This window comes from Pseudophryne corroboree, chromosome 5, assembly GCF_028390025.1.
Source record: "Pseudophryne corroboree isolate aPseCor3 chromosome 5, aPseCor3.hap2, whole genome shotgun sequence".
In the NCBI taxonomy this organism is placed as follows: Eukaryota; Metazoa; Chordata; class Amphibia; order Anura; family Myobatrachidae; genus Pseudophryne; species Pseudophryne corroboree.
In genome coordinates, this window is record NC_086448.1 from 834,636,815 (window position 1) to 834,708,903 (window position 72,089).

The following is a 72,089-nucleotide window of genomic DNA, read 5'->3' on the forward strand; positions in this document are numbered from 1 at the left end:
GTGAATGGGGTCTGCACAGAGAGGCTTTGCAGGTCCCCATAGCCAGGTGTAAGGTAACAATATTGCAGGATGGCTTCACCTAGCAGCAGAAAGCAAAGCTCAATGGATAAATGTACAGACACTGTAGCCCCATAGCAAGCTAAATGGGAGACTGTTACCAACAAAACGTGTGTAACTGCAGTCAGTTGTTGATTTTTCAACCTTATTTTCTGTAATGCAATTAATCCCGTTCCCGTGAGGCGTAGCATTGTATTTGTCAGGTTCTGTTTGGTTTGTATTCCCCGAGGGGGCGCTAGTGGGTCAGTGGAAGTAGGATGGAGGAAGTGAGGAGGCCGGATTGGATTCCTGCGCATGTGCGCCAACGTTGTTTATTAAACAGAAAGTTTAAACAATATGGCGGCAGGAATACTTGATAATAACAGTAACAAATGTAATTGTAAATGTGCAGCGTGAAAGCTGAGAGTCTATGGCAAAGTCTGTATGGTAAGTTCAATCGATCAGGGGATCGATGTGTCGGTATGGGAACCGAGGGTTGTTAAGTGGAGCCAGCAGAGATGATGATAGGAATGGCAAGCCTGGTAGTAATTGCAGGAGACAAGTGTTAAAGTTCTCAGTGCAATTTGAAATAACACTGGCAGCTTGCAGGCTGATGAACAGGTGTAGATGATGAGATGCACCTGGAGGAGAGTCTCTACTGCAAAGGGCTGGAGCACACTGTAGTTGGTAAAGGTGTGAAGCTTGATCACTAGTGCAAGGATTGCTGGTGCTTGTGGTTCCACGGTAGTACAGGATCAAACTGGAAGGCAAAGCAGGTAAACGGAGGAACTGGAGAACGGAGCCAGAGACACAGGTCATAGGAGTGACACGAAGTCCAGGACAAGGACTGACTCACCCTGCTGCTCCTGATATACCCCCCGGTCTGTAGGTATTGGTGGAAAGTGAATGAGGAGGTGCAGCCAAGCTCCGGATTGGCTGATGCGGCAGTCTGATGGAACTGTCATGGCGGCGCCCATGCCGCGGCCCGGCGGGAACGTGGCGTGCATGCACGCCCGCTGGCAACAGGAACATCCCCAGACCCAAGATGACGTCCGGCGACAAGGTGACCAGTGGCAGCGAGACGTAGGGACCCCGGACGGAGACCGCACCGACGGACAGATGCAGCTGTGGTAAGTCGATTCCTGACAGTATTTGTTGAATGGAAAAGAATCTCATACCGGGAGGGTCGAAATTAGGATCAGAAAATCAAAGCCAGAAATACATAGAGATTAGTAACTGCTGGATCCGCCTTGTGACAAGTAATAAACTGAATGCAACAGTTATTACTGTGTTTACTGATCCCAAACCTGCAGAAACTCAGGTCACACCATAGTGCACAAACACACCTATTTGCACATAGACTTGCGCACAGTCACATTACACATCTGGAAAGTACACAACCATCTGTGGGACAGGGGCCCGAGATGGGAATACGCATTGTATAAAGGACGCTCTAATGGGATAATTCAGACCTGATCACTAGGCTGCGTTTTCGCACACAGTGGGTGATCAGGTCAGAACTGCGCATGAGTATGCACCGCAATGCACAGGCGCGTTGCACGGGTACAAAGCGGATCGCCGCTCAGCGATGGGTTTGTGCGAAGAATCCATTCGCACGGGCGATCGGAAGCATATTGACAGGAAGAAGGCGTTTGTGGGTGGCAACCGACTGTGTTCAGGGAGTGGTTGGAAAAATGCAGGCGTGTCCAAGCGTTTGCAGGGCGGGTTCCTGGCGTCACTTCCGGTCCCGGACAGGCTGAAGTGATCGCAGCGGCTGAGTAAGTCCTGGGCTGCTCAGAGACAGTGTAAGAGGGTGGCGACGCGGTGTAGTGCCTGCTGCCGTGCAGGTGTAGTTTTGCTACTCACCATACGCCGCACTCTCTCACCTTCAGGTGCCGGAACCTTTCGACGGAACTGGGAATCTTCAGTCGGACCCGGACACGGCGATCCCCTCTCGGAGCCGACGTTGGACGAACTGGTGGAAAAAGTAAACTAACTTAAGGGGGGTATCAACCCTTCTTCCACCGGAAAAGGGGATACCCCAGGGGGTGGCGGCAACCTTCACTGGTTGGGTGTAAGGTCATCACCGGCACAAAGCCTCAGCCACCCAGATTTCACACACTCGCACTCTCACGCGTAGTGTGATGAAGGGGTTCTCACGTCCGTGAGCAAACCCCTATTCCGGCGATCGGGGACAAACAAGGGGACGGATGTTACTCACCGTCAGTTCTGCACTGCGAACTTCTTCTCTTCTTACAGGTCCCTGTAAGGAGGCAAACAAATAACAGCCGTGCAGGGCCTAACTCCAACCTAGTGTCACACCCCTATACTAACTACAACGGCAGAGCCCTCACACTAGCTCTGTGGGTGTGGTGCAACAGAACTAGACACAAACTTTACAAACTAACACTTTGCCCTGCACGGTAACAACATACATCACAATACACGGTGCGAATAACAACCACGGTGCTGTCCCTTTAATTACCTGAATCAGAACACCAGGGAGTGGGTGCCGTACAGCTCACCCACCTCCCGTACACTGTCTTTCTAGGGGCTCAGGCCGAGCGGGCCTGCCTACCTAAACACCTCGGGGTGGACTGGGCCTAGTGCCCAGTACCACCTTTATTCACCTTTGGAGAGGGCCACTTATTGACTGGGCCTAGTGCCTCCTATTTGCGCACAGGCCAGAGGCATGACATCACCCACGGGCCTAGCGCCCGCCTAACTTGTCACCCGTCGGGTGACCTGGGCCTAGTGCCCAGGGTCATCTTATATCCCTAGTGGCCGCCAACTGTACTAGGGCCTAATGCCCTCTAATGCCCCTCAGGCCTATTGCCTGATTTTGTCCCTCAGGCCTAATGCCCGTCTATCTTGGGCCACGGGCCGGGGGAACCCGACTATGCGTTGCCACGGGCCGGGAGGGCCCGACTAAACGTGCCCACGGGCCTAATGCCCATCCTTGATGGTCTAGGGAGGAAAAGGGGGGGGGGGGGGGGTGAGATTAGCCTCACTGAGGCCTCACCTGCTCCGGGGGGTCTCCGGCGCCCTCTTCTGCCACTGACCCGTCCTGGACAGCGGCGGCGCCTCCGCTCTTTCCGCGTCCAGCCGCCACTGGACATCTTCTTCCAAGAGCCCGGCATCTTCTGTCCTCTTCAGCGGCAACCGGAGCTCTTCTCCCCGCATCCGACGTCTTCTCTCTTCGCCACTTTTCCACGCGGCCTCCTCCTTCGGTTCTCACCCGGCTCCTTCTGCGCTCCTGCGCACGGACTTGACCTTCGGCCCCCGCCCGGCGTCTGACGCCTGGGGTGGGGCCTAGTACGCGGCGAGCGCCGATTGGCTCGCTGTACCCTCATTTGATTGGCTGGTGGCCCGCGAGCCATGATAGGCTCGTGGACGGCACCGGATTTGAAAGGCCGCAGGCGGCGCTTCCCACTGGCGGCCAAATTGGCGCCAAGTTTGAAGCGCCACCGCGCCGCTTCCCGATGCCGCTCCTCGTCCGGTGCAGGGAACCGATACACTGTCCCTGCACCGGACACCCACCGCTGCTGCACACTGACAGGCGCTGGGGACAGATAAGCTGCCCCAGCGCTGTCCACAGCTGCACTCTGCAGGGGATGCAGATCCCCTGTACCCTGCCGTTGGGATGTGCCCTGGGACACAGGGCACATCTCTACAACAGCACAAGATCTGTTTGTACAGCTCTGCTACACATGCGTTCGCACATTTGCAAAGCTAAAATACACTCCCCTGTAGGCGGCGACTATCTGATCGCAGCAGTGGAAAAATCGCTTGCTAGAGATCAGGTCGGAATTAGGCCCTTAGATCACCCCTTCCCTAACGATAAGGGGTCCATTTCCGGTACTAAATTACTGCTTGTTCCAACATGAATACTGTGGGCTACACAATGAACTGTTTAGTGAACTGCATTTCCCAGCGTATCTCCCCACCAGTAATAAATCCTGCATACAGGAAAATATATAAATAAAAAGCATATAGCGCCCATTCTGCCAATAACATACCTCCCAACTGTCCCGATTTCAGCGGGACAGTCCCGCTATTCGGACACTGTCCCGCTGTCCCTCCCGTGGGTTGCAGTGTCCCGCGGGCGGGTGCAGTTGGGAGAACCAGTGACACAGCTGCTCTGCTTTGCAAAGCAGCCAGTGATCACTGAATAGATGCCGTCATCTAATCAGTGCGGGGAGGAGAGGAAGCGGCTGCCCAGCTGCTCGAGGAGCGCTGGGCATGCTCCCCCCAAAAAAAAAAATGGGGGTCATGGTGCGATGCCCCGCCCCTTATCCAGAGGTTCTGCACATTTTTGCTAGACTCCGCCCTTTCCGTTAGCGACCATGCCTTCGGCATGCCGCGATACACATTACCAAAGTTGGGAGGTATCCAATAATATTTCCAGGTCAGTCTATGGATAGGTCAGTATGTATGTGTACAGTAACTAGGATAAACACCCCATGGCTGCTATTAAGTGTTTTACTGTCAAAGTCGAAAAATATTGCAGTACACACATCACGTACAAACCACACACACATGCCCGCTGAGCGAGCACTTGTTCCGCCATGAGTGCACATATCCGCAATTTGCGTATGGTCGCATCCGCGGTCCTGCGCATTAGAGCGTGGTATGAGTAATTACAGTGGAATATGTACTCTCATGGAAAAGCCACAAAGACGTATCATAGATCTAATATATATATTGTAAAAATCCCACACTGTCTGCTTTTTCTTCTAAATAGCATGAAGATCAGTCACACATAAATTAAAACTCCCAGAGACTAAAATACAATGGCCTTATTTACACTAAGCTTTGAAATTCTATGAAGAAGGCAAACACCTTTGTTTACTAGCATAGCCGAGTTTCTATTTTAAACAATGAGTACTGGATTGTCATTGTCTCACCTGAAGGCAAAAACAAACGAAGAGACAATACCCAGGAACCGACGCTGTTAGAAAATCAATTAACAATAGCTAACCAAAACACAAAACCAGACAGTTAGAAATCTAAGATATTAACATTCATAGTCAAAACTCATGGAGATGTATGTGTTTGTGTATATATCTATATATATATATATATATATAATTCCTAACAAATTGTAATAGCAGGAGTATGTGTGTATGTGTGTATGTCTATATATATATATATATATATATATATATATATGTGTGAGTATATGGATATATGTGGATATATGTATATCTTGAGGATTGAAATAGATAATCATATCATGTGTGGGATCATATTGTTCAGAGTCACGTAAACATTAATCTGGTGGGAATAAGAACATTATTATATATTACCTCATTAAGTTATTAATAATACCAGATTTATGTATGATTAATGTGATGGGTTTAACTGGTCATGGGGCGGGAACTCAGATGTAAACAACAGAAACCACATCTCAAGTCCTAGCCATCGCCCACTTCTCGAGCTGACCAATGGTCCTCGGTGCACAGGATATGTCCCACCCCCGAACCAATGGAAGAAGAGCACACAGTGTCTATTGTATTATGCTTTGATCTACTGAATAAAGAGCGAGCTGCAGGCCAGGTCACTATCACAAGACTCTCAACGCTTTCAACCTGAATAGCGGAGGACCGGACCGGGAAGCGCAAGTGAATATTCTCACGTATGTACATTGACTGTAGCCATTTACTCTGTTATATTGTAGTGAACAAATTGTATTGTTATCTCCTTCCAGATATATACGCTGAAGTGTCGGATCCCAGTGTTTAACTACAAATCAGTGTTGTGTCCTCTTTTCCCTGCTAGGGTTTAAAGCGTATTACATTACCTAACTGTATAAGGTTTAAAAGTGTATTGATAAGGTGTGTACGCACTGCGGGTACTTTGTACCGTCAGCGCTGCATAAGGTTTAAGGTGTAACATCATTGCAGTACTTTGCTGCATAAGGTTTAGCGTGTAATAGTATCATTGCATTGCAATATTAACAAGGTTTAAAGTATATCAAGAGTGTGTGCACGCTGTGTGTACTTTGTACCCCCAGCACGGCGTTTGTACGCTAAGTCTGTACAAGGTACGGGACTCTGTGCGCAAATAGCGTACAAATTACGTAGCGTGTGTATTAAGTCTAGCGGCCGCAGCGGCTCCATGGTAAAAGTGTGTTTAAAGGTATAGCTTTATGGTTTAAGATAATATCGACTTTATCAATTGGGGACATCGTCCGGTTTTTACTCATACCCGCAGCCTAGCAGGTTAAAGCAGACTTTATCTATCAGCAAAGGGCGGACAGGTATCCCACGTAAGCCTTCTCCTGGTTGGTGGATACACTGGTAAACCCTATCTCATTGCTGATAAGATGGTGTCTGCTCTGCATGGTTTGTAGGGATGCTGGTGGGATCCGTAAGGTAAATACGCAAAGCTATTTTAAAAGTCTGTGAATTTCTGTTTGGCGCCAAATGCGCACACAACACAAGCATACACCTGTACTTTGTATTTGTATACCTGCTCATATTGTTGCCATAAATACTGATTACTAGACTCATTTAGACCTGTACGGAGAAATTTGTTGCTATTTAGTTAAAATATAGCATAAATATTAAGGAAGTAAACTTAAAACACAAATACAGTCTGGCCTAGTTAAACAGGTTTATACAGAAAGAAAATGTGTTGTGTTAAGTAAACGATTATAGGTAATATCGCTTACATTTATAGAAGTGTGGGATTTGTACTATTGCGGACGTACGGTTTTTGTACACATGTCTCGGACAAAGTACGGGACTGCGTACGCAACGTAAAGACATATGCATGGTCGCGTGTTTACGCAACGTGCATAAGGGTACGACCGCTAAGTACAGATTACACAATAGCAGTGTTTAGTTTAGGGGCGGAACAGTAGCCACGCTACAATAGCACAAATTGCTCGGTTTCCAAAATTTAGTTTAAATAAAACCTTTTCTACTGTATTACCTCTGGGGAAAGCTATCAGTTAACAGGAAAGGATATTTTTCTGATCAGAAAACTATAGAGTGTTAGTGTGGGCTGAAAAAGTTGTGAATGTATTGAACCCCGCTTGGTGAACTCGGTGAACTCGGTGAACTCAGTGAAACTCGGTGAAATTGGTGAGCACGGTCTAGGTGAATACGTGCAACGGAGTGTGATAAAGCTTTTTAAAGGTGTTGTTTTCTTGGTATTACACTCCGGCTGTTTTGGAGCACAGTGTGAAGACTCCAGTGATCCTACAACTTATAGATAGCAAGTGTCTATAAGCGGTATGATTGGACCGCATGGTTGTGTGAGCAATACGTAGTGCAACGTGATACGAAGTTTTGCATATTTGTGCGCAAATCTCGTCATCATACGCGTTGTGTAGAGCACATGCAAGCGTGATTTGTGTAAAAATTGTCTTTTAGGCAGATATTCACTGGGTACGGTAAGCTACTCCTAAAGGCCCAGGGGATATAGGCCGAAGTAGGGCCTGCATTGGCTACACGTGTCTGCTAAAAAGGGCGGATCCGTGGTACTCGGAGCAGAAGAAGTTAGTGGAAAAACTTTAAGGACTTCCACCGTTAGACTACTGTGTTTGGAGCATTTTAGGAAGTTTTACCATGTTAAAAGGGTCCACAATGGGAGCCAAGTGCACAACACAGGGACGTTCCTCAGTCAGGGTTCAGACAGCAGAATTGAGACCCAGGGGGTCAGCTCGGTTGGTAATGTGGGGGAAGTATGGTCCCCACACTGAGACCTTTTGTCATGAATGGACACGAATGACTGTGGGGGATAAAGCATCATTTCCTGGGATAGGTAGTTTTGATCCAGAGGTATTGCAGAATTTAAGGAGTAGGATATGTCTAATAAAATCCAGAAAACAAAGGATTAGACATGCAGATTGTTTAAATTTATGGCAGCAAGAGGGCGATATGCAGAGGGAACTAGCTCACGCAGCAGGTTCCAAACCTAGCAGGAAAATGATGGCAACCGCACCACCGTATATTGTAGGGGAGAAGTGGCTACAGACAATGGCATACTGGTATCTGATAAGAGTATAGTTGATAAATGTACTAATGCTAACCCGTGCAAGTTGTATCCCATTTTAAACTTTCCTCAGGACTGCGAGCAAGAAGATGAGCCCAGCACGATATCGACACTCTCTCTAGCAGCCACCATACAGAACACTCAGGTGGGCACGGCCCAACCAGTAAGATCAGTAGTAAAGGCCCCTAGTGGAGGGATAGGTGAGGTCGTGTCCACAGGTAAGTACGGTACCATACATTATGCAGAGACAATAGCACCTCAGATTGTGGAGTCAACTCAAAATGATGTAATTGAATTAAATCCTGTCAGGGTGATCGCAGTCCCCAATGGGAAGACTGACGCTCAGGGAATCACTCCCATCAGGAACATTGCTATGCATTGTCCCTGGTCCCGGACCGAATTGAGGACAATTATGTCTGAATTTCCCGATCCCAGAAAGGATCTAGTCGCATGCCAGAGGTTTATTAAAGAATTAGGTAACGCCACTGAACCCACAAACAAAGATTGGCGAACAGTGCTACGAGTATGTTTACCTTCAAATATTGACCCCGCGAAATTCATTACTGATTGTAAATTAGACACAGAAGTACCTCTCACTGAAGAGTAGACTCAGGAGAATGTACGACAAATCAATCTGCAATTAGGAGTATATTTCCCAACTGTTGTCAAATGGAATAAAATCTTTTCCATAAGACAAAAAGAAGGTGAAACGGCATCTGAATATTTCCATCGAGCACTGCAGGAAATGGCTAGATACACTGGGATCGAGGACATTAAGGAAAATGTACATCACAGGGAGGTTGCTGTGTCAGTATTAATGGACGGGTTGAAGGAGGCACTGAGAACAAGGGTACAGACCTCTCTACCAAACTGGAGAGGTATCTCGGTGGCTGCATTGAGAGAGTCCGCTGTCGAGCATGATAGGAACATCATTAAGCACAGGGAGGTACAGGAGGAAAGGCTGATGACAGTAAGTATACAGGCTCTTACAGCAAAGCCCCATCAGCCAAAACCCCAGACCCCTGACTCATGGAGAAAGCCAAGAGTTTGTTATCTGTGTAAAAGGGAAGGGCATTATGCCAGCAATTGTAACAGCACACAAAAATTCAGACCCCCTAGACAAGAAAACGAGCAAAGTTATGATATACGTAATTGGGATCAGGGATCACATAGGAAAAATTATGAGCCACACGCAGGGGAAACAAGGAGGTATCCACCTAGGAGGGACTGGCAGGCCTCCGAAAATTCTCAGTTACCCCCCTCACATATTGTAGCTGCCAGCGCGCTGTGGGAGGGTCACAATATACAATAGGGGTTGGGCCACACCTGTAGTCTGCAGCCAGTGAAGTTGATTGCTAGCCTTGGTAGTGAACCTGAGGTCACAGTTGATGTAGCTGGTAGATCATTCCTTGTAGATACAGGGGCGGCCAGGTAAACTCTGTGATTTATCTTCAAAGTTTCCTCTTCATTTCTTACGTTCACTGACAGGATTATAGTTCAAACGCCACATGCCTATTCGGTCTTTCAGAGCTCTGCCTAAATCCAGTATATCTCACCAGCATAGGGACACCAGTATCAGTGTGCCTGGTCATGCACAAAGGGTGGAGAATGGGAATACTGGTGAAGGTAGACTGTGCATAGATACCGATATACATGATGGTGTGACAGCCTGATGGTGAACGCAAATCTGACAAATTTTCTTTTTATTATTTCCCCTCTCTTCTCACTTCCCAAAGATCACACAACTGATAATACACAACAGTTAAACAGATTTATGTTTCCTACAGAAAGGTCGCTGACCCGGAGAGAACATCGTATCACTGGAGTGTCTGTTCCAGGAAGGTTGAGAGGCAGGACTGTTGTCACGGCACCTGAGCGCGGAGAACAACAAGGCCAGAGGCGGTTGTCGCACCAGTTTTCTTTTCTTTTTATTATTTTCTCCATCTCCCACTACCCTCCTTCTCTCCTTCCCTTTTCCTCCCCCTTCTTGTTTCCTTTCTCTTCCCTTAACAAGATGGACTTACCCCAAGAGACTGCGTTCCGGGTTTTCCTGTTAACCCTGTTGTTGACCAGAACAGTCTGTTTCGGTGAGAGTACCAGAGAGGTCGAGAAAGGATCTGGAATGGGTTCTGATGGCGAGGATGGATTTGTAGAATCTCAAGAGCAACACATCACTCGAGCAAAGGCGAGTATCAGAAAACGATCTGGTAGTCAGGGAGCTCGGAGGCACTGTGAAGGGTTATTGGCTGAGGAAAATTGTATTTGTAAGAATTGTGAGAACATAGTCGAGGATGGGTGCATCCAGAGATGTCAGTCCAGCCTTAATATCAACATGGACCGTCATCCGTTGAGTGATTACCACTCACTAGTGGGTAAGGTCTTAAACCAGACAGAATGCTGGGTGTGCTCACAAGTACCTCAAGGTCAGAGCAAGTCAGGATTAGTACCGTACCCTTTAGCAATAGATGAGGTACTCGAATTACGGGGTGGGAGACCGGTGGACAAGAAATTCAATATTTCTAGGCCCCCTAGTTTGAAGCTCCACCAGTATCATGTAGATAGATCCTTATTATGTTTCAATGTTTCCAATTACCGAAAGCCGGGAAATTGGGAGGTGACATGGAATAACCAGACCATGGCCTTTTCGCACAGAGGTGATAAGATACCCATAGACTCTGAACTTGTACGCCAGATAGCCAACAGTGGGAGGTATTTCCGGTATAGGTATACTCGAGGAAGCAAGACCATGTGGGTTGGAGAAGTATCACCAGGGTACTGTGCTCATATCATCCAGCCTGATACTTGTACTGAACAGATGAGAGAACTAGGGATGGGGTTTTTCATTTGGAAAATTTGTAATATGGTAATGTCATATTCTGTCCCCTTTGTTCTCCCCGATGATGCCTATTTCATATGTGGGAGGAAGGCGTATAAGTGGCTTGCCCCAAACTCAGAGGGATTGTGTTACGTTGGGAGAGTGTTGCCAGAGGTCATGACCATAACCCATGATAAGATGAAAGATGTTCACCGCAGTGCTCAGGTTCCTTATACTCATACTCACTATGAACACATCGTTAAGAGACACCTCATGCAAAGAACAGAGCACGTAGCCTCTGATTTGATTCACGAATCCACCGGGATTCAATTCCTTCTCGCATTAGACATCACCCGTACTGCCAGAGGAATTATAAATTATAAGTATATCCATGCGCTAGCGAACTTGATAGATAATATCACTGAGATGTATGACGACACCTTCAGGTATACAGGAAGGGAGTTACAAGCTTACAAGACGCAACTGATCCAGCACAGGATGGTCCTTAATTATATCACAGCCGTGACGGGTGGGTACTGTGTCACTTTGGCAACTCAATATAGTGTGAAGTGCTGGACGTATATTACAAACAGCACTGATGACCCAACCGAGATCATCGATCAAAAGATGGACGATATCTTGCAGTTGAAGTGGGAGTTCCGGAGGAGACACAACCTTACCCTGACTGCTGTGAGTAATGAACTGACCGGCTGGGTCTCATGGTTGAACCCACGCAATTGGTTCTCAGGTTTGGAAGAGTGGGCTCAAAATGTTATTATTAGTATAGGGAAGTTTCTCCTTTGTATCCTGGGAGTCATCATAATTATTGGCTTGATATTTAGGTGTGTTCGAATTCTAACGCGGCGCAAGCACGGAACAAAATTGATGAGTCTAAGGAGCGGGGGCGCTGTTACAGCAGCAGATTTAATTTATGACCCATCCATAGAAACAATGTTATGATAAGGATTGCAAATGAATTCCATGGCCTGTTTCTTTCACCCGTTTTTCCTTTGTCTCCCCCTCTGCCCAGATACACCGATCCGGAAAAGACATCGACCATACCCAAGAATGTTTATGAAAATGTTATGTGAATGTATTTTAGATATGTGTCTTATCTTCATCTCTACAACCTTCAGTTAATGACACACATAGTCGACAGGTGATATCCACATATATTAGCACTCACATATGTTCCCCCTCCATGTATCATCAACTAAATGTGCACCCCATTTGTTGGAACAAGAAGACGAAAAGAGCTCGGTAGTGTTTGTTGGCCCACTTACAGACCCTTAATACGGGATAAGAAGGATTTAATGCATACTTCGCAATACCTCGAAGCTTATTTAGAACATATACGGCACAATGATACATGCCCCTCAGACACGGATTCATACATACATGCTTTTTACTATCCCACTAGGTCATACATTTCCTACCTACCCCTCTCTCCCGACTATCCAAACTTTTGTAGATATTGTGTAGATATTTTTCTGTTTAGTGATTAGATAGTGGCAGTTATTGTTGACTGCCAAAGGGTGGACTGTCAAAGTCGGAAAAGATTGCAGTACACACATCACGTACAAACCACACACACATGCCTGCTGCGCGTGCACTTGTTCCGCCACGAGTGCACATAGCCGCAATTTGCGTATGGTCGCACCCGCGGTCCTGCGCATTAGAGCGTGTTATGAGTAATTACAGTGGAATTTGTACTCTCATGGAAAAGCCACAAAGACATATCATAGATCTAATATATATATTGTAAAAATCCCACACTGTCTGCTTTTTCTTCTAAATAGCATGAAGATCAGTCACACATAAATTAAAACTCCCAGAGACTAAAATACAATGGCCTTATTTACACTAAGCTTTGAAATTCTATGAAGAAGGCAAACACCTTTGTTTACTAGGATAGCTGAGTTTCTATTTTAAACAATGAGTACTGGATTGTCATTGTCTCACCTGAAGGCAAAAACAAACGAAGAGACAATACCCAGGAACCGACGCTGTTAGAAAATCCATTAACAATAGCTAACCAAAACACAAAACCAGACAGTTAGAAATCTAAGATATTAACATTCATAGTCAAAACTCATGGAGATGTATGTGTTTGTATATATATATATATATATATATATTTATAATTCCTAACAAATTGTAATAGCAGGAGTATGTGTGTATGTGTATATATATGTATATATATATATATATATATATATATATATGTGAGTATATGGATATATGTGGATATATGTATATCTTGAGGATTGAAAAGAAAATCATATCATGTGTGGGATCATATTGTTCAGAGTCACGTAAACATTAATCTGGTGGGAATAAGAACATTATTATATATTACCTCATTAAGTTATTAATAATACCAGATTTCTGTATGATTAATGTGATGGGTTTAACTGGTCATGGGGCGGGAACTCAGATGTAAACAACAGAAACCACATCTCAAGTCCTAGCCATCGCCCACTTCTTGAGCTGACCAATGGTCCCCGGTGCACAGGATATGTCCCACCCCCGAACCAATGGAAGAAGAGCACACAGTGTCTATTGTATTATGTTTTGATCTACTGAATAAAGAGCGAGCTGCAGGCCAGGTCACTATCACAAGACTCTCAACGCTTTCAACCTGAATAGCGGAGGACCGGACCGGGAAGCGCAAGTGAATATTCTCACGTATGTACATTGACTGTAGCCATTTACTCTGTTGTATTGTAGTGTATAAATTGTATTGTTTTCCCCTTCCAGATATATACGCTGAGGTGTCGGATCCCAGTGTTTAACTACAAATCGGTGCTGTGTCCTCTTTTCCCTGCTAGGGTTTAAAGCGTATTACATTACCTAACTGTATAAGGTTTAAAAGTGTATTGATAAGGTGTGTACGCACTGCGGGTACTTTGTACCATCAGCGCTGCATAAGGTTTAAGGTGTAACATCATTGCAGTACTTTGCTGCATAAGGTTTAGAGTGTAATAGTATCATTGCATTGCAATATTAACAAGGTTTAAAGTATATCAAGAGTGTGTGCACGCTGTGTGTACTTTGTACCCCCAGCGCGGCGTTTGTACGCTAAGTCCGTACAAGGTACGGGACTCTGTGCGCAAATAGCGTACAAATTACGTAGCATGTGTATTAAGTCTAGCGGCCGCAGCGGCTCCATGGTAAAAGTGTGTTATAAGGTATAGCTTTATGGTTTAAGATATCAACATTATCATTACATATAGGGGGAATTCAATTAGTGATGATTATCCATTTACAGGCGTTAATGTGGGTTAATGCAGCAGGTGGGAAGTTTGGGAAAATCGCTATTTTACGATGAAAATGTCAGGAATATGGGGGAGTTGGATGGATGGGACAGGTGTTTTGAGGCTTATAGGCCCTATATACTGGCCAATGTGTGCGGACAATATGAACAATCGGTTCAAATGTGTGCGGTCATTCATCGTTGGTGCCGGCTCGTTTATACATGCAAGCCAATATGGACAATATCGTCCATATTAGCATGCAAGGCTATGGGGCCGGGTGACGTCAGGGAGTGATAGAATTTCACTCCCCCCATCACCCCCCCTGCCACCGCCGGGACATCCGTATCGGCCGCCGGGCACCTCGGCGGGAAATGACCAGTGCGTAGGGCCCATTTCATGTGGAAATTACAGGTGTTTTTTTGTAACACATTTTTAAAAGTGTCAAAAATGACACAAAGTATCGATTTTGAGGCATTTTTATGCACCCCAAACTTAGAGCATTCATTTGCTTAAAAACACTCGCTTTCTATTATTTTTTCATTCTTGTTACAAAAATCAGCCATTGACACCTTTTAAGAACTCCACTTACTGTGCTTTTGACCACTAATAAACTTCAACACTTTTATCCAATAGAAGTTTGCACTGTTTTAGGGTACAGGTTGATTTTCCCATTTTGTCCCACAATTAATGCAGCTCACAAGTGAAATTAGCGCGCAACAAGAGCGTTCATTCGAGCCACAGTAAACACGGCTAACTGAATCTGGTCCATAGACAGTAGTGAGAATCTCAAAGTATGAGCAGAATCTTGGAAGTGCCTGTTACGTGACCGCTCCCGTAATGCCCAGAAGATTATTTTTACCTGTGACAGGTGAATAGAATTACAGTGTCTCTCATCCCTGCCGCTCTTGGGAAGGCTGCGGCTCAGCCCATATTACTCATAAACTCACCTGTCTGGGTAATTGTGCTGTCAGAGGAATTAATAGTGATTTACCAGAATGATGAGTACAGCAGATTGATATTTTAGCTGCGAGAGAAAGCAGTGATTAGTGATTACAGTAATATAAGTAGGGTAACGTGTGTCTACTCGCACCCTGACGGGAAACAAAGCAGCAATATAGCTTAAAGGGAATATTTGGAAAGACAAGTTAAACAGGAAATCATTTCTATATCATGGTGTCAGTGCTCTGAACTCTATGGTCATAGCTTTCCAGGAACGCACAAATACTTCTGACCTGAGAATTACTGGTGCCACAAAAAGTGATCCTCATTAAGACACCCACTAAGGGACAATTCTGAGTTGGTAGCAAAAAGAAACCAAGTAACTTGCACTTTGGTAAAACCGGCCGCAGCGACCTGGCTGGCTAAACTAACCGACAGAGCAGCGGAACAAACACACGGCAGTATAAAAGAATATAGCACATCTATGAAACATAGTGGCACAGGAGTGGCAGGCAGGATGGCAGTTTAATTAAACTATATTATCCTATTTCATTAATCAAGAACTAATAGCCTAAAAGTAAAAAAAAAAAAGCCTAGTAGAAAATACAATATATTACCAATACACTTCTCCAAACAGCAGGCCAGTACAAGTGATTGCGGCTGGGGTAAATTTTAGTGGAAAACTAGATCACCATCAAATTTACTCCAAACAGAAAATCACAGGCCTCAGGCCAGTACAGGTAAATGGAGAAGAACTAACAGGTAAGTGCTGCAGTCTTAACACCAATACAAGAAAAAAAAGGAAAAATTATCCCTCAACACACTGAAAAGGATCATCAATGAGATTTGAATACTAAATAATAATAGAAATACAGAGATCTCGTTGCATATATTTGCAAATAAATTATTAAGTAGCCAGGCAGTGTCAAGACATCTCTGATTCTGGTGGTCCCTAATGCTGCTTAATAATCGCACCCACTCTGGGTTATATAATTGCGCATTGTTATGCTACATGATAATAGCACATACACAAATATATCTAAATTGAGAGCCAGCTCATCTAGAGGCACCTCAAGATCTTCCAATTGGTACTACAAGGACCAGCATGCACCCCAAATGCTGGTCCCATCCATGCCTCTCAACCAGCAATATAAAATGGTGGCTGCTCAATCAATTTAATAATCCTTCTCAGGGTTATGAAAGGGAGGGGTTATTCTAGACAAGAAGAAAGGGAAAATATAATCCCACAGCTCACTGAAAAGTATCAGCAATGAGATTTGAATACTACATAATAATAGAAATACAGAGATCTTAGTTGCACATATTTGCAAAGATGTGATTAAGCCGCGAGGCCCCGTCAAGGCATTTCTATTTCTGGCGGTCCCCGATAATAATAGCACCCACTCAGAGTTATTCACATTTCCTGGAAGCATATAAAAATAAGTAACAATTAGTAATATAACTATAGGAACAACTTATTTACTGTATTTATCTATATTTTAGCTATGATTCTCCTTATTTAAAAACATGTTCACGCAGCACAGTGGTTCCTTCAGGCTGATCATTGCCTTCCATATGGCCAGCGCTAATCAGCAGATGTATGTGAGTGGCGTCCCCTTAATAAGTATGGTTTACCGATAAGCTTCTTGCTCCAGGATGACCATCCCTTGCCTCCGGTCTTCCTCCTCTTCCTGTGGTAAATTCCCAGCGGTCACTAGTCCAGTAACAACACGAGGGGGCAGGGCAGCCATCAGGGGGGGGCTGCAGGGACTGGAGTCCCAGGCCCTTACAGAGAGAGGGGCCCACTCCTGGCACCTAACGCCGATATCTGAAGAGCTGCACCAGGCTGTGCAACAACAGCGGGCTGATGTGCAGTGAGGACTTCTTAAACAAGCCTTCCCTGTGCATCAGCTCTCTGTAAATCGTTCCTGTAGGTCCACAATGATTTGTCTATATGTAACGTCATGGTGCGTGACATCACATGGGGTGGAGCAGTGTGGCTTTTTTTTTTTTTGGGGTGGGGGTCCTGTCTATTTTGTCAGCTCTGGGCCCACAATTTGTGATGGCAGCCCTGCGAGGATGTATATTTTTGCGGGAACTCAGGCTTCTATCTGCAGCTATGCAGTGTTGAGACAAGAGGATTCCTTGTGAGGAAGCTCTCACGGTGAAACGCGCTAGAAAGGAGGAGAAGAATTACAGCTCCAATCAGGAAGGATCCCACGCATGTCATAGAAATTTCCCTGTGCGGGTTTCAGACCCGATATATAGAATTTCTTATCGCTGCTTATTAAACAAGGTGAATTATGCTTTATGTAGCCCATAAGCTGCAATGGATAACTTTATCTTAGGACAGTGATAGCTAACAGAGGCAAATACCAGAATGCTTCTCAGGGATACTTACTTACATGTTAATAGAAACATAGAAACTTAGAATTTGACGGCAGATAATAACCACTTGGCCCATCTAGTCTGCCCCTTTTTTATTTTATCCTTTAGGCAATCTCAACCCTTTTTTAACCTTAATTCTTTGTAAGGATACTCATATGCCTGTCCCAAGCATGTTTAAATTGCCCTACAGTCTTAGCCTCTACCACCTCTGATGGGAGACTATTCCACTTGTCCACTACCCTTTCTGTGAAGTAATTTTTCCTTAAATTTCCCCTGAACATCCCCCCCTCCAGTCTCAATGTATGCCCTCGAGTTCTAATACTTCTTTTCCTTTGAAGAATGTTCCCCTCCTGAACTTTGTTAAGACCCTTGATATATTTGAAAGTTTCTATCATGTCCCCCCTTTCCCTTCTCTCCTCCAAACTATACATGTTAAGATCTTTTAGCCTTTCCGGGTAAGTTTTGTGATGTAGGCCATGCACCATTTTAGTTGCCCTTCTTTGTACACTCTATATCCTTCTGGAGATAGGGTCTCCAGAACTGGACACAGTATTCCAGATGGGGCCGTACCAATGACCTATACAGTGGCATTATCACTTCTTTTTTCCTGCTACTGATTCCTCTCCCTGTGCAACCAAGCATCTGACTTGCCTCTCTCATTGCTTTGTTGCATTGCTTTCCTGCCTTCAAGTCACTAGAAATAGTGACTCCTAAATCTCTTTCCTCCTCAGTAGTTTCCATTATAGTACCCTTGATACTATATTTAGCCTTTGGATTTTTGAGACCCAAGTGCATGATTTTGCATTTTTTAGCATTAAACTGTAGTTGCCACGTTCTTGACCATTTCTCAAGCCTACCTAGGTCATTTATCATTTGTTTTACCCCTCCCGGTGTGTCTACCCTGTTGCATATCTTTGTATCATCTGCAAAACGGCATATCTTCCCTTCAATACCATCTGCAATGTCACCAACAAAGATATTAAAGAGAACTGGACCAAGTACAGATCCCTGGGGTACTCCACTGGTAACATTTCCCTCCATAGATTGCACTCCATTAACTACGACTGTCTGTTTCCTATCCTGTAACCAGGTTCTTATCCATTTAACTGATTTATAATCCACCCCCAGGCTTTCAAGTTTATTTAGCAGTCTGCGATGTGGGACAGTGTCAAATGCCTTACTAAAGTCTAGATATGCTACATCTACAGCTCCCCCTTGATCTATTATTTACATCACAGAGTCAAAAACGTCAATAAGATTTGTTTGGCATGATCTCCCACCAGTAAATCCATGCTGTTTTGGATCCTGTAAGTTGTTTGATTTAAGATATTCCACTACTCTTTCTTTTAATAGTTTTTCCATTCCTATCCCTACTACTGATGTAAGGCTTACTGGTCTGTAGTTATTTGCTTCTTCCTTGCTTCCACTTTTGTGCAGTGGAACTACATTTGCTCTTTCCCAGTCCTCTGGAATAGCACCTGTATTTAGTGACTGGTTAAATAATTCTGTTAAAGGTGTAACCAGCATATCTTTTAGCTCTTTGAGTATCCTTGGGTGTATCCCATCTGGTCCCATTGATTTATCCACTTTTAGTTTTGAAAGTTCTGTTAGGACCCTCTCCTCTGTAAATGTATTTTCATCTACCTTATTTTTATGAATGTCCTTGCAACTTAACTGTGGCCCCATCCCTTCTTCTGTAGTAAATACTGAGCAAAAATAATTATTTAGGTGATCTGCTATTGCTATTGCCTTGTGTCCCTCCACCAAATGCTCACTCTCTGTCTTAAGTCTTATTATTCCTCCATTTGATTTTCTCCTTTCAATTATATACTTAAAAAAAGTTTTGCCCCCTTTATCTACTGACTGGGCCATTTTCTCCTCAGCTTCTGCCTTTGCACGTCTGATCACTTTCTTCGCATCCTTCCGTCTGTCCAGATACACCTCTTCTCTTTGTCGTTATTATTTTGAGTCTGTTTGTATTTCCTAAAAGCAGACTTGCCTACTCTCCCGGATTCTGCGGGAGACACCCGGTTTCTCGGGTAGCCCCCCGCAGCCCCCCGGAAGAGTGGGCACCCCTCCCGCATTCTGCCCACTTACTAGGAAAGTGGGCAGAATGGGGAGCTAAACTGTGCTGAATCGAGGACCCGGCGGAGGAGGCGGGGCTTAATAACGCGATTATATGCTAATTGCGTCATTGAAGCTCCACCCATATGCAAATACCGCCCAATTGCGGTATTTGCTTGTGTAGTGGGCGGGCCTGATGACGTCATTGACCCAGCCCCGCCTCCGTCACCACCCACCTGCTTCTCCTCTCCGAGTATCTCCCGGAGAGGAGAGAAGAAAAGTAGGTAAGTATGCCTAAAAGCCATCTTTTTTGCTTTCACACTAGTCGATACTTCTTTTGTGAACCACACTGGTTTCCTTTTCCTGGTGCTTTTCCTAACCATTTTGATACAAAAGGTCTGTTGCACTTAGTATTGCACTTTTCAGTTTTTTCCACCTCTCCTGCACTCCTTCCAAGTTCCTCCAGTCCGCCAATGAATCACTTAAACATCTCCCCATTTTTGCAAAGTCAGCATTTCTAAAATCCAACACCTTTATTTTTGTGTGACAGGAGTTGGATCCTGTCTTTATACTAAACCATACTGCTTGATGATCACTGGATCCCAGGTGCTCACCCACATATATATCAGATATCCTATCACCATTTGTAAGAATTAGATCTAATATTGAGTCTTTGCGAGTGGGCTCCCTCACCAATTGCTTGAGAGATGCTCCCTGTAAGGCAGGCATGTCCAAACTGCGGCCCTCCAGCTGTTGTGAAACTACATATCCCAGCATGCACTGACACAGTTTTGCTGTCAGAGAATGCTAAAGCTGTGTCAGGGCATGCTGGGATGTGTAGTTTCTCAACAGCTGGAGGGCCGCAGTTTGGACATGCCTGCTGTAAGGAATGTAGAAATTTGCCACTTGTAGCTGAACTTGCAAAAGACCCCTCCCAATTTACATCATGTTGTGAGTATCGTTCATTTCCCACAAAATTGTTTTAATAAATATACCCCAAAGACACTAAAATAGATGTATTATTATCTATCTGTTGTCTTTTATAAAATTAAAATAAAAAATTGTATCATTGAACAAATAAACTGTTGAGCTAGAGAAACAGCTGTCTCAGTTTTTGAAAAAAAGAATTTGGCCCATCACGGGTGTTTTTGGGTACACAGAAAGCCCCCCCTGCATGCACCACTGGAGCCATATCATATATTTGGTGAAATACATCCCCTGTCTAGGGTCCAGGGGCCCCACGTTGCCTTAATCTGTTCATGTGTATGTCTGAGGCTGGTAAATTCTGATCTGTTCTGAGAGAAACATTTCCTCCACACTGGATACATGGAAAATGCTGGACAGGTAAAAGCAGAAGTCTGGAAATCTTGTGGTGCAGGAATCCTCTGTTTCTTTATAACCGCTGCTGAACTACAAGTCCCAGAATGCTTGATTGAATGTAAGTGCTCATTGTTACTGCTCCATGCACTTGTCAGTATGTTATAAAGGTGGTCAGGTTCCTACAGTTCTATTCCGGTTATGGATGTAAGAGTACAGATATTGTGGGAACCGGTTTCTAGGTCAACAGGGTCTTTAGGTCACATGTTCTAGGTTGACATGAGTTTTTCACATTTTTTTTTTTTTTTTTTTTAACTTTTTCATACTTAACGATCCACGCGGACTATGATTGGGAATAGTAACCTGTACCGGGTGCAGCGAGGCACCTTGCCCGAAGCATGGCGAGCGAAGCAAACCATGTGAGGGGACACGGTGCACTAATTGGGGTTCCCGGTCACTGTACGGAGAAAACGACACAAAAACCCCCATGAAAAACTCATGTCGACCTTTTGACCTGTCGACCTAGATCATATTGACCTAAAGACCCTGTCGACCTAGCATCCCTCTCGACCTACTTACTGCCGACCAATAGTGGTCGACCTAAACATTGTCGGCCTACTTACCATGGACCTTACATACCACACCCGATATTGGGGGTCATTCTGACCCTATCGCACGCTGCAGTTTATCGCAGCGGTGCGACCGGGTCAGAATTGCGCATGCGCCGGCGCCGCAGTGCGCCGGCGCATGCCAGACGGCCAAAGGCCGTCGGTCCGCTACGATCGCCTCTGCCTGCTTGACAGGCAGAGGCAATCGCTGGGCGGGGGGGGGGCGGAACGGCGATGTTTGGTCGCCGTTTTGTGGGCGCGGCGCAGCCAACGCAGGCGTGGCCGGACCGAACGGGGGGCGGGCCGCAGTGACTGAGTGACATCACATGCAGCCGCTGCGGGACGGGGAGCGACGAGTAGCTCCCGGCCAGCATGCTAAAGCTGCGCTGGCCGGGAGATACTCTTGAAATGCAAAGGTATCGCCGCTGTGCGATGCCTTTGCACTTCTGCGAGGTGGGGGGGCCTGCAATGACATGCGGGGCGGGATAGCTCTGTGCTGGGCGTCCCCCCGCATGTCAGTGTGAATGATCGTAGCTGTGCTAAATTTAGCACAGCTACGATCATCTCGGAATGACCCCCATTGTGGGGCTGTATCTATAACAAGGAAATATTTTTTTTTTAAATGGAATATTTTTGCTTTTCCTATCACCCCATTACTTCCGTCCCATGGTCCGCACAGGAAGATTTCCTGCATTCCCTGATATTTGCGGCAATGGCACCAGGTAGCGATCGGTCGCCAGGAGGTGCCTGCATGTGACACGGAATTATTACTAATATTAGGAAACAGGAGGACGCGGAAATCTCTGGGTTTATTGATGACTCTGCATACAGAACAATGGGTGCTACTTTCTATGTCATTTAGTAATTAGGAAGAATTAACTACTTATGGTCTGACAGTTGTTGGATACAATATATATCATTGTTTTACACCCAGTTACTGGTTGGTGTCTCTGTGTAATTGTGGCTATTGTGCGCTTAGGATAGCGTCAGTCACAGATTGGGGGTGTGGACTGCGGGGACGGTATATATAGTATATAGGATGTGGGCTGAGAAGTGGCCGCAGCTTGGAACCATATATACCTTACAATGAAGCTGTGCGACATTACCGTGGTGCTGGGGGCGGCTGTGCTATTAGTTACCGTGAGGGCTGCATTGGATGTTACACAGGAAGGAGGCACGCAGTGCTGCAATGACGCAGGATGTGGAGGCTGCGAATGTCGCTATACTGGACGCAACGTAAGTCACATTTACATACATCGCACAAATGGTACAGAAGTAATAACAATGCATTAAAGACAGTCATCAAATCATGCTAATTATTTCAATGTACATAAGAAAAGTTCTCACATCCTCTGTCTGCAGTTCTACATCTTATTGTATATTTTCTATAGGAATATAATATAATAATAATAATAATAATAATAATAATATATTAGAAAAGGCTGACATCTAGGGCCTAATTCAGATCTGATCGCAGCAGCAAATTTGTTAGCTAATGGACAAAACCATGTGTGCTGCAGGTGTGGCAGATGTAACATGTGCAGAAAGAGTTAGATTTGGGTTAGTTCAAACTGAAATATAAATTGCAGTGTAAAAATAAAGCAGCCAGTATTTACCCTGCACAGAAACAATATAACCCACCCAGATCTAACTCTCTCTGCGCATCTTACATCTGCCTCACCTGCAGTTGGGCAAAACCATGTGCACTGCAGGGGGGGCAGATATAACATGTGCAGAAAGAGTTAGATTTGGGTGGGTTATTTTATTTCTGTGCAGGGTAAATACTGGCTGCCTTATTTTTACACTGCAAATTAGATTGCAGATTGAACACACCCCACCCAAATCTAACTCTCTCTGCACATGTTACATCTGCCTCCCCTGCAGTGCACATGGTTTTGCCCAACTGCTAAAAAAAAGTTCCTGCTGTGATCAACTCAGAATTACCCCCATGGTTTTGTCCATTAGCTAACAAATTTGCAGCTGCGATCAGATCTGAATTACCCCCCTGGCCCGATGTAACAGGAGCAGGTTACCACTGGGCATTACGCATGGAGTGTTAGGTACCAGCAGTATCTGACCCTCCCAGAGTTGCCTACCCTCCCTCATTCTGCAGGAGACTCCCTGAAATAGTACCAATCTCCCTGACTCCCTGAATGGACCAGAAATCTCCCTGATTGCACCTTGTCCCCATTAAGTAGCTGTTACATTCTTGGGGGGGGGATAAATCAGAGATATATACATTCAAATGAGATCATCAGTGTCATTTCCCTGCATTGGTTATAAGGCACAATGATCCCTATGGCTACATGCATTTTAAATAAGGTTTCTCGTGGCCACTTACAGTATATGGAACCTCTTGTAAAACACAATACACTAATACTAAAAAAATATCAGTGTCTTCTTCAACAAGTAGATCTTAGTAACTTTGGGGCTCATTTACATTTGGATGTAAGTCATACGCCTCCTAGATGTAGCGGTACACGCCCGCGCTGATAGGTGTTACTGTCACATCTCCCTGACAGGCTTTTTCAAAAGTAGGCGCGTGTGACTCACCGTGGATTGTTATATTAATGGTGGAGAATTGTCTCATGTAATAATCTGGGACTGGGAGCCGGGAAGCGTTATTATTATAGCATCAGACAAATCATTTACCAGAAGCAGAGCTGTAATTACACAGCAGTATCAAGCGATGGCCCTTGGGACAGGTGTGTGTGATAGATCAGGACGGGGAAGCTAGGAAGATGCCCAGGTCCATATAGCATGGGTCTTCAACCTGCAGCCATCCAGTTGCTGTGGAACTACAAATCCCAGCATGCCCTGCCTCAGTCTTAGCGCACTTTAATAGCAAAACTGTTGCAGGGCATGCTGGAATGTGTAGTTCCACAGCAGCTGGAGGTCCGCAGGTTGAAGACCCATGATATAGAGGGACTACGTCAGCCTGGGAATTACCCATACGGTATGAATGCTAAACATACTTACATTGCAGGGTGTGGGCCGCTGGTTACGGGCAGGGACATTGGGTAGGCAGAACAGACAGGTAGCTGGGGCACAGGCACAGCACTGAATGCAGTCTGCGTTTCTTCTGCATACGAATAAGTCAGCTGAGATGTGTGTGATTGGGGATTCTGTACCTGGTGACTATGAGGACGTCGGATTATTACATGTCTCTGTGTGCAATGATCTGCGGGGTTCCAGGCATAAGACACCCGGAGTGTAAGTGTGACTGTACAGGGAACAGCTCTGAGTGCTTGGTAATGCTGTCAGAATCCTATAAGGCTATTGCTGCTCCTCACCTCTATGGGGTAATTCCACTAGATGGCGCCAGACGGAGCAATTCAAGTGTTGCTCTGTTCGGGTGCGCACAGTAGCTGGCGCTGACATTACTGTAATCTTGTGCCATCATTTTGACGGGCTGGTAACTAGCGGTAACGGGTGGAATATAAAGATCTATGACCTGACCCTGATGTTATTTCATTGATCTGTTCTCCATTAGGAACCTGATGACGTGTCCAGCAGGAACCGTTCGCGCAACGCCTATCGCTGGACGCCCACAGATCCCGTATTCGCCAGCGTCAGCCTGAACCAGACACAGAAAGGCCTCATTGACTGTTTGATATGTAAAGTGTTTTTCTGCAGATACAGTAACTCAAATGCTGAATATAATAATGTGTAATAAACAACCCTGACACCATGACATGTATATGTTATTATTAGTCAGGAGCGCTATATCATCAGATTATATAGAGGAGAGACTATAGGCAGCAGTTACCATATTGCCTGTGAGTAGACGTCATTATTATATAAGGGCGACACTTGGCTGGTGATCGGGGTCAGGTTGAGAGGTGCCAGGCCCAGTTCTGAGTCGGACGCAGTAACATACTTGTAACACTGGGATAAAAGGGAGAAAGCTTGCCTCCCCTTATTGCCCTGATCTATTGTCCATATTGCCCCTATTATAATTCACCACTTACTGCAGCACAATCTGCCCCGTCCTCCTCCGGGGAGAAGAATAAGTTTGCTCTATTCATGTGGGACGGGATCGGAATGGACAGATTGACGCCTCCTGCGATGTGAGAGTTACGTAACTGAGCGTTATGGCAGCAGGAACCAAGCAACAGCTGCTGTCACACCTAGCCGACGACCTCTTACTACTGACCCCACTGGTGGCCACTCTACATTGCCCCTGCTGCAGAGGCGTGACTAGGTTTGGTGGCGCCTAGGGCAAATAATAAAATGGCGCCCCTGTTCAATAAATTCTGGCCGAATTCTTATATTGGTAGTCAAATAAACACCAATCAGGGGATCATACACGCCGGCACAGACACACACACACACACACACACACACACGGGCACAGACACAAACATTACCTATTTGTACTTTGGGGAGGCGCTGCCTTCCGCTCACAATTGTACAAAAAGGTTCTTTAAATTCCCACATCATGGGGGCTATTCAGAGTTTGTCACATATTTTGCTATTGCAGCAAAATCTGCCCCCATATACTCACATGCTAGAGTGAGCAGAGCGCAGCACGTACAGTAGCTAGACAACACAAGCTGCGCTGCAGTGACGGTGCATCGGCACCAGCGGGCAGAACTGATTAGGGATGCCCATCGACACTCGATGATTCAAAATCATCAATGGTTTATGGCCGATGTTGAACACTTTTGCCATCGATGGGGCAGAACCAGATGGTTTCCCCTACATCGATGGTACAGGCAATGTTGTTGTTTTTACAAGGTCACTAAGCGTTGCTCCGTCCCCTGACACCTGTGAAGCCCAACTCCCAGTTTTTTATTGGCCACAGGCCGGTCGGTGAAAGGACAGACCATCGGTTGGTGAAACCGTGGTCATCTGTTGCATAGTAGACAACCATTGATGGTCACATGCCATATCACCATCGACGGTAACCCCACCAATGGCCATCCCTAGGACTGATCAGCGCAGTGCTGCACTTATAACAAGCTGGGGGGGACGGTCACCTGATAGCGCTCCTGTCACCACACTGACTGTAGGGGGCGCAGTTCCTCTCTGTATCTGCTGCATCGATGGGGGTGACAGCCACAGTGTGCAGGCACAGACAATACGCCCGTAAGGATGAATATTGTACAAGACAAACCAGCCCAGGCGTCCTCCCTGTCCCGGCACCCGGGGCATTTGCCCCATGCTCATTACACCGCGGCCCTGCTGCACTGTCCTATGGTACAGCCCGGCCTCAGAGATGCTGCCGTTACTGTAGAGGACGGCATCCAGGCCCAGTTTCATTGTGCCCCCCGTGGGTGTTTGACACCTAAGACCTCTAAGCTGGGCCTCGGAAGACTCCCGTGGAACAACACATTACCATGGAGGTCCATGACGTACCAAAGGAAGATGGTGTGGATGGGGCAGATGACGCAGAGTTTGTTGGGATGACTGTTTCTATCTACCCTCAGCTCAAATTGCCACTTGTTTCATAGCTGAAGTGCATTTAGCTTTTAACGGTGGGATCAGATGGTACAGACCCCGCTATTCCAACAAAACATTTTATAGGCCTAAATCAGCAATTACAGATATGACGCACTAGAAATCATCACCATATTTGTGCTCAGTTATGATGTTCATTGCTTCTGTAATATATAAGAAGGTTGTAATACATTTACAGAAATATGGCAGCATCTGGAAAGCAACCTCTGAATAAAGAGTCTTACTGTTCTGACATTCAGGGAAAGGTGAAAGAATGACTGTGGCATACGTTCCTGAAAATAACATCTCACATAGAACAAACATAATCTCGTCATATATTAACATCGATGAATTCATTTCTTCTGTAAAATACAATTAGTGACGATGCAGACGCTCCTCAAGACAGAACAGAATATAGCAGTATGGGGGCTGACTGGGGACAATTCTATGGGTTAGGACAGTCTCCCAAACCTTCCTTCACAGTCACCATCACTAAACACAAAGTAAAGGTTGGAGATTATTCTGCTGAATGAGCCAATTAAATTTCAAATATTTTCTGTCCGCAAATGAATTAGCGCATTTGTCTCCATTTACCCAAAACCTGGAGAATAAATATCGCCCACTAGAAAATCAGACCAATCACAGTGCAAGTATATCCTGATGGAACACTTGAAGGCTACAAAGCTGGGAGAGAGTAGGATGGCATGAGGTAGCAGAGGTCCCGACAGGTAACGTCTGGGGGGTAAGTCGGAGCAGGCTATAATGGAGGTGGGGAGCATCTGAACATTTGGCGAACACGTACAGGAGTGTGCAGTATATTAGTAGAGTATTGTGTAGGGCAGCCTGTAGCCTGTTTGTAGAATTGCACAGTGAAGTATATGCATGTTAGGGAGGGACAATTGGTGGAATTAAAATATGTTATGCCTCTTTGGCAGCGTTTAGAACATTTTCAGGAGTGTACAGTGCTGTTAAATGCTGTGGCAGGGACAGCATGATTCCACATGAGGTTAATGTGGAACGGCAGTCTATCAAAGGGTTGAAGCAGCAACAGGTCTGATGGAATCCAGTCCAGGTTTTGGCTGAGTCTGTTGTAAGCCACAGCTGGGCTAATTATAACAACTTGTCTGCCACTTTTAAAAATGTGTTTGTGCAGTAGATCAATGCGTCTGATGGCGAACCAGTAGCCCAGAGGATAGGACTGGGGGTGGAGAGTTACGTTAGAAGCCATCTAGATTGTTATACCAACTTGTTTGAAGCCTGCATATTACTAAGCTGTGAATTGTATGCTGCTGCCTGGTATTGTTGTTCTGCTGTGTACCTGCTAAAAAAATGAAAGAAACTACTTGTACTGTATCCAGCGTACGTGATCCTTTTTACAATACATTGCGCAGTGTAATGGTGCTGGTGATGCTTAGACCACACGTGGAACATCTTAACCTGATCTTAGGTATATTTAACCAGGTAGATGCAACAGGTGGTATAGACACATTGATGTACAGGTATAGTAACTATATAGAGCATCCTGGAGCATGAGGGTGCTGCTGGGTGTTGTAGTGCACCAGGCATTATGATGGACCAATTTCTCTGCTTATGTGAACCATAATAACCTAACCAACAGAGTAACTCCGGTACAATGGTGAGCAGGCTGCCATCACTGCAAACTTTCTCCCTACAAGCAGATCTGCTCACAACATAGAGATCTCCTATATGGCTCTATGTACTGAAGGTTCGGTCATGTGACCATTGTTTACATCACATGATGGACGTCCATACAAATTGGCTCCTATCCCGCTAAGATCAGATTTCTTTAGTAAAATAATTGCTTGTTTTATATATATAACTTTAGTATATGACCTTTTCAGGTTAATATTACCGCTTTTCAAAACTTTATTCTTATTCTACGGTACTCAGGGCAGTAAGATGGGGTGGTGCAGACAGGTACAGCTCCCGGTCTACTAGCACCCAGTGCAAGAAATTTTGGAGTGCCTCCCACATGAAAAAAAAAATACATATTGTCTCCCACAGGAAATAACATACACATTGTTTCACACAGGAACAAGCACACACACATTGTCTCCCACAGGAAAAAACACACACATTGTCTCACACAGGAACAAACACACACACATTGTCTCCCACAGAAAAAAAACACACACATTGTCTTCCACAGGAAAAATAACACACACAGGGGTATATTTACTAAGGTCCCGATTTTGACCGAGATGCCGTTTTTTCTTCAAAGTGTCATCTCGGTCATTTACTAAACTCAAATCACGGCAGTGATGAGGGCATTCGTAATTTTTTGGAAGTCCAAGAAAAAAATTACGAATGAATACACCATCGGTCAAAACGCGGCTGTTTAAGTATGAATCTCGGTCATTTACTAAGAAGTGCAAAGCAAAAAAAAAAAAAAAACACTGCCGTGAAAAATTACAACTCGTAAAAAAGTGCTAAAAAAAAACCAGACCTGCTTTTTTTCCCCGTGATTGGATAGGCATGCACGGATCCATGAGATCCGTGCATGTATATCAGTGGGAAGGGGTGGGAAAGTGGTTATTTTCGGGGGAAAAAATGCGTGGGTTCCCCCCTCCTAAGCATAACCAGCCTCGGGCTCTTTGAGCCGACCCTGGTTGCAGAAATATGGGGGGGGAAATGACAGGGGTTCCCCCATATTTAAGCAACCAGCATCGGGCTCTGCGCCTGGTCCTGGTTCCAAAAATACGGGGGACAAAAAGAGTATGGGTCCCCCGTATTTCTAAAACCAGCACCGGGCTCCACTAGCTGGACAGATAATGCCACAGCCGGGGGTCACTTTTATATAGTGCCCTGCGGCCGTGGCATCAAAAATCCAACTAGTCACCCCTGGCCGGGGTACCCTGGGGGAGTGGGGACCCCTTCAATCAAGGGGTCCCCCCCCCAGCCACCCAAGGGCCAGGGGTGAAGCCCGAGGCTGTCCCCCCCATCCAATTGGCTGCGGATGGGGGGCTGATAGCCTTTTGTGAAAATGAAAAGATATTGTTTTTAGTAGCAGTACTACAAGGCCCAGCAAGCCTCCCCCGCATGCTGGTACTTGGAGAACCACAAGTACCAGCATGCGGCGGAAAAACGGGCCCGCTGGTACCTGTAGTACTACTACTAAAAAAATACCCAAAAAAGACAAGACACACACACCTTGAAAGTAAAGATTTATTACATACATCCACACAAACATACAAACATACTTACCTATGGCCCCACGCAGGTCGGTCCTCTTCTCCAGTAGAATCCAAGGGGTACCTGTTGAATAAATTATACTCACCAGCTCCAGGGTCCCAGGCTCCTCGTAGCATCCATTTGTAATCCACGTACTTGAATAAAATAAAAAAACGGACACCCGAGCAACGCACTGAAAGGGGACCCATGTTTGCACATGGGTCCCCTTTCCCCGACTGCCAGAAACCCACTCTGACTGATGTCTAAGTGGGTTTCTTCAGCCAATCAGGGAGCGCCACGTTGTAGCACCCTCCTGATCGGCTGTGTGCTCCTGTACTGACTGACAGGCGGCACACGGCAGTGTTACAATGTAGCGCCTATGCGCTCCATTGTAACCAATGGTGGGAACTTTCTGCTCAGCGGTGAGGTCACTTTCGGTCAACCGCAGGGCAGAAAGTTCCCACCATTGGTTACAATGGAGCGCATAGGCGCTACATTGTAACACTGCCGTGTGCCGCCTGTCAGACAGTACAGGAGCACACAGCCGATCAGGAGGGTGCTACAACGTGGCGCTCCCTGATTGGCTGAAGAAACCCACTTAGACATCAGTCAGAGTGGGTTTCTGGCATTCGGGGAAAGGGGACCCATGTGCAAACATGGGTCCCCTTTCAGTGCGTGGCTCGGGTGTCCGTTTTTTTATTTTATTCAAGTACGTGGATTACAAATGGATGCTACGAGGAGCCTGGGACCCTGGAGCTGGTGAGTATAATTTATTCAACAGGTACCCCTTGGATTCTACTGGAGAAGAGGACCGACCTGCGTGGGGCCATAGGTAAGTATGTTTGTATGTTTGTGTGGATGTATGTAATAAATCTTTACTTTCAAGGTGTGTGTGTCTTGTCTTTTTTTGGGTATTTTTTTAGTAGTAGTACTACAGGTACCAGCGGGCCCGTTTTTCCGCCGCATGCTGGTACTTGTGGTTCTCCAAGTACCAGCATGCGGGGGAGGCTTGCTGGGCCTTGTAGTACTGCTACTAAAAACAATATCTTTTCATTTTCACAAAAGGCTATCAGCCCCCCATCCGCAGCCAATTGGATGGGGGGGACAGCCTCGGGCTTCACCCCTGGCCCTTGGGTGGCTGGGGGGGGGACCCCTTGATTGAAGGGGTCCCCACTTCCCCAGGGTACCTTGGCCAGGGGTGACTAGTTGGATTTTTGATGCCACGGCCGCAGGGCACTATATAAAAGTGACCCCCGGCTGTGGCATTATCTGTCCAGCTAGTGGAGCCCGGTGCTGGTTTTAGAAATACGGGGGACCCCTACTCTTTTTGTCCCCCGTATTTTTGGAACCAGGACTAGGCGCAGAGCCCGATGCTGGTTGCTTAAATATGGGGGAACCCCTGTCATTTTTTTTCCCATATTTCTGCAACCAGGGTCGGCTCAAAGAGCCCGAGGCTGGTTATGCTTAGGAGGGGGGACCCCACGCATTTTTTTTTCCGAAAATAACCACTTTCCCACCCCTTCCCACTGATATACATGCACGGATCTCATGGATCCGTGCATGCCTATCCAATCACGGGGAAAAAAAGCAGGTCTGGGTTTTTTTAGCACTTTTTTACGAGTTGTAATTTTTCACGGCAGTGTTTTTTTTTTTTTTGCTTTGCACTTCTTAGTAAATTACCGAGATTCATACTTAAACAGCCGCGTTTTGACCAATGGTGTATTCATTCGTAATTTTTTTCTTGGACTTCCAAAAAATTACGAATGCCCTCATCACTGCCGTGATTTGAGTTTAGTAAATTACCGAGATGACACTTTGAAGAAAAAACGGCATCTCGGTCAAAATCGGGACCTTAGTAAATATACCCCATTGTCTCCTACAGGAAAAATATCACACACACACACTGGGGTATATTTACTAAGATTCGTAATTTCCGAAAATAGGTCAAAGTTCAATCACGAATGACATCGACAGTGTAAAACTGCAACTTTTTGAATTGATTACGATGGATTTACTAAGCTGTCGTATTCGTATTTTTCTTTGCTTCCGATGTCGATGTCATTCGTTTTTTTTTACCTATTTTTACGGCAGTGATTAGCAAAACACTGCAGTTTTTTTTTACAATCAATCTCGGCCGGATCTGTGTGATCCGTGCTGGGGTTCTTATTTTTTTTTTTTTTATTAAACAATGTAAAATCCCCAAAAAAAATGCGTGGGGTCCCCCCTCCTAAGCATAACCAGCCTCGGGCTCTTTGAGCCGATCCTGGTTGCAGAAATATGGGGAAAAAATTGACAGGGGTTCCCCCATATTTAAGCAACCAGCATCGGGCTCTGCGCCTGGTCCTGGTTCCAAAAATACGGGGGACAAAAAGAGTAGGGGTCCCCCGTATTTTTAAAACCAGCACCGGGCTCCACTAGCTGGACAGATAATGCCACAGCCGGGGGTCACTTTTATACAGTGCCCTGCGGCCGTGGCATCAAAAATCCAACTAGTCACCCCTGGCCGGGGTACCCTGGGGGAGTGGGGACCCCTTCAATCAAGGGCTCCCCCCCCCACAGCCACCCAAGGGCCAGGGGTGAAGCCCGAGGCTGTCCCCCCCCATCCAATGGGCTGCGGATGGGGAGGCTGATAGCCATTTGTGATAATGAAAAGATATTGTTTTTAGTAGCAGTACTACAAGTCCCAGCAAGCCTCCCCCGCATGCTGGTACTTGGAGAACCACAAGTACCAGCATGCGGCGGAAAAACGGGCCCGCTGGTACCTGTAGTACTACCACTAAAAAAATACCCAAAAAAACACAAGACACACACACCGTGAAAGTATAATTTTATTACATACATACACACATACATACATACTTACCTTATGTTCTCACGCAGGTCGGTCCTCTTCTCCAGTAGAATCCAAGGGCTACCTGTTGAAGAAATTCTACTCACCAGATCCATGGGTCCAGGCTCCTCGGCAAATCCAGGGTTAATCCACGTACTTGAATAAATAAAAAAAACGGTGTCCCGACCACGAACTGAAAGGGGACCCATGTTTGCACATGGGTCACCTTCCCACGAATGCCAGAAACCCACTTTGACTTCTGTCTAAGTGGGTTTCTTCAGCCAATCAGGGAGTGCCACGTTGTAGCACTCTCCTGATCAGCTGTGTGCTGCTGTCCTCACTGACAGGCAGCACGCGGCAGTGTTACAATGTAGCGCCTATGCGCTACATTGTAACCAATGATGGGAACTTTCTGCCCTGCGGTTGACCTAAAGTGACGTCACCGCTGAGCAGAAAGTTCCAAGCATTGGTTACAATGGAGCGCATAGGCGCTACATTGTAACACTGCCGTGTGCCGCCTGTCAGTGAGGACAGCAGCACACAGCTGATCAGGAGAGTGCTACAACGTGGCACTCCCTGATTGGCTGAAGAAACCCACTTAGACAGAAGTCAAAGTGGGTTTCTGGCATTCGTGGGAAGGTGACCCATGTGCAAACATGGGTCCCCTTTCAGTTCGTGGTCGGGACACCGTTTTTTTTTTTTATTCAAGTACGTGGATTAACCCTGGATTTGCCGAGGAGCCTGGACCCATGGATCTGGTGAGTAGAATTTCTTCAACAGGTAGCCCTTGGATTCTACTGGAGAAGAGGACCGACCTGCGTGAGAACATAAGGTAAGTATGTATGTATGTGTGTATGTATGTAATAAAATTATACTTTCACGGTGTGTGTGTCTTGTGTTTTTTTGGGTATTTTTTTAGTGGTAGTACTACAGGTACCAGCGGGCCCGTTTTTCCGCCGCATGCTGGTACTTGTGGTTCTCCAAGTACCAGCATGCGGGGGAGGCTTGCTGGGACTTGTAGTACTGCTACTAAAAACAATATCTTTTATTTTACAACAAAGGCTATCAGCCCTCCCATCCGCAGCCCATTGGATGGGGGGGGACAGCCTCGGGCTTCACCCCTGGCCCTTGGGTGGCTTGGGGGGGGGGGGGCCTTGATTGAAGGGGTTCCCACTCCCCCAGGGTACCCCGGCCAGGGGTGACTAGTTGGATTTTTGATGCCACGGCCGCAGGGCGCTGTATAAAAGTGACCCCCGGCTGTGGCATTATCTGTCCAGCTAGTGGAGCCCGGTGCTGGTTTTAAAAATACGGGGGACCCCTACTCTTTTTGTCCCCCGTATTTTTGGGACCAGGACCAGGCGCAGAGCCCGATGCTGGTTGCTTAAATATGGGGGAACCCCTGTCATTTTTTTCCCCATATTTCTGCAACCAGGATCGGCTCAAAGAGCCCGAGGCTGGTTATGCTTAGGAGGGGGGACCCCACGCAATTTTTTTGGCAAAAATAAGCACTTTCCCACCCCTTCCCACTGATATACATGCACGGATCTCATGGATCCCTGCATGCATCTCAAATCACGGAAAAAAAAAGCAGGTCTGTTTTTTTTTAGGACTTTTTTACGAGTTGTAATTTTTCACGGCAGTGTTTTGTGTTTTTTTGCTTTGCACTTCTTAGTAAATGACCGAGATTCATATCTAAACAGGCGTAATTTGACCGATGGTGTATTCATTCGTAATTTTTTACCTGAACTAGCAAAAAATTACGAATGCCCTCATCACTGCCGTGATTAGTGTTTAGTAAATGACCGAGATTAACCGAGATGACACTTTGAAGAAAAAACGGCATCTCGGTCAAAATCGGGAGCTTAGTAAATATACCCCACTGTCCACCACAGTAAAAAAAAAAAAAAAAAAAATTGGTTCTCATAGGAAAAAAAACACTTATTGTCCTTCATAGAAAAAAAACACACACATATTGGCCCCCATAGGAAAGAAATCTGCCCTGTGGAGTGGGGCTGCCTCTGGTGGGTCTGGGCTGTTGCTGCACGGGACGCCTGGTGCAGGGGTATATCTAGGTGCCCGAGCGCCCATGGCAAAATAAGGGACTGGCCCCTCCCCCCGGGACACAGAGGGGAAGTTACAGGGGAGGGGAGGGACACTGAGGGGGAGTTGCAGGGAGGCTGAGAGCAGGGACACTGAGGGGGAGTTATAGGGTTGGGTGAGGACATGGAAACAGAGTGGGAGTTATAGGGTGGGTGAGGGCAGGGACACTGAGGGGGAGCCTGCAATACACACTTCCCCTCCCTTTTCTCCCCACATAGTAACATCCAGTGCAGCACTCACTTGAGTCAAGCTACCCGACCAAGACCAGTTTTCACGCAACACACGGGCTGCTTCCCTGTCTCGGAGATACAGTCCCCGCATTGCCCCAACCGGGAGACCAGCGGCAGCTGAAAAGACCTTAACACGACTCTCTCTCTCCTTCTGCAGAGCAGCTAAAGGAGCGGGAGGTACTGGTGGGCAGGCAGGCATAGATGAAACAGCCTGACAGACCAGTGAAACAGGCAGCAGCAGGAGGTGGCGCTATACGTGGCTGCATACAGGGGCGGATAGGGATGGAAAACCAGCCCGGGAAATTTCTGGAAGCAGCCCTAGTAGAGGCAATACTGTAAATAAATGCATGTACCCCCACAGAGTACCCTGAAACCTCCAATACCCACATATAGCCAAGAGAAACCCAATACTAGCAGAGACAGGCAGATGGGAGAAAGAGACAGATAGGGAAGAGAGACAGACAGATGATGTGAGAGGACAGTGGGAAGAGAGACACAGATCAAAGAGACTGACAGGAAGAAGAAAGATACAGAGAGCAGAGTGACAGAGGGAGGATAGACAGATGGACAGTAAAGATACAGATGGAAGGGAGGGACAGTCAGACAGAAGATACAGACAGAGGGAAGAGATAGAAACCATCCCTGGTCACATCACTCGGGCAGTGCTGGAAATGGGGTACAGACAACTTGAAGTTCTGCATGCAGTGGCAGAAAGGAAGATGCACTGCGCATACGCCATTCTATGAAGGAGAAAAAAACAGCTTTGTATTCATTCGTCAGCACTGTCTGAATGTGACAAACAGCAGCTTCAATACTGAATTCACGTAAAAAAACGTGGCGGGCGGTAATGTTAATTAACATAATTAAAAATGAATGTTGATAAATGGGGGATATGGTGAGGGAAAGAAGGTGTCAGAGAGACATGGGGTGATAGAGACAGAGACGGGTGGGGGGGGGGGCAGAGAGACAGAGGGGTAATGTATACAGACATGGGGGGTGTTGGTGTCAGAGAGACAGAGGGGTAATGTATACAGACATGGGGGGTGTTGGTGTCAGAGAGACAGAGGGGTAATGGATACAGACACGGGGGGGGTGTCAGAGAGACAGAGGGGTAATAGAGACAGACACGTGGCGGGGGGGTCTATGTCAGAGAGACAGAGGGGTAATAGAGATAGACACAGGTGGAGGGGTGTCAGAGAGACAGAGGGGTAATAGAGATAGACACGGGGGGGTTGGTGTCAGAGAGACAGAGGGGTAATAGAGATAGACACGGGGGGGTTGGTGTCAGAGAGACAGAGGGGTAATAGAGATAGACACGGGGGGGGGGGGGGTTGGTGTCAGAGAGACGGAGGGGTAATAGAGATAGACACAGGTGGAGGGGTGTCAGAGAGACAGAGGGGTAATAGAGATAGACACGGGGGGGTTGGTGTCAGAGAGACAGAGGGGTAATAGAGATAGACACGGGGGGGGTTGGTGTCAGAGAGACAGAGGGGTAATAGAGATAGACACGGGGGGAAGGGGGCGGTGTAAGAGAGACAGAGGGTGATAGAGATAGACACGGGGGGGTTGGTGTCAGAGAGACAGAGGGGTAATAGAGATAGACAGGGGGGGGCGGTGTCAGAGAGACAGAGGGTGATAGAGATAGACACGGGGGGGTTGGTGTCAGAGAGACAGAGGGGTAATAGAGATAGACACGGGGGGGTTGGTGTCAGAGAGACAGAGGGGTAATAGAGATAGACACGGGGGGGGGGGGGGGTTGGTGTCAGAGAGACGGAGGGGTAATAGAGATAGACACAGGTGGAGGGGTGTCAGAGAGACAGAGGGGTAATAGAGATAGACACGGGGGGGTTGGTGTCAGAGAGACAGAGGGGTAATAGAGATAGACACGGGGGGGGTTGGTGTCAGAGAGACAGAGGGGTAATAGAGATAGACACGGGGGGAAGGGGGCGGTGTAAGAGAGACAGAGGGTGATAGAGATAGACACGGGGGGGTTGGTGTCAGAGAGACAGAGGGGTAATAGAGATAGACAGGGGGGGGCGGTGTCAGAGAGACAGAGGGTGATAGAGATAGACACGGGGGGGTTGGTGTCAGAGAGACAGAGGGGTAATAGAGATAGACACGGGGGGTTGGTGTCAGAGAGACAGAGGGGTAATAGAGATAGACGGGGGGGGGTTGGTGTCAGAGAGACAGAGGGGTAATAGAGATAGACACGGGGGGGAAGGGTTTGTGTCAGAGAGACAGAGGGGTAATAGAGATAGACAGGGGGTGGCGGTGTCAGAGAGACAGAGGGTGATAGAGATAGACACGGGGGGGTTGGTGTCAGAGAGACAGAGGGGTAATAGAGATAGACACGGGGGGGTTGGTGTCAGAGAGACAGAGGGGTAATAGAGATAGACGGGGGGGGGGGTTGGTTTCAGAGAGACAGAGGGGTAATAGAGATAGACACGGGGGGGGGTTGGTGTCAGAGAGACAGAGGGGTAATAGAGATAGACACGGGGGGGGAGGGGGCGGTGTCAGAGAGACAGAGGGTGATAGAGATAGACACGGGGGGGGTTGGTGTCAGAGAGATAGAGGGGTAATAGAGATAGACAGGGGGGGGGGGGCGGTGTCAGAGAGACAGAGGGTGATAGAGATAGACACGGGGGGGTTGGTGTCAGAGAGACAGAGGGGTAATAGAGATAGACACGGGGGGGTTGGTGTCAGAGAGACAGAGGGGTAATAGAGATAGACAGGGGGGGGGGCGGTGTCAGAGAGACAGAGGGTGATAGAGATAGACACGGGGGGGTTGGTGTCAGAGAGACAGAGGGGTAATAGAGATAGACACGGGGGGGTTGGTGTCAGAGAGACAGAGGGGTAATAGAGATAGACAGGGGGGGGGCGGTGTCAGAGAGACAGAGGGTGATAGAGATAGACACGGGGGGGTTGGTGTCAGAGAGACAGAGGGGTAATAGAGATAGACACGGGGGGGTTGGTGTCAGAGAGACAGAGGGGTAATAGAGATAGACAGGGGGGGGGGCGGTGTCAGAGATACAGAGGGTGATAGAGATAGACACGGGGGGATTGGTGTCAGAGAGACAGAGGGGTAATAGAGATAGACACGGGGGGGTTGGTGTCAGAGAGACAGAGGGGTAATAGAGATAGACAGGGGGGGGGGCGGTGTCAGAGATACAGAGGGTGATAGAGATAGACACGGGGGGGTTGGTGTCAGAGAGACAGAGGGGTAATAGAGATAGACAGGGGGGGGGGGCGGTGTCAGAGAGACAGAGGGTGATAGAGATAGACACGGGGGGGTTGGTGTCAGAGAGACAGAGGGGTAATAGAGATAGACACGGGGGGGTTGGTGTCAGAGAGACAGAGGGGTAATAGAGATAGACAGGGGGGGGGGCGGTGTCAGAGATACAGAGGGTGATAGAGATAGACACGGGGGGATTGGTGTCAGAGAGACAGAGGGGTAATAGAGATAGACACGGGGGGGGTTGGTGTCAGAGAGACAGAGGGGTAATAGAGATAGACACGGGGGGGTTGGTGTCAGAGAGACAGAGGGGTAATAGAGATAGACGGGGGGGGGCGGTGTCAGAGAGACAGAGGGTGATAGAGACATGGTGAGGAAAAGGAGGAGTCAGAGAGGCAGAAGTAAGGGGTGGGCTGGAGAAATAGGGCAGACAGGCTTGTCTCTGATCACCTACCCCCTCTTCTATTGCCACTGGCCGTTCCCAGTGCACTCCACAAGGCTCCACATCAGAGATCTGCAGAGTCCGTGGCCGTGCTGCAGCTTCAGTGATCATAGCAAGTGTAGAGGCAGGGGTGGGGCAACAGCCACACATACACAGGGCAGCGCACTACAAATGCTGACTGCTGTTAAAGACTGTATGCTGCCTTACTATTTAAATAGGCAGCATGCAGCATGGCACACAGATTTACTAACGGCGCGCATCTCACATCGGCACGGCAGGAGCGGACATCAGGGAGACCAGAGCTCTCGCTCCGCCCACGTTACACCTCCAATTGCCGTGAGTTAAATGTCATCTGATGATAACTGCTCCGATGGTTTTAAAGTCCCACCCCGCTGATTTAATATAAGCTGGCAGCAGCTTGTAGCAGGCAGCAGCTTCCGCGGCCGTTTTCTGAGCAGAAGCCGCCTCTAGTGACCAGCAGCCATTCCCCAAATCTAAGAGCTCCGATCGCGGTAGCGGCAGTCCCCGGCTCGGCGCAGATCGCACTATGTGCATCGGCCCAGCAGAAGTGGGGTAGGGCCGGCTCACCTGTGACTCGCATGGTGGGGTACCTGGCTGCATACGGCGCCATCTGTTGCCGCTACTCACTTCATTGACCTGTCAGCTTGATTCACATGCGGATCCATTCCCTACCCGCCAGTGTCTCCTTGACCCCGTGCTCTGTAATCCACTGCTGCGCTGCTGTTAAGGTGAGCTGGCTGTGTGTCGTCCCCCCCTCTTAATACAGCTCTGGGCCGCCGTGGGTGGCACAGCCAGGCAGCGCCCCCTCTTTGCCGGCGCCCCTGGCGAGTGCCATCCTCGCCAAACAGTAGATACGCCCCTGGCCTGGTGCTGCATAGGACTCTGGCATTTCATCCCTCAGCTGCAGCATGGAGTCCCTACCTCCTTTATTCTTCCACCTGTGCGGGGCTGTTCTTGCTGGACCGGTGGCGGTGCCTGGGGCTGCGGGTCTTTGATGTTGAAGCCATTGTAACATGCTGCACAACCCTGTGGCTCTTTGTGTGGACATGTGCGGCTTCCCTCCTGGTATTTACTATGTCTGCTCCAGCGTTGTGTTCTTGTACTCTCACTGTTTCCCTGGTCTTATCAGTCCAGTGAGGGACTTTGGTTGTTCTCTGCACATACTTCTACCTGCTATATTCACTGCCTTATCTATATATATCCCCAGTCCTGACTTGTTAAACAGTAATGTATTCACTATGGCCCTCATTCCGAGTTGGTCGGTCGCAAGGCGAATTTAGCAGAGTTGCTCACGCTAAGCCTACGCCTACTGGGAGTGAATCTTAGCTTCTTAAAATTGCGACCGATGTATTCGCAATATTGCGATTACTAACTACTTAGCAGTTTCAGAGTAGCTCCAGACTTACTCTGCCTGTGCGATCATTTCAGTGCTTGTCGTTCCTGGTTGACGTCACAAACACACCCAGCGTTCGCCCAGACACTCCCACCGTTTCCCCGGCCACTCCTGCGTTTTTTCCGGAAACGGTAGCGTTTTCAGCCACACGCCCCTGAAACGCCGTGTTTCCGCCCAGTAACACCCATTTCCTGTCAATCACATTACGATCGCCGGAGCGAAGAAAAAGCCGTGAGTAAAAATACTTTCTTCATAGTAAAGTTACTTGGCGCAGTCGCAGTGCGAACTTTGCGCATGCGTACTAAGCGGATTTTCACTGCGATGCGATGAAAAAGAACGAGCGAACAACTCGGAATGAGGGCCTATGTTTTACTGCTAAAGGAGGGTACACACGGAGAGATCCGTGCTTAAAATCTAAGCAATCTAGCAAGATTGCTTAGATTTTAAGCACGGATCTGCCGTGTGTATGCCCCCCCGCGGTAGCGATGCGCGGCCCCGCACATCGCTATCGCCGGTGCTAGATTGAGCTGCATGCAGGCTCAATCTAGCGGGTCGCTCACTTCACCGTTGTGTGAAGTGAGCGGCCCCCCCGTCGGCTTTCCCCCTCGCTCAGCACATCGCGCTGTGCTGAGCGGGGTGAGAGATGTGTGCTGAGCGGTCTGTGTTAAGATCGCTCAGCACACCTCTCTCCCGTGAGTACCTCCCTTAAGATTCTTAGAGGTCTATTTATCACCATCTGCATCTGATGATGCGGATGACAGGTGATAAACGAGACCAAACTTGCACTGTGATAACTGAGTACATTGCAGGGATGTATCAATTATCACATGCAGGGAGAGAGCTTGTGAGCAAGTTCTGTCCCTGCGATGCCTCTCTGCAGGATCATTGGGGGTAATTCCAAGTTGATCGCAGCAGGAATTTTTTTAGCAGTTGGGCAAAACCATGTGCACTGCAGGGGAGGCAGATGTAACATGTGCAGAGAGAGAGAGATTTGGGTGGGTTATATTATTTCTGTGCAGGGTAAATACTGGCTGCTTTATTTTTACACTGCCATTTAGATTTCAGTTTGAACACACCACACCCAAATCTAACTCTCTCTGCACATGTTACATCTGCCTCCCCTGCAGTGCACAAGGTTTTGTCCAACTGCTAACAAAATTCCTGCTGCGATCAACTCAGAATTACCCCCACTGGGGTATTTTTCATAAAAAATGCCCCGATGTCCTGCTGTGCATGCGTCGCCACCAGTCGCTACCATCTCCGCCGGGTTCCCCTGCCCTGTCGCTACTACTCCCGCGCCGCAAAAAAGCCCGCCCCAGATTTTATACTAACCAGTCGCAGGAGCCGGTGTCTGCTGCTCCAGGAGGCTGCCGGGTGCCGGTTCCTTCTTCTGCGCTGTGACCCACGGTGCTGTAAAGTGTGCTGCCATTTTGCAGCCTCACTTTACTGCACTGGGGTCACAGCGCAGCATATGAAGGTCCTGGCGCCCGGCAGCGCTCACCGGAGCGACGATCACTAGCTCCTAGGACAGATAAGTATGTTGGGGGGCATTTACTTTTTTTGTTTGTTTTTTTACCCTGTGATCAGCTTGTGGGTCCATCGGATGCACAGAGCTGATCACTGGAGCCCGGTCCCCGCTCAGCTTTCTCTGCCAGGGGGCTGAGAGAGCTTGGCAGAAGGCAGCAGATCGCAGTGCTGCCCTGTGATCTCGCAGCATGAGGTGGCGAGATTATCACAGGGCAGCACTGCTGGGGTTTTTTACATTTTATTTTTTTAGTAAATTCGTCCACATCGCATTTCCCATTATAAGTATGGGGGGAAGGGGGGGGGGGGGGGTTACTAAAAACATGACAATTAAAGGGTTTGGAGCAATTTTACATGAAAACTGCTCCTAATGCCCTTTATACATTCAGGTGATACTAAAATAATGTGAAAAGAGTGAAGACAGAAACCCCCCTTTTTTACATTATTTTAGTAAAAATAATGTTAGTAAATAGGCCCCTTAGCGTTTTCATTATACACGTTCCACTGTGATAATACTGCATTCTTATTGTAACTTGTGGTCTCATGCTGCCCTCTAGTGGTAGGCAATGGTTTTGTAACAGCATTACCGTTCCAGCTACAGATGTGTCCTCATAAGTTGTTGCTCAAGTCAGAGCACTCTAATGCTGCCATACATTACTACCAGCATCCAATGAGAGTTGTCTCACAATTTCTCTTGAACTCCCCGGTAGCTCCCTGGCAGTCCTGTACGGGTGTGGTATGGAAGGTAGACAGTAACTAGCAGGGCCGGCTCCAGGCCTACTAGCAACCTGAGCGAGAAAATTTCAAAGCGCCCCCTCCCATCCTCTATGCACGCGCTCCTGGAAAAGTGGGTGTGGTCTCCCGTAAAAGTGGGCATGGTCTCCTGGAAAAGTGGGCGTGGCCTCACAACTTCATATTATCAAACTATAAATAAATATATTTCCACACCACCTCTACGCACACAATTAGCAGCCTTACACATAACAGCCACAGTAGTGTTCAGATACACATGTCTCCAGTATAGTGCCAGATACACATAATGTCTCCAGTATAATGCCAGCTACACATAATGTCTCCAGAATAGTGCCAGCTACACATAATGTCTCCAGTATAGTGTCAGATACACATAATGTCTCCAGTATAGTGCCAGATACACACAATGTCTCCAGTATAGTTCCAGATACACACAATGTCTCCAGTATAGTGCCAGATGCACACAATGTCTCCAGTATAGTGCCAGATGCACACAATGTCTCCAGTATAGTGCCAGATACACATAATGTCTCCAATATAGTGCCAGATACACATAATGTCTCCAGTATAGTGTCAGATACACACAATGTCTCCAGTATAGTGCCAGATACACATAATCTCTCCAGTATAGTGCCAGATACACATAATGTCTCCAGTATAGTGTCAGATACACATAATGTCTCCAGTATAGTGCCAGCTACACATAATGTCTCCAGTATAGTGTCAGATACACATAATGTCTCCAGTATAGTGCCAGATACACACAACGTCTCCAGTACAGTGCCAGATACACACAATGTCTCCAGTACAGTGCCAGATACACATAATGTCTCCAGTATAGTGCCAGATACACACAATGTCTCCAGTATAGTGCCAGATACACACAATGTCTCCAGTATAGTGCCAGCTACACATAATGACCCCAGTATAGTGCCAGATACACATAATGTCTCCAGTATAGTGCCAGATACACATAATGACCCCAGTATAGTGCCAGATACACATAATGTCTCCAGTATAGTGCCAGATACACATAATGTCTACAGTATAGTGCCAGATACACATAATGTCTACAGTATAGTGCCAGATACACATAATGTCTCCAGTATAGTGCCAGATACACACAAAGTCTCCAGTATAGTGCCAGATACACAAAATGTCTCCAGTATAGTGTCAGATACACACAATGTCTCCAGTATAGTGCCAGATACACATAATGTCTCCAGTATAGTGCCAGATACACATAATGTCTCCAGTATAGTGCCAGATACACATAATGTCTCCAGAATAGTGCCAGATACACAAAATGTCTCCAGTATAGAGCCAGATACACAAAATGTCTCCAGTATAGTGCCAGATACACACAATGTCTCCAGTATAGTGCCAGATACACATAATGTCTCCAGTATAGTGCCAGATACACATAATGTCACCAGTATAGTGCCAGATACACATAATGTCTCCAGTATAGTACCAGATACACATAATGTCTCCAGTACAGTGTCAGATACACATAATGTCTCCAGTATAGTGTCAGATACACATAATGTCTCCAGTACAATGTCAGATACACATAATCTCTCCAGTATAGTGCCAGATACACATAATGTCTCCAGTATAGTGCCAGATACACATAATGTCTCCAGTATAGTGCCAGATACACATAATGTCTCCAGTATAGTGCCAGATACACATAATGTCTCCAGTATAATGCCAGCTACACATAATGTCTCCAGTATAGTGCCAGCTACACATAATGTCTCCAGTATAGTGTCAGATACACATAATGTCTCCAGTATAGTGCCAGATACACACAATGTCTCCAGTATAGTGCCAGATACACACAATGTCTCCAGTATAGTGCCAGATGCACACAATTTCTCCAGTATAGTGCCAGATGCACACAATGTCTCCAGTATAGTGCCAGATACACATAATGTCTCCAATATAGTGCCAGATACACATAATGTCTCCAGTATAGTGTCAGATACACACAATGTCTCCAGTATAGTGCCAGATACACATAATCTCTCCAGTATAGTGCCAGATACACATAATGTCTCCAGTATAGTGTCAGATACACATAATATCTCCAGTATAGTGCCAGCTACACATAATGTCTCCAGTATAGTGTCAGATACACATAATGTCTCCAGTATAGTGCCAGATACACACAACGTCTCCAGTACAGTGCCAGATACACACAATGTCTCCAGTACAGTGCCAGATACACATAATGTCTCCAGTATAGTGCCAGATACACACAATGTCTCCAGTATAGTGCCAGATACACACAATGTCTCCAGTATAGTGCCAGCTACACATAATGACCCCAGTATAGTGCCAGATACACATAATGTCTCCAGTATAGTGCCAGATACACATAATGACCCCAGTATAGTGCCAGATGCACATAATGTCTCCAGTATAGTGCCAGATACACATAATGTCTACAGTATAGTGCCAGATACACATAATGTCTACAGTATAGTGCCAGATACACATAATGTCTCCAGTATAGTGCCAGATACACACAAAGTCTCCAGTATAGTGCCAGATACACAAAATGTCTCCAGTATAGTGTCAGATACACACAATGTCTCCAGTATAGTGCCAGATACACATAATGTCTCCAGTATAGTGCCAGATACACATAATGTCTCCAGTATAGTGCCAGATACACATAATGTCTCCAGAATAGTGCCAGATACACAAAATGTCTCCAGTATAGAGCCAGATACACAAAATGTCTCCAGTATAGTGCCAGATACACACAATGTCTCCAGTATAGTGCCAGATACACATAATGTCTCCAGTATAGTGCCAGATACACATAATGTCACCAGTATAGTGCCAGATACACATAATGTCTCCAGTATAGTACCAGATACACATAATGTCTCCAGTACAGTGTCAGATACACATAATGTCTCCAGTATAGTGTCAGATACACATAATGTCTCCAGTACAATGTCAGATACACATAATGCCTCCAGTACAGTGCCAGATACACATAATGTCTCCAGTACAGTGCCAGATACACATAATGTCTCCAGTATAGTGTCAGATACACACAATGTCTCCAGTATAGTGCCAGATACACATAATCTCTCCAGTATAGTGCCAGATACACATAATGTCTCCAGTATAGTGTCAGATACACATAATGTCTCCAGTATAGTGCCAGATACACACAACGTCTCCAGTACAGTGCCAGATACACACAATGTCTCCAGTACAGTGCCAGATACACATAATGTCTCCAGTATAGTGCCAGATACACACAATGTCTCCAGTATAGCGCCAGATACACACAATGTCTCCAGTATAGTGCCAGCTACACATAATGACCCCAGTATAGTGCCAGATACACATAATGTCTCCAGTATAGTGCCAGATACACATAATGACCCCAGTATAGTGCCAGATACACATAATGTCTCCAGTATAGTGCCAGATACACATAATGTCTACAGTATAGTGCCAGATACACATAATGTCTACAGTATAGTGCCAGATACACATAATGTCTCCAGTATAGTGCCAGATACACATAATGTCTACAGTATAGTGCCAGATACACATAATGTCTCCAGTATAGTGCCAGATACACACAAAGTCTCCAGTATAGTGCCAGATACACAAAATGTCTCCAGTATAGTGTCAGATACACACAATGTCTCCAGTATAGTGCCAGATACACATAATGTCTCCAGTATAGTGCCAGATACACATAATGTCTCCAGTATAGTGCCAGATACACATAATGTCTCCAGTATAGTGCCAGATACACAAAATGTCTCCAGTATAGAGCCAGATACACAAAATGTCTCCAGTATAGTGCCAGATACACACAATGTCTCCAGTATAGTGCCAGATACACACAATGTCTCCAGTATAGTGCCAGATACACATAATGTCTCCAGTATAGTGCCAGATACACATAATGTCACCAGTATAGTGCCAGATACACATAATGTCTCCAGTATAGTGCCAGATACACATAATGTCTCCAGTACAGTGTCAGATACACATAATGTCTCCAGTATAGTGTCAGATACACATAATGTCTCCAGTACAGTGTCAGATACACATAATGTCTCCAGTACAGTGCCAGATACACATAATGTCTCCAGTACAGTGCCAGATACACATAATGTCTCCAGTATAGTGTCAGATACACACAATGTCTCCAGTATAGTGCCAGATACACATAATCTCTCCAGTATAGTGCCAGATACACATAATGTCTCCAGTATAGTGTCAGATACACATAATGTCTCCAGTATAGTGCCAGCTACACATAATGTCTCCAGTATAGTGTCAGATACACATAATGTCTCCAGTATAGTGCCAGATACACACAACGTCTCCAGTACAGTGCCAGATACACACAATGTCTCCAGTACAGTGCCAGATACACATAATGTCTCCAGTATAGTGCCAGATACACACAATGTCTCCAGTATAGTGCCAGATACACACAATGTCTCCAGTATAGTGCCAGCTACACATAATGACCCCAGTATAGTGCCAGATACACATAATGTCTCCAGTATAGTGCCAGATACACATAATGACCCCAGTATAGTGCCAGATACACATAATGTCTCCAGTATAGTGCCAGATACACATAATGTCTACAGTTTAGTGCAAATACACATAATGTCTACAGTATAGTGCCAGATACACATAATGTCTCCAGTATAGTGCCAGATACACACAAAGTCTCCAGTATAGTGCCAGATACACAAAATGTCTCCAGTATAGTGTCAGATACACACAATGTCTCCAGTATAGTGCCAGATACACATAATGTCTCCAGTATAGTGCCAGATACACATAATGTCTCCAGTATAGTGCCAGATACACATAATGTCTCCAGTATAGTGCCAGATACACAAAATGTCTCCAGTATAGAGCCAGATACACAAAATGTCTCCAGTATAGTGCCAGATACACACAATGTCTCCAGTATAGTGCCAGATACACATAATGGCCCTCATTCCGAGTTGATCGCTAAGTTTTTCGGTCGCACAACATATTCGCAAAGTTGCGTTAATGTAGTAAATTTGCGAACCTCCGCCCTCAACGTATTTTTGCAAATTCGCACACAGTATTACACAAAGTGGGCGTACGCCAAATGACATCGCAGTAATGCGAAACTATCGCAGCATTGCGAAACCATCGCAATAACACATACTTAATCGTAAAAATACTAAGTTTGAGTAGATTTACACATTTTACCGTAAAAGTGCACACTTTTAAGGTAAAACGCACAAAAATGTTTTTTTTGGCTATTAAGTGAAATTACACCTTTCCTTTTAAAGTCCACAAGCCCTTTTCAATTACGAACCCAATTAGTGTAATGATTGATAATGTTCCTAAACAATTAAGTCTGAAAAAAAAACCAGATTAACACTTTGTTGCCATAATTGCCCATCAACATGTAAAAGTGTAAAATAGTTTTTTGTTTTTTTTTCACTTTTTTTTTTTTTTTAAAGGTGTTGTTTGTGAATGAAGGTTTTTACATGTTTCTTAACACAATAATCTCCTGTTTTTTTTTAAAAAATGTAACGTTAGATGTGTGTAATGTTTTTTGCAAACAAATTCTGCCTGCCAATCTGCTGATCCTTTTTTGCATTAATAAACACAACACCCGGTTAACTGTAATCAACTTTTTTATTTTATTTTTGGTTAATAATTTTTTTTGTTTTTAAAACAAATAATAAAAATCAAGCAAATTTTTGCAATTGGTCAACACAATTCATGATTCCTTGCAGGTGTAGGCGCATGGTGTAAAGAATCCCGGATAAACTTGTTGGATCTCCAACTGCAACATCTGAAATTAAGATGCAACACAAACATTAATAACTTAATTACATTACTTATTATCCAAGCAAGGCGCAAAGCACACTTAAATGCTGGCATGTCCAAACTGCTGGACTCCAGCTGTTGTGAAACTACATATACCAGCATGCCTTTACACAGTTTTGTGGTCAGGGAATGGCAAAGCTGTGTCAGGGCATGCTGGGATGTGTAGTTTCTCAACAGTTGGAGTGCCGCAGTTTGGACAGGCCTGCTTTAATGGCAAAGTTACTACATCCTGGCTGTTTTATGGTACAATCATTAGCAGAACACACAAGCCTACTCAGCCTTTTTATCAGATTTTAAAGTGTTCCAGACCATGTGTTAAATTTACTACTATGTGAGTTATATTTAAGATGGAACGTTGCCCATAGCAATCAAGCAAAAATATGATTATTATATTGTAGAAGTGGATCCCAATTTTTAAAGTATAATCTTATTGGTTGCTATGTCCGACATCCCATGTTAAAGATAACTACCATCTTCGTCAATGTTACACCATGTTGGCATTCATTCCCATTTGTTGTTTTATTTGTATTTTATTTTTAGGGGGTTGGTCCTGCATCATCACACTGCATATCCACATCTCCAGAAGGCCAACATATCATAGCATTCCCACACTCCCTGAAAGCTGCCCTTACTAAATAAGTGCAAACAGGTTTGACTAGAACAATTAGTAATTTTGAGAATGTAACTTTCACACAAAAAAACAGTGTGTCATTAGGCTGCATAACAAAGTGAAGCATGTGATTTGTAAGTGTAAATATTCAGACTACACAGGCCCAAGTGTAAAAGGCAAACAACATACTAAACTCCACTCAGGTATAACTGTTTACCAGAAAAACTAACACATATAAACCCTGTTCTCCTGGCAACCCTGGCTACCTAATGAGTGTCAACCTAGAGTGGACACACAAAACATTGCACACATACACACTGTACATATAATGACACTCACAAATATGTAAAGGCAACATGTACACCATGATGAAATTTTCAAATATTTGTCCAGGGTCCAAGAATTCAAACAGTACAACACTGCATGTTTTGACATTGTAAGTGTAAGTGGGTAATCATTTTTTTCATTATAAAACAAAACTTACTTTCCACGGCAACCTCAAGACTCCCGGACCGGTCTGCAGGGGCTTCCTCTGCCCATTCACTGGGTGGGGATGTTGGCTGGATGGGGGAAGGTGGCTGGATGGGGGAAGGAGGAGGGATTGGGGAAGGAGGAGGGATTGGGGAAGGAGGAGGGATTGGGGAAGGAGGAGGGATTGGGGCAGGAGGCTGGATGGGGGAAGGAGGCTGGATTTGGTTGCCAATTTCAGAGGGGGGGTCTGATTGAGAGGGCGAGGGGGGCGGAGAGAAAGTTAAGGCAATAGAGGGTGTGGGGGGTTCAGATTGGGATGTAGAATTAGAAGGAGAAGGGGTATGGGAAGGAGGAGAAGGGGTCCCAGAAAGAGATGGAGAGGTGTGGTGAGAAGGGGAATGGAAAGTGGAGTGGGCCAGGGAAGCTGATGGGGCCTGGGAAGCTGAGGTGGACTGGGAAGATGAGGTGGACTGGGAAGCTGAGGGGGACTGGGAAGCTGAGGGGGACTGGGAAGCTGAGGGGGACTGTGAAGGGGAGGGGGAGTGAGAAGGGGAGGGGGAGTGAGAAGGGGAGGGGGAGTGTGAAGGTGAGGGGGAGTGGGAAGGGGAAGGGGGTGGTGAGTTTTGCCGTTGTTGTTGTCCTAGAATGATAATTGTGTACAAATTTTGTAAACATGAGAAATTACATAGTAATCAATTTCTTTTCTCAATGTTCTGTTCAATGTTAAATGCTTTTTTTTTTGTAATAGCAAAGCAAACATGTTAAGATCCTCTTCATGTTGGCCACAGCAAACAAAATGAGTCCAAATTTTTACTTTGAAGCTCATTCCTTCATCTAGTCAATTGAGTCATAGTGATTGGTCTAGGCAACATCACCAGATTACTATTCCAGGAACCTTATTATATAGCCAGCACTGATCAAGTTTTTTGGTTCTTTTTCCTGCCTGCTTCTTATTTGTTTGAAACATGCACTTGTTTGGTGTTACTTTGCTACAGTCAGTACTGTTTTCCCTAACCACACACAGTGTCATAATTTCCAAAAAAGGACACAGCAGGTTGCAATTAGCCTACCATTTACTGTAAAATTATTGAAATTCCAAGGGGATTACAGCAGGATTTTCGTTTGCAATTGGCCAAAAGCATGTGCACTGCAGGGGTGGCAGATATAACATGTGCAGAGAGAGTTAGATTTTGTTGGTTTGTGTAATTATGGGCAGGGTAAATACATGCTGCTTTATTTTAACAATGCAAATTTATATGCAGATTTAACATACCACACCCAAAAATTACTCTCTCTGCACATGTTACATATTCTTCCCCTGCAGTGCACATTGTATTGAACAATTGAACCATAAATTCCGGAAGCCCTAAACTTGGTAAATCACCCATTAGCACAATTTTGACCCAAAACATTATGTAAGGTAACTTACTTCGTGTATGCAGAGCCCGAATTTGCTGGTGGATCTCCGCCAACAAATCTGGAGTCCTCCTACGGAGATCACTCCACCTCCTTTCTAGCTGGATGATTGTCCGCCTGCTGCGGACGCGAGTCCGCAGCAGGCGGCGGACCTCCGCGTAGGCCTCGCGCTTCACCCGATTGGGGATGAAGCGCCCAACGCGGCCTACGCGGCGGTCCATCACCGCAACCAGCACGCGGAGCTCCCGCCTGGTGAACGGTGCTGCACGCATCATGGCAATGGCGTTTTCCTTATTTGGGCATATATTTATAGTGTCTGTTAGCATGTGATTGGTCAAAAATCTATGTTGTCATTTCTAATAACTTTATTGATCTTTGCAATGCTGTGAAGAGCAGAGTGTTATTTGGCACGAGCGGAAATTCGCATTAGCAGAAGCGAAAATGTTTAGAACACAAATTTAAGAAAACAACACACAGAGACACAGACTTTAGATAAAATTACTATACATATCTGTGTACTCACCACAGTTCGTGTGATCATTCAGCTGGACAGTCACAAAGTGTGAAACATTGAGTATCATTTGTTTGTGTGTTTGGTTACATAATCAGGATTTGAGGATATAAAATAAATAAGGACACTATTTATTAACATTACAGTATTTAAATTTCTAAATAAACATTGTAAGCTTAACGTGTTTTCGGTTTTTGTTAAAAAAATCAATTACCCATTCCAACACAACAAAAGCCTTACCCAATCACTTTACAAGATCATACAAAATGCAATCATGGTTTAAAAAACATAAGCATACTGTGTTGTATTATTTCAGCAAATATAAAATATAAAAACACTATACCTGAAATATTCTGCAACAATTCTTGCCCTCACTTGGCTCCCCCTCCGTGTCACACTCCCCCCACCGAAGCGTTGACCAACCCCTGGCTCCTCATCAGGCAATTCCTCTGCCTGAGGAAGCTCTACACTACTCCTTACCGCGATATTATGTAGTATTGCGCACAGGACCACTATTTTACTTGCCATCTCCGGCGAATACATGATGTCGCCACCAGTGCGGTGGAGCACACGAAACCGCCCTTTAAGGACACCAATTGTGCGCTCCACCAGCTGCCTAGTGGCAGTAAGCGCGGAGTTAAATGCCATCTGTGGTCCTGGCCTGGGATTACGGTAAGGAGTCATGAGCCAGGGGGTGCAAGGATATCCACGGTCTCCTGTTGGTAGATAATCCAATATTTCAAAATAGTATATTTGTCAAGTTATTTTTGTTTGTTTCAAAAATTAAAGCAAAAACTCACCCAATAACCACATGTCTGCTCGTTGACTTGATCTTAATCTCTGCCATATCCCTGATTGTCTAATGACATATGCATCATGGGAACTTCCAGTAAACTTTGCATTCAGGGAAAGGATCTGGAGGGATGGCCCACAAACAACCATTACATTCAGAGAATGAAACAGTTTCCTGTTTCTAAAAATTTCTTCATTATGTCTTGGTGGCTGAATAGCAACATGTGTGCCATCCACAACCCCAATAACATGTGGGAAGCGACTACCACCTTCCGCAAATTGCCGCTTCACCACATCTAGGGCACCAACATCCAAAGGCATATCAATGAACTGCTTCACCCGCTTTAGGAAAGCCTGGCAGACACGCCGCAGGACCTTACTGAACTGGCCCTGCGACATGCCAACCAGGTCTCCCACAACATGCTGATATGAGGCTGTAGCCAAAAAATGTAACACTGCAAGGAATTGTGTCAATGGTGGTATTGCTGTAGGATACCGAATTTCAGACTCCAGATCACTCTCTATTATGGAGAGAGTGTCTAGGATTAGATGTGGTGGCAGCCGGTATCTACGCACCACCACATCATCTGGCATCCCAAAAAGTAGGACACGGGTTCTGAAAATTGGTGGCCTAGCACGCCTCCGTTGCCTTGGTTGATGAGGAGCCGGCTGTGGTTGTGGGGCTTGCGGTTGGGGTGGGAGTGCTGGCGTGGGTTGGGGAGGTAGGGCTTCTGCTGCAATATATATTGACATCACACACTTTTAAAAAAAAAAACAAAGATGAAGAATACAAAACTAAAGTTTGTCAAATATACTACAATAAAATGCTTTGACAAATGTGGTGTCAACTTACTGCAGGAGCGTACATTTTTTCTGTGTTGAATTCATGTCCAAAATGTAAAACAATTTTGCAAATAAAAAATAAAGAACAAATTTAATTAAAAATACATATGTTATTTTTACAATTCCCAAAAAAAAATTTTGGGTACATTTCTCTGCATAAAAAACTTCACAAACACCAATAAAAAACCACAAACCAAAAAAAATAGGCATTTAGTAGCTAGACCAGGAAAGACAAACACTACTTTGCAGATCAATCCTGGTAAAAAAAAATTTGGTTTAGCCAAAAGGAAAAAAAACATAAGCTCAACAATTTTAAAAAACACAAACAGGCACCAACACAGGCCAAGGACACTTACCTGCACAAAAAGAAATGAAAACTTGGTGTTCCCTAGCACACCAATCGAAAGAAATATCAAAGGGTTATATCACCCAAAAACAAGCACCTACAAGAGAACACAAATGATAGTCACAAATAACATACAGACCATTAAAACAAACAGCCACCAATACAGGCCAAGGACACTTACCTGCTCAAAAAGAAATGAAAACTTGGTGTTCCCTAGCACACCAATCGAAAGAAATATCAAAGGGTTATATCACCCAAAAACAAGCACCTACAAGAGAACACAAATGATAGTCACAAATAACATACAGACCATTAAAACAAACAGCCACCAATACAGGCCAAGGACACTTACCTGCTCAAAAAGAAATGAAAACTTGGTGTTCCCTAGCACACCAATCGAAAGAAATATCAAAGGGTTATATCACCCAAAAACAAGCACCTACAAGAGAACACAAATGATAGTCACAAATAACATACAGACCATTAAAACAAACAGCCACCAATACAGGCCAAGGACACTTACCTGCTCAAAAAGAAATGAAAACTTGGTGTTCCCTAGCACACCAATCGAAAGAAATATCAAAGGGTTATATCACCCAAAAACAAGCACCTACAAGAGAACACAAATGATAGTCACAAATAATAAGCACAGGTTTTTTTTCACAAATGGACTTGCCAAATATATATGGGATTAAATAATTTAACCAAAAAACATTAATAAAACACTTTGACTTCCAAAAATTAACAATAACATTTCCACAATACTCACAAACGAAAAATTGCATAAAAAATGCAACACTGTCTATATTCCTAACGCAAACGAAAGGACAAAGGTATGCTTGACAATTACTCACTCTGCAAATTCCACTAGCACCTTCACGCACAAGCCAACAAACAAATGAAACTCCAAACTACCTACACTCACAGCGTGCAAACTCGGCCCTTAAATAAGCAGTGCAATCATTCACCAGATTAATAGTGTACACCTGTGTGAATTAACGATTCGCACGTAGGTATATAAGCGCACACACCTCGGCATACACACATCACAAACATGGCTTCTCGTGAGCAAATCGCAGCAGAGCTAGACCGCATTGCAGAGCAGCAGATGGCATTGCAGAAACAACGCTTAGAGTGGCAAAGGCGCTTGTTAGAATCCGCCTCTGCGGATGTTGAGGCAGGACCTAGTACTCTGCAAATTTCTGCTTCTGAACCTCAACAATTGAGTGGGGATACCCTGCCACACACACATAGTGAGCAAACTGAGGGAGAATTGACTTTAGCCACACAAACACAGCAGACAGAAGCTGCTAGTGAGGAGGAAGATGGAGATGACCAACCAGAAGAAACCTCACAGGCTACCTCCAGACGGAAAAAAAGACAGCCTGCATTCACTAAGAGGGAGTTGCGTGTCTTGGTCACGCAGGCCATGGCCAAAATACATAGAGGGCCAAAAAACATGGGTGCTGCTTCAAAAGAACGCATCTGGAGAGACATCACAAAATCTGTGAATGAAGTTGGCTCTGTCGTCAGAACATCACAGGAAGTGAGACGACGGTAAGTGCATCTTGACAATCCATTTTCTGTGCTAAGTTGATCAAAAAATATAGTTACATATCATGTTCTGTCTAGCAAACACAAGCAGAACATGTGTGCTATATATTTTCTACAACCAATAATAATACTCAACTTTGTCCCTCTTTCACAATACATATGTAGGTGGGCCGACTTCAAATCCCGCCTGAAGGCAAAGAGGGCTGCGGAGTGGAATGCCTCAAGGGCTACAGGGGGTGGACCACCTGTCGCTGTGGAGTATACTGACTTGGAGGAGATGGCGATGGACTGTGTCAGTTATGAGGAGGGCCAAGGGGTGTCTCATATGGACACGGACCTGCCTGAGATTCTGACGGGACATGACTTGGAAGGTAAGTTTACACATTTATTTGTCTGTAATTTGAACTGTATTTAGAATCTTTAACTAATTTATACTCCAACTTTTTCCCCACACATTCTTCTATTTGCTTGGCACAAAACACAGCACAGGGTGGTGAACAGTTTGAGTCACAGGCCGGTTATGTGGTTGAGGCTGAGGTGGAGGGACCTAGTGGGTCTGGCAGTGTGGGCCAACAAAACCCACCTATGCAGGTTCCTACTGGCCCCCCCCCACCCAACCCTCTGCTATCCCGGAGATCCTGCTTGAAATTGCTAGGTATGGTGAGAGCCTAAACACATTTCAAGACGGGGTCATCCGGGAGGTAAGCCAGATAGCTGTCCGGCTCACTGAGATCCGAACCTGTGTTGAGCAAGGTGTTGCTCAACTCTGCCAAGGTCTGGCAGAGATCAGGCAGGCCCAAGAACAACTGGCCTCCTCAAACCAAAGCCTTGCAAATAACATCTTGCAAGGGCTCCAGGCCATCGCTGTCTCCCTTGCCCACAGTGGCAGAGAGCCAACCACATCGGCTCCCTACCCTGCCCCTGCCCAGGAAGAACAGGCCACTGGGCAGGCCCAACGAAGGTCACTCCGCAGACCAAGCAAAGAAGATCAGCCTCAGGCGGGGAGAAAAAGAAGAAAGTGATGTCTCTCCAGATGGGCAGCACCCATGTTTTTGTAGTTGCCTCTATGTTATTTTGGAGTTGGCTTGTGTGGCCAGAATGGATCACTCCCTCTTAGTGAAATGTCTTTTTTCTGTTTGGAGGAATTGTAGCCTGTGAGTTTCTTTGAACAAACAACAGAGCCATCTTCCTCTCACTAGTGTGCTGTGTATTGTTGTGTTTGTGTGGTGGATACTAATTCTTTTTCATTTGGTATCAAATTTGTGTGTGGCAGGGTGTGTAATATGTTTAATTTATGCATTTAAAAGATACTTTTGTCAGAAGCAGAAATTTGCAGAGTACTGAGTTCTGCTATATAATTATTGTCAGTGCCATCTGCTTGGTGCTTGGTCTATCTCTGCCTGTGAGACTCATGTGGAGCCATGTTTAAATGTTGTGTAATATTATTACCGTAATAAAAAATAAAAAATACAAATGTGTGCAATTTCTTGAAGGTAATGCATTAGCAAAATCTTAGTTACCAAAAGATTAGGTCAACATATAGACACTTGATGACCAATCTGCTAATTCTCCTTAAAATTATAAATATTTTTAAAAAAAAGGTATGCTTTGCACCACACTTTAATGTCCATATTAATAAAACAGACACGACAACTTGATTAAATATCTTTGGTCAACATGACATCATTGAAAACATTGACAGATATTATAAACATATATTATTGTGACTTTTCAAACTAAATCATAGTGTATGCTGCATTATGTGGGTGTTGGTTAATTGATAAGAATGTAGCAGAATTCTCTAACTTTATCTAAAAATGTAACTTGTTTGTATTTAGTAGTCTAACACACATTAAAACATTTCTACAAAATGCTTACACACCAAGGTAAACACAAATAACAACCTTATTTGACAGTGTGTGAGATTAATATGTGAGTAGAATAAACATGTAATGTGTGTTCAGTCAATTGGTGGTTGGTAACTTTCATGTGCTCAGTAATTAACAAGTAATTGGACATCAGATGAATGTGCTCTCCAATTAACTGCTAATTACTGCATACACACTTGTACCAGTACTTCGCAAATGTAGAGTAACTGCAGACCTACTCTGCTGCTGCGTGAATGTTGCTACGGTTTCCTATGTTAGTTTTAACAGCGACAATGTTTATTTGCGAAAACCACGCCCAGTGCTAGTTGCATACTCCCACACAGTACGCCCACTTTCACGCCCATGTCGGAGCATTGCGAAGTCTCGCCTCCGCCACGCCCACGCCACTCCTCGTTTTCGTTTGGCAGTTACGGCTTTTTTTTTCCTAAGTAATTTTGCACAGTTGTCGTACGTATGTCGTCGCGCATGCGTAATCACGCATTTGCGCATGCGCAGATACTTACATTTCGGACATTTGCGATGCGATGACTCTTAGCGATCAACTCGGAATGAGGGCCAATGTCACCAGTATAGTGCCAGATACACATAATGTCTCCAGTATAGTGCCAGATACACATAATGTCTCCAGTACAGTGTCAGATACACATAATGTCTCCAGTATAGTGTCAGATACACATAATGTCTCCAGTACAGTGTCAGATACACATAATGTCTCCAGTACAGTGCCAGATACACATAATGTCTCCAGTACAGTGCCAGATACACATAATGTCTCCAGTATAGTGCCAGATACACATAATGTCTCCAGTATAGTGCCAGATACACATAATGTATCCAGTATAGTGCCAGATACACATAATGTCTCCAGTATAGTGCCAGATACACAAAATGTCTCCAGTATAGTGCCAGATACACAAAATGTCTCCAGTATAGTGCCAGATACACACAATGTCTCCAGTATAGTGCCAGATACACATAATGTCTCCAGTATAGTGCCAGATACACATAATGTCTCCAGTATAGTGCCAGATACACATGTCACCAGTATAGTGCCAGATACACATAATGTCTCCAGTATAGTGTCAGATACACATAATGTCTCCAGTATAGTGTCAGATACACATAATGTCTCCAGTATAGTGCCAGATGCACATAATGTCTCCAGTATAGTGCCAGATACACATAATGTCTCCAGTATAGTGTCAGATACACATAATGTCTCCAGTATAGTGTCAGATACACATAATGTCTCCAGTATAGTGTCAGATACACATAATGTCTCCAGTATAGTGTCAGATACACATAATGTCTCCAGTATAGTGCCAGATACACATGTCTCCAGTATAGTGCCAGATACATGTAATGTCTCCAGTATAGTACCAGATACACATAATATCTCCAGTATAGTGTCAGATACACATAATGTCTCCAGTATAGTGCCAGATGCACATAATGTCTCCAGTATAGTGCCAGATACACATAATGTCTCCAGTATAGTGTCAGATACACATAATGTCTCCAGTATAGTGTCAGTTACACATAATGTCTCCAGTATAGTGTCAGATACACATAATGTCTCCAGTATAGTGCCAGATACACATGTCTCCAGTATAGTGCCAGATACACATAATGTCTCCAGTAAAGTGCCAGATACATGTAATGTCTCCAGTATAGTACCGGATACACATATTGGGTTAAATTTACTAAGGTGGGAGATTTTTAGAACTGGTGATGCCCATGGCAACCAATCAGATTCTACTTACCATTTATCTAGCTGCTTCGAGCAAATAATAGATATAATCTGATTGGTTGCTATGGGCAACATCACCAGTTCTAAAAATCTCCCACCTTAGTAAATTTACCCCAATGTCTCCAGTATAGTGTCAGATACACATAATGTCTCCAGTATAGTGCCAGATACACATAATGTCTCCAGTATAGTGCCAGATACAATGTCTCCAGTATAGTGCCAGATGCACATAATGTCTCCAGTATAGTGCCAGATGCACATAATGTCTCCAGTATAATGCCAGCTACACATAATGTCTCCAGTATAGTGCCAGATACACATAATGTCTCCAGTATAGTGCCAGATACACATAATGTCTCCAGTACAGTGCCAGATGCACATAATGTCTCCAGTATAGTGCCAGATACACATAATGTCTCCAGTATAGTGTCAGATGCACATAATGTCTCCAGTATAGTGCCAGATACACACAATGTCTCCAGTATAGTGCCAGATACACATAATGTCTCCAGTATAGTGCCAGATACACATAATGTCTCCAGTATAGTGCCAGATACACATAATGTCTCCAGTATAGTGCCAGATACACATAAGGGCCCTCATTCCGAGTCGTTCGCTCGGTATTTTTCATCGCATCGCAGTGAAATTCCGCATAGTGCGCATGCGCAATATTCGCACTGCGACTGCGCCAAGTATCTTTGCTATGAAGAAAGTATTTTTACTCACGGCTTTTTCATCGCTCCGGCGATCGTAATGTGATTGACAGGAAATGGGTGTTACTGGGCGGAAACACGGCGTTTTATGGGCGTGTGGCTGAAAACGCTACCGTTTCCGGAAAAAACGCAGGAGTGGCCGGAGAAACGGGGGAGTGGTTGGGCGAACGCTGGGTGTGTTTGTGACGTCAAACCAGGAACGACAAGCACTGAACTGATCGCACAGGCAGAGTAAGTGTGGAGCTACTCTAAAACTGCTAAGTAGTTTGTGATCGCAATATTGCGAATACATCGGTCGCAATTTTAAGATGCTAAGATACACTCCCAGTAGGCGGCGGCTTAGCGTGTGTAACTCTGCTAAATTCGCCTTGCGACCGATCAACTCGGAATGAGGGCCAATGTCTCCAGTATAGTACCAGATACACACAATGTCTCCAGTATAGTGCCACATACACATAATGTCTCCAGTATAGTGCCAGATACACATAATGTCTCCAGTATAGTGCCAGATACACAAAATGTCTCCAGTATAGTGCCAAATACACACAATGTCTCCAGTATAGTGCCAGATACACATAATGTCTCCAGTATAGTGCCAGATACACATAATGTCTCCAGTATAGTGCCAGATACACATAATGTCACCAATATAGTGCCAGATACACATAATGTCTCCAGTATAGTGCCAGATACACATAATGTCTCCAGTATAGTGTCAGATACACATAATGTCTCCAGTATAGTGCCAGATGCACATAATGTCTCCAGTATAGTGCCAGATGCACATAATGTCTCCAGTATAATGCCAGCTACACATAAAGTCTCCAGTATAGTGCCAGATACACATAATGTCTCCAGTATAGTGCCAGATACACATAATGTCTCCAGTACAGTGCCAGATGCACATAATGTCTCCAGTATAGTGCCAGATACACATAATGTCTCCAGTATAGTGCCAGATACACATAATGTCACCAGTATAGTGTCAGATACACATAATGTCTCCAGTATAGTGGCAGATACACATAATGTCTCCAGTATAGTGTCAGATGCACATAATGTCTCCAGTATAGTGCCAGATACACACAATGTCTCCAGTATAGTGCCAGATACACACAATGTCTCCAGTATAGTGCCAGATACACATAATGTCTCCAGTACAGTGCCAGATGCACATAATGTCTCCAGTATAGTGCCAGATGCACATAATGTCTCCAGTATAATGCCAGCTACACATAATGTCTCCAGTATAGTGCCAGATACACATAATGTCTCCAGTATAGTGCCATATACACATAATGTCTCCAGTACAGTGCCAGATGCACATAATGTCTCCAGTATAATGCCAGCTACACATAATGTCTCCAGTATAGTGCCAGATACACATAATGTCTCCAGTATAGTGCCAGATACACATAATGTCTCCAGTATAGTGCCAGATACACATAATGTCTCCAGTATAGTGCCAGATACACATAATGTCACCAGTATAGTGCCAGATACACATAATGTCTCCAGTACAGTGCCAGATACACATAATGTCTCCAGTATAGTGTCAGATACACACAATGTCTCCAGTATAGTGCCAGATACACATAATCTCTCCAGTATAGTGCCAGATACACATAATGTCTCCAGTATAGTGTCAGATACACATAATGTCTCCAGTATAGTGCCAGATACACACAACGTCTCCAGTACAGTGCCAGATACACACAATGTCTCCAGTACAGTGCCAGATACACATAATGTCTCCAGTATAGTGCCAGATACACACAATGTCTCCAGTATAGCGCCAGATACACACAATGTCTCCAGTATAGTGCCAGCTACACATAATGACCCCAGTATAGTGCCAGATACACATAATGTCTCCAGTATAGTGCCAGATACACATAATGACCCCAGTATAGTGCCAGATACACATAATGTCTCCAGTATAGTGCCAGATACACATAATGTCTACAGTATAGTGCCAGATACACATAATGTCTACAGTATAGTGCCAGATACACATAATGTCTCCAGTATAGTGCCAGATACACACAAAGTCTCCAGTATAGTGCCAGATACACAAAATGTCTCCAGTATAGTGTCAGATACACACAATGTCTCCAGTATAGTGCCAGATACACATAATGTCTCCAGTATAGTGCCAGATACACATAATGTCTCCAGTATAGTGCCAGATACACATAATGTCTCCAGTATAGTGCCAGATACACAAAATGTCTCCAGTATAGAGCCAGATACACAAAATGTCTCCAGTATAGTGCCAGATACACACAATGTCTCCAGTATAGTGCCAGATACACATAATGTCTCCAGTATAGTGCCAGATACACATAATGTCTCCAGTATAGTGCCAGATACACATAATGTCACCAGTATAGTGCCAGATACACATAATGTCTCCAGTATAGTGTCAGATACACATAATGTCTCCAGTACAGTGTCAGATACACATAATGTCTCCAGTATAGTGTCAGATACACATAATGTCTCCAGTACAGTGTCAGATACACATAATGTCTCCAGTACAGTGCCAGATACACATAATGTCTCCAGTACAGTGCCAGATACACATAATGTCTCCAGTATAGTGTCAGATACACACAATGTCTCCAGTATAGTGCCAGATACACATAATGTCTCCAGTATAGTGCCAGATACACATAATCTCTCCAGTATAGTGCCAGATACACATAATGTCTCCAGTATAGTGTCAGATACACATAATGTCTCCAGTATAGTGCCAGCTACACATAATGTCTCCAGTATAGTGTCAGATACACATAATGTCTCCAGTATAGTGCCAGATACACACAACGTCTCCAGTACAGTGCCAGATACACACAATGTCTCCAGTACAGTGCCAGATACACATAATGTCTCCAGTATAGTGCCAGATACACACAATGTCTCCAGTATAGTGCCAGATACACACAATGTCTCCAGTATAGTGCCAGCTACACATAATGACCCCAGTATAGTGCCAGATACACATAATGTCTCCAGTATAGTGCCAGATACACATAATGACCCCAGTATAGTGCCAGATACACATAATGTCTCCAGTATAGTGCCAGATACACATAATGTCTACAGTATAGTGCCAGATACACATAATGTCTACAGTATAGTGCCAGATACACATAATGTCTCCAGTATAGTGCCAGATACACACAAAGTCTCCAGTATAGTGCCAGATACACAAAATGTCTCCAGTATAGTGTCAGATACACACAATGTCTCCAATATAGTGCCAGATACACATAATGTCTCCAGTATAGTGCCAGATACACATAATGTCTCCAGTATAGTGCCAGATACACATAATGTCTCCAGTATAGTGCCAGATACACAAAATGTCTCCAGTATAGAGCCAGATACACAAAATGTCTCCAGTATAGTGCCAGATACACACAATGTCTCCAGTATAGTGCCAGATACACATAATGTCTCCAGTATAGTGCCAGATACACATAATGTCTCCAGTATAGTGCCAGATACACATAATGTCACCAGTATAGTGCCAGATACACATAATGTCTCCAGTATAGTGCCAGATACACATAATGTCTCCAGTACAGTGTCAGATACACATAATGTCTCCAGTATAGTGTCAGATACACATAATGTCTCCAGTACAGTGTCAGATACACATAATGTCTCCAGTATAGTGCCAGATACACATAATGTCTCCAGTATAGTGCCAGATACACATAATGTCTCCAGTATAGTGCCAGATACACATAATGTCTCCAGTATAGTGCCAGATACACAAAATGTCTCCAGTATAGTGCCAGATACACAAAATGTCTCCAGTATAGTGCCAGATACACACAATGTCTCCAGTATAGTGCCAGATACACATAATGTCTCCAGTATAGTGCCAGATACACATAATGTCTCCAGTATAGTGCCAGATACACATGTCACCAGTATAGTGCCAGATACACATAATGTCTCCAGTATAGTGTCAGATACACATAATGTCTCCAGGATAGTGTCAGATACACATAATGTCTCCAGTATAGTGCCAGATGCACATAATGTCTCCAGTATAGTGCCAGATACACATAATGTCTCCAGTATAGTGTCAGATACACATAATGTCTCCAGTATAGTGTCAGATACACATAATGTCTCCAGTATAGTGTCAGATACACATAATGTCTCCAGTATAGTGTCAGATACACATAATGTCTCCAGTATAGTGCCAGATACACATGTCTCCAGTATAGTGCCAGATACATGTAATGTCTCCAGTATAGTACCAGATACACATAATATCTCCAGTATAGTGTCAGATACACATAATGTCTCCAGTATAGTGCCAGATGCACATAATGTCTCCAGTATAGTGCCAGATACACATAATGTCTCCAGTATAGTGTCAGATACACATAATGTCTCCAGTATAGTGTCAGTTACACATAATGTCTCCAGTATAGTGTCAGATACACATAATGTCTCCAGTATAGTGCCAGATACACATGTCTCCAGTATAGTGCCAGATACACATAATGTCTCCAGTAAAGTGCCAGATACATGTAATGTCTCCAGTATAGTACCGGATACACATATTGGGTTAAATTTACTAAGGTGGGAGATTTTTAGAACTGGTGATGCCCATGGCAACCAATCAGATTCTACTTACCATTTATCTAGCTGCTTCGAGCAAATAATAGATATAATCTGATTGGTTGCTATGGGCAACATCACCAGTTCTAAAAATCTCCCACCTTAGTAAATTTACCCCAATGTCTCCAGTATAGTGTCAGATACACATAATGTCTCCAGTATAGTGCCAGATACACATAATGTCTCCAGTATAGTGCCAGATACAATGTCTCCAGTATAGTGCCAGATGCACATAATGTCTCCAGTATAGTGCCAGATGCACATAATGTCTCCAGTATAATGCCAGCTACACATAATGTCTCCAGTATAGTGCCAGATACACATAATGTCTCCAGTATAGTGCCAGATACACATAATGTCTCCAGTACAGTGCCAGATGCACATAATGTCTCCAGTATAGTGCCAGATACACATAATGTCTCCAGTATAGTGTCAGATGCACATAATGTCTCCAGTATAGTGCCAGATACACACAATGTCTCCAGTATAGTGCCAGATACACATAATGTCTCCAGTATAGTGCCAGATACACATAATGTCTCCAGTATAGTGCCAGATACACATAATGTCTCCAGTATAGTGCCAGATACACATAAGGGCCCTCATTCCGAGTCGTTCGCTCGGTATTTTTCATCGCATCGCAGTGAAATTCCGCTTAGTGCGCATGCGCAATATTCGCACTGCGACTGCGCCAAGTATCTTTGCTATGAAGAAAGTATTTTTACTCACGGCTTTTTCATCGCTCCGGCGATCGTAATGTGATTGACAGGAAATGGGTGTTACTGGGCGGAAACACGGCGTTTTATGGGCGTGTGGCTGAAAACGCTACCGTTTCCGGAAAAAACGCAGGAGTGGCCGGAGAAACGGGGGAGTGGTTGGGCGAACGCTGGGTGTGTTTGTGACGTCAAACCAGGAACGACAAGCACTGAACTGATCGCACAGGCAGAGTAAGTGTGGAGCTACTCTAAAACTGCTAAGTAGTTTGTGATCGCAATATTGCGAATACATCGGTCGCAATTTTAAGATGCTAAGATACACTCCCAGTAGGCGGCGGCTTAGCGTGTGTAACTCTGCTAAATTTGCCTTGCGACCGATCAACTCGGAATGAGGGCCAATGTCTCCAGTATAGTACCAGATACACACAATGTCTCCAGTATAGTGCCACATACACATAATGTCTCCAGTATAGTGCCAGATACACATAATGTCTCCAGTATAGTGCCAGATACACAAAATGTCTCCAGTATAGTGCCAGATACACACAATGTCTCCAGTATAGTGCCAGATACACATAATGTCTCCAGTATAGTGCCAGATACACATAATGTCTCCAGTATAGTGCCAGATACACATAATGTCACCAGTATAGTGCCAGATACACATAATGTCTCCAGTATAGTGCCAGATACACATAATGTCTCCAGTATAGTGTCAGATACACATAATGTCTCCAGTATAGTGCCAGATGCACATAATGTCTCCAGTATAGTGCCAGATGCACATAATGTCTCCAGTATAATGCCAGCTACACATAAAGTCTCCAGTATAGTGCCAGATACACATAATGTCTCCAGTATAGTGCCAGATACACATAATGTCTCCAGTACAGTGCCAGATGCACATAATGTCTCCAGTATAGTGCCAGATACACATAATGTCTCCAGTATAGTGCCAGATACACATAATGTCACCAGTATAGTGTCAGATACACATAATGTCTCCAGTATAGTGGCAGATACACATAATGTCTCCAGTATAGTGTCAGATGCACATAATGTCTCCAGTATAGTGCCAGATACACACAATGTCTCCAGTATAGTGCCAGATACACACAATGTCTCCAGTATAGTGCCAGATACACATAATGTCTCCAGTACAGTGCCAGATGCACATAATGTCTCCAGTATAGTGCCAGATGCACATAATGTCTCCAGTATAATGCCAGCTACACATAATGTCTCCAGTATAGTGCCAGATACACATAATGTCTCCAGTATAGTGCCATATACACATAATGTCTCCAGTACAGTGCCAGATGCACATAATGTCTCCAGTATAATGCCAGCTACACATAATGTCTCCAGTATAGTGCCAGATACACATAATGTCTCCAGTATAGTGCCAGATACACATAATGTCTCCAGTATAGTGCCAGATACACATAATGTCTCCAGTATAGTGCCAGATACACATAATGTCACCAGTATAGTGCCAGATACACATAATGTCTCCAGTATAGTGTCAGATACACATAATGTCTCCAGTATAGTGTCAGATACACATAATGTCTCCAGTATAGTGCCAGATGCACATAATGTCTCCAGTATAGTGTCAGATACACACAATGGGGTAAATTTACTAAGATCCCGATTTTGACCGAGATGCCGTTTTTTCATCAAAGTGTCATCTCGGTAATTTACTAAGCAATAATCACGGCAGTGATGAGGGCATTCGTAATTTTTTGCAAGTCCAAGAAAAAAATTACGAATGAATACACCATCGGTCAAAACGCGGCTGTTTAAGTATGAATCTCGGTAATTTACTAAGAAGTGCAAAGCAAAAAAAAAAAAAACACTGCCGTGAAAAATTACAACTCGTAAAAAAGTGCTAAAAAAAAACAGACCTGCTTTTTTTTCCGTGATTGGATAGGCATGCAGGGATCCATGAGATCCGTGCATGTATATCAGTGGGAAGGGGTGGGAAAGTTGTTATTTTATTAAAATAAATTGCGTGGGGTCCCCCCTCCTAAGCATAACCAGCCTCGGGCTCTTTGAGCCGATCCTGGTTGCAGAAATATGGGGGGAAAATTGACAGGGGTTCCCCCATATTTAAGCAACCAGCATCGGGCTCTGCGCCTGGTCCTGGTTCCAAAAATACGGGGGACAAAAAGAGTAGGGGTCCCCCGTATTTTTAAAACCAGCACCGGGCTCCACTAGCTGGACAGATAATGCCACAGCCGGGGGTCACTTTGATATAGTGCCCTGCGGCCGTGGCATCAAAAATCCAACTAGTCACCCCTGGCCGGGGTACCCTGGGGGAGTGGGGACCCCTTCAATCAAGGGGTCCCCCCCCCCAGCCACCCAAGGGCCAGGGGTGAAGCCCGAGGCTGTCCCCCCCCATCCAATGGGCTGCGGATGGGGAGGCTGATAGCCTTTTGTGATAATGAAAAGATATTGTTTTTTGTAGCAGTACTACAAGGCCCAGCAAGCCTCCCCCGCATGCTGGTACTTGGAGAACCACAAGTACCAGCATGCGACGGAAAAACGGGCCCGCTGGTACCTGTAGTACTACTACTAAAAAAATACCCAAAAAAAGACAAGACACACACACCGTGAAAGTAAAGATTTATTACATACATGCACACAAACATACATACATACTTACCTTATGTTCACACGCAGGTCGGTCCTCTTCTCCAGTAGAATCCAAGGGGTACCTGTTGAATAAATTCTACTCACCAGATCGCGGGTCCCAGGCTCCTCGGGGCATCCATTTGTAATCCACGTACTTGCATAAAATAAGAAAACGGAAAGCCGAGCCACGAACTGAAAGGGGCCCCATGTTTTCACATGGGACTCCTTTCCCCGAATGCCAGAAACCCACTCTGACTGATGTCTAAGTGGGTTTCTTCAGCCAATCAGGGAGCGCCACGTTGTAGCACTCTCCTGATCGGCTGTGTGCTCCTGTACTGTATGACAGGCAACACACACAGTGTTACAATGTAGCGCCTATGCGCTCCATTGTAACCAATGGTGGGAACTTTCTGCCCTGCGGTTGACCTAAAGTGATGTCACCGCTGAGCAGAAAGTTCCCACCATTGGTTACAATGGAGCGCATAGGCGCTACATTGTAACACTGCGATACACATAATGTCTCCAGTATAGTGCCAGATACACACAATGTCTCCAGTATAGTGCCAGATACACACAATGTCTCCAGTATAGTGCCAGCTACACATAATGACCCCAGTATAGTGCCAGATACACATAATGTCTCCAGTATAGTGCCAGATACACATAATGACCCCAGTATAGTGCCAGATACACATAATGTCTCCAGTATAGTGCCAGATACACATAATGTCTACAGTATAGTGCCAGATACACATAATGTCTACAGTATAGTGCCAGATACACATAATGTCTCCAGTATAGTGCCAGATACACACAAAGTCTCCAGTATAGTGCCAGATACACAAAATGTCTCCAGTATAGTGTCAGATACACACAATGTCTCCAGTATAGTGCCAGATACACATAATGTCTCCAGTATAGTGCCAGATACACATAATGTCTCCAGTATAGTGCCAGATACACATAATGTCTCCAGTATAGTGCCAGATACACAAAATGTCTCCAGTATAGAGCCAGATACACAAGATGTCTCCAGTATAGTGCCAGATACACACAATGTCTCCAGTATAGTACCAGATACACATAATGTCTCCAGTATAGTGCCAGATACACATAATGTCTCCAGTATAGTGCCAGATACACATAATGTCACCAGTATAGTGCCAGATACACATAATGTCTCCAGTATAGTGCCAGATACACATAATGTCTCCAGTACAGTGTCAGATACACATAATGTCTCCAGTATAGTGTCAGATACACATAATGTCTCCAGTACAGTGCCAGCTACACATAATGTCTCCAGTACAGTGCCAGATACACATAATGTCTCCAGTATAGTGTCAGATACACACAATGTCTCCAGTATAGTGCCAGATACACATAATCTCTCCAGTATAGTGCCAGATACACATAATGTCTCCAGTATAGTGTCAGATACACATAATGTCTCCAGTATAGTGCCAGCTACACATAATGTCTCCAGTATAGTGTCAGATACACATAATGTCTCCAGTATAGTGCCAGATACACACAACGTCTCCAGTACAGTGCCAGATACACACAATGTCTCCAGTACAGTGCCAGATACACATAATGTCTCCAGTATAGTGCCAGATACACACAATGTCTCCAGTATAGTGCCAGATACACACAATGTCTCCAGTATAGTGCCAGCTAGACATAATGACCCCAGTATAGTGCCAGATACACATAATGTCTCCAGTATAGTGCCAGATACACATAATGACCCCAGTATAGTGCCAGATACACATAATGTCTCCAGTATAGTGCCAGATACACATAATGTCTACAGTATAGTGCCAGATACACATAATGTCTACAGTATAGTGCCAGATACACATAATGTCTACAGTATAGTGCCAGATACACATAATGTCTCCAGTATAGTGCCAGATACACACAAAGTCTCCAGTATAGTGCCAGATACACAAAATGTCTCCAGTATAGTGTCAGATACACACAATGTCTCCAGTATAGTGCCAGATACACATAATGTCTCCAGTATAGTGCCAGATACACATAATGTCTCCAGTATAGTGCCAGATACACATAATGTCAACAGTATAGTGCCAGATACACATAATGTCTCCAGTATAGTGCCAGATACACATAATGTCTCCAGTACAGTGTCAGATACACATAATGTCTCCAGTATAGTGTCAGATACACATAATGTCTCCAGTACAGTGTCAGATACACATAATGTCTCCAGTACAGTGCCAGATACACATAATGTCTACAGTACAGTGCCAGATACACATAATGTCTCCAGTATAGTGCCAGATACACATAATGTCTCCAGTATAGTGCCAGATACACATAATGTATCCAGTATAGTGCCAGATACACATAATGTCTCCAGTATAGTGCCAGATACACAAAATGTCTCCAGTATAGTGCCAGATACACAAAATGTCTCCAGTATAGTGCCAGATACACACAATGTCTGCAGTATAGTGCCAGATACACATAATGCCTCCAGTATAGTGCCAGATACACATAATGTCTCCAGTATAGTGCCAGATACACATGTCACCAGTATAGTGCCAGATACACATAATGTCTCCAGTATAGTGTCAGATACACATAATGTCTCCAGTATAGTGTCAGATACACATAATGTCTCCAGTATAGTGCCAGATGCACATAATGTCTCCAGTATAGTGCCAGATACACATAATGTCTCCAGTATAGTGTCAGATACACATAATGTCTCCAGTATAGTGTCAGATACACATAATGTCTCCAGTATAGTGTCAGATACACATAATGTCTCCAGTATAGTGTCAGATACACATGTCTCCAGTATAGTGCCAGATACATGTATTGTCTCCAGTATAGTACCAGATACACATAATGTCTCCAGTATAGTGTCAGATACACATAATGTCTCCAGTATAGTGCCAGATGCACATAATGTATCCAGTATAGTGCCAGATACACATAATGTCTCCAGTATAGTGTCAGATACACATAATGTCTCCAGTATAGTGTCAGTTACACATAATGTCTCCAGTATAGTGTCAGATACACATAATGTCTCCAGTATAGTGCCAGATACACATGTCTCCAGTATAGTGCCAGATACACATAATGTCTCCAGTAAAGTGCCAGATACATGTAATGTCTCCAGTATAGTACCAGATACACATATTGGGTTAAATTTACTAAGGTGGGAGATTTTTAGAACTGGTGATGCCCATGGCAACCAATCAGATTCTACTTACCATTTATCTAGCTGCTTCTAGCAGATAATAGATATAATCTGATTGGTTGCTATGGGCAACATCACCAGTTCTAAAAATCTCCCACCTTAGTAAATTTACCCCAATGTCTCCAGTATAGTGTCAGATACACATAATGTCTCCAGTATAGTGCCAGATACACATAATGTCTCCAGTATAGTGCCAGATACAATGTCTCCAGTATAGTGCCAGATGCACATAATGTCTCCAGTATAGTGCCAGATGCACATAATGTCTCCAGTATAATGCCAGCTACACATAATGTCTCCAGTATAGTGCCAGATACACATAATGTCTCCAGTATAGTGCCAGATACACATAATGTCTCCAGTACAGTGCCAGATGCACATAATGTCTCCAGTATAGTGCCAGATACACATAATGTCTCCAGTATAGTGTCAGATGCACATAATGTCTCCAGTATAGTGCCAGACACACACAATGTCTCCAGTATAGTGCCAGATACACATAATGTCTCCAGTATAGTGCCAGATACACATAATGTCTCCAGTATAGTGCCAGATACACATAATGTCTCCAGTATAGTGCCAGATACACATAATGTCTCCAGTATAGTACCAGATACACACAATGTCTCCAGTATAGTGCCAGATACACATAATGTCTCCAGTATAGTGCCAGATACACAAAATGTCTCCAGTATAGTGCCAGATACACACAATGTCTCCAGTATAGTGCCAGATACACATAATGTCTCCAGTATAGTGCCAGATACACATAATGTCTCCAGTACAGTGCCAGATACACATAATGTCACCAGTACAGTGCCAGATACACATAATGTCTCCAGTATAGTGCCAGATACACATAATGTCTCCAGTATAGTGTCAGATACACATAATGTCTCCAGTATAGTGCCAGATGCACATAATGTCTCCAGTATAGTGCCAGATGCACATAATGTCTCCAGTATAATGCCAGCTACACATAAAGTCTCCAGTATAGTGCCAGATACACATAATGTCTCCAGTATAGTGCCAGATACACATAATGTCTCCAGTACAGTGCCAGATGCACATAATGTCTCCAGTATAGTGCCAGATACACATAATGTCTCCAGTATAGTGCCAGATACACATCATGTCACCAGTATAGTGTCAGATACACATAATGTCTCCAGTATAGTGCCAGATACACATAATGTCTCCAGTATAGTGTCAGATGCACATAATGTCTCCAGTATAGTGCCAGATACACACAATGTCTCCAGTATAGTGCCAGTTACACATAATGTCTCCAGTACAGTGCCAGATGCACATAATGTCTCCAGTATAGTGCCAGATGCACATAATGTCTCCAGTATAATGCCAGCTACACATAATGTCTCCAGTATAGTGCCAGATACACATAATGTCTCCAGTATAGTGCCATATACACATAATGTCTCCAGTACAGTGCCAGATGCACATAATGTCTCCAGTATAATGCCAGCTACACATA

The 72,089-nt window shown here is 44.9% G+C and overlaps 1 protein-coding gene across 1 annotated transcript; it reads right to left on the reverse strand.

Annotated features, from left to right (window-relative positions):
- Positions 1 to 48,319: 48,319 nt before the first annotated feature.
- Positions 48,320 to 54,059, reverse strand: LOC134928630 (putative nuclease HARBI1). Its single transcript, XM_063924558.1, has 8 exons — positions 53,635 to 54,059; positions 53,464 to 53,550; positions 53,118 to 53,137; positions 52,273 to 53,023; positions 51,816 to 52,188; positions 51,485 to 51,506; positions 49,559 to 50,185; positions 48,320 to 48,429 (listed from the first exon to the last, which is right to left on the reverse strand). The coding sequence occupies exons 3-6, from the start codon at positions 53,130 to 53,132 to the stop codon at positions 51,503 to 51,505; spliced, it is 1,143 nt and encodes a 380-aa protein (XP_063780628.1). The 5' UTR covers positions 53,133 to 53,137; positions 53,464 to 53,550; positions 53,635 to 54,059; the 3' UTR covers positions 48,320 to 48,429; positions 49,559 to 50,185; positions 51,485 to 51,502.
- Positions 54,060 to 72,089: the final 18,030 nt, after the last annotated feature.

Excerpts from the sequence above, each read along its gene's own strand:
- LOC134928630 (XM_063924558.1), bottom strand. Across the intron at positions 52,189-52,272 it reads AGCAGACATGTGGTTATTGG|GAGACCGTGGATATCCTTGC; the intron begins GTGAGTTTTTGC and ends ATCTACCAACAG.